Source organism: Callorhinus ursinus, unplaced genomic scaffold (assembly GCF_003265705.2).
Source record: "Callorhinus ursinus isolate GAN/ISIS: 27379988/994484 unplaced genomic scaffold, GSC_fseal_2.0 scaffold4, whole genome shotgun sequence".
In the NCBI taxonomy this organism is placed as follows: domain Eukaryota; kingdom Metazoa; phylum Chordata; class Mammalia; order Carnivora; family Otariidae; genus Callorhinus; species Callorhinus ursinus.
Genome location: NW_027397066.1, coordinates 53,977,488 through 54,049,576, shown reverse-complemented (window position 1 = coordinate 54,049,576; position 72,089 = coordinate 53,977,488). Strand labels below are relative to the sequence as shown.

The 72,089-nt window shown below is 36.5% G+C and overlaps 1 pseudogene; it reads left to right on the top strand.

Moving 5' to 3' along the window:
• The first annotated feature begins 38,089 nt into the window (after positions 1-38,089).
• LOC141372466 (NADH dehydrogenase [ubiquinone] 1 beta subcomplex subunit 1 pseudogene) lies at positions 38,090-38,449 on the top strand (annotated as a pseudogene).
• Positions 38,450-72,089: the final 33,640 nt, after the last annotated feature.

Sequence of the window (72,089 nt, the reverse complement as noted above, 5' to 3'; positions counted from 1 at the left end):
ATTATTCCTTCTTAAAACTTAAGTAATCATTACTTCAAAGTCTTATTTAAACCTATTTTATCTACATGGTAGAAAACATTATGCCACTGAAATCATGGATCATGCTTAAAAATGGAGAACTTTGTTACTTAAAACATACAATTGCTCAATGTGTGATTTGAATATGCGATGATATGATCTCCAAGTAAATTATGCATCTTAATATCTGGGGCCAAGGTAAGAAAGTGTGCTCACTAATGTTAACAAGAATCAATGCCTAGGGTACCTGGGTGGCTGAGTTGGTTAAGCGACTGCCTTCAGCTCAGGTCATGATCCTGGAGTCCTGGGATCGAGTCCTGCATCGGGCTCCCTGCTCAGCAGGGAGTCTGCTTCTCCCTCCGACCCTCCCCCCCTCATGCTTTCTCTCTATCTCATTCTTTCTCTCAAATAAATAAATAAAATCTTTAAAAAAAAAGAATCAATGCCTAATGGATGGAACAAATTGTAACCTTTCTCTACAGTTTGGGTCAAATTATGCTACTTTAATGAAACACAGCCTTGCCTTTATTCTAACCATATTTTCACCAAGCAGTCATCTGATTATGAATCCAGTTTCCTTCTTCTTATTTTATTTGATTTTATTTATTTTACTTTTTAAGCACTTTATTGAAATATGATTGACATACAAAAAGTTGTAGTTACTGAATGTGCACAACTTAATATGTTTGGAGATAAGTATACACCCATGAAACTCTCATTACTATCAAGGCCATAAACTTATCTGTCAAATCCAATGTTTTCTTCCATACCCCTTGGTTTTTTGTTTTCTTTGGTGGTAAGAACATTTAACATAAGACCTACCTACAGTCTTGGAAAAATTTTAACTCTATAATACAATATTATTAGTCATATGCTGTATGTTGTCCACTAGAGCTCCAAAACTTATTTATTTTGCATAACTGGAACTTTATACCCTTGGATCAACACCTCCCAGCTCCCCCTCCCCCACCTCCCAGCCACTGGCAACCACTGTTCTACTTTCTGCTTCTATGTGTTTGACTATTTTAGATTCTACATGTAGGTAGAATCATGCAGTGTTTGTCTTCTGTGTCTGGCTTACTTCGCTGTAGCACGATGTCCATGCATGTTGTTGCCAATGGCAGGATTTCCTTCTTTTTAAAGAATGAATGGTATTTCATTGTATGTTTATAGCACTTTTCTTTCTTCATGTGTCTGCTCATGGACATTTAGGTTGTTTCTACATCTTCACTATTGTGAATAATCTTTAGTGAACATGGAAGTACAGATACTTATTTGAGAGTCTGATTTCAGTTCAGGATATATACTCAGAAGTGGAATTGCTGGACAAGATTGGTAATTCTATTTTTAATTTTTGAGGAACCTCCATACTGTTTTCCTTAGTAGCTCCATTGATTTACATTCCCACCAATAGTATGCAAGGGTTTCCTTCTCCTTTTCTCCATATCCTTGTAACATTTTCTAACCTTTCTTTTTTAAACAGTCATCCCAACAGGTGTGAGATGATATCTCATTGTGGTTTTGATTTGCATTTCTCTGATGATTAGTGACTTTGAGCACTTTTCATATACCAATTGACTATTCGCATGTTTTTGGAGAAATGTCTATTTAGGTCCTTTGCCCATTTTTAAATTGGATTATTTCTGTTTTTTTTTTTCTATTGAGTTGTATGAATTCTTTATATATTTTGGATATTAACATCTTATTATGTGTATGTGTATGATCTATTTCAATTATTTTGAAAATCTTCTTATTGTAAATATAAATCTTAGCATTATGTTTTACGCATTAGCCAATTTTGAATGTGCTTAGCACTAACCAGTTTTCTAGACATCAAATCATCCCTGAGTGAAGTGATTAGGTTCTTGGGTTTTTTTTTTGTTTTTTGTTTTTGTATGTGCAAAACTGAGGAATAAATGTTCCAAGACACAACTAATTTATTATTCTGTCCTCAAATTATCCAGAATAGACTATCTTGCCTTTTAAAAATTAACCACCTTAACCATACTCAATAACCCTTGATCATTATTTAATGTAAAATCATTCATGCCTAGACTATGTAAAAGTCCATGTTTTCCCTGACTTCCACAAAGCCCTGATTTTGAATAATCTGAGGCCAGATTAATGAGGATTAATTGTATGCCTTCCCTGATGTTCTTTTGACCTTTTCATGTGAATGAATCACGTGAACCTTCAGCCCTTCTGACTGCTATTTATAGAAGTCTGCAAATATCTAGTAATGAGGTGCTTGAAATTGAACAAAGAATGTTCCAGAGCTCTTCTTGTTGGGGACAATTAATATCTCCTATCATTATCACCTTAATAACATTTAAATATGAGACCAAAAATTTCTTTTTATGTGCTTTAGAGATGCCTATTTGATCGGTGAGCTTAATAAAAATGGTCAAGGATAACAAAATACTTCTTCACTTGCTCCAAACAGACTTTATATGAGGAAGCAATAACAAAACTAGTAAAAGAACAACAATAACAGAAAACAAACAACACTTTATTATTATCAGAGATATGGTTTTTTTTTAATTTAAAATTGAAAATGAGCACTTTGAATAGCTTTTGTTGATGTTTGACAACAGAGGAACTGTTGGGTCTATTATTGGACTAGGGAGGCAACGCTTGTCTGAAGAGGTCTGAGACTCTAGAAGTCTAGTTTGATGCTAACTTAAACTACAGAAGATCCTGGGGAAATTGGCCCATTCGGAGGCTTCCTGATAGGGTACTTTTTTTCTTTTTAAGATTTTATTTATTTACTTGAGAGAAAGAGAGAGAGAGAATGAGTGGTGGGGAGGAGTAGAGAGGGAGAGAGAGAGAAGCAGACTCCCTGCTGAAGCCAGATGCAGGGCTTGATCCCAGGACCCAGAGATCATGACCAGAGTGAAGGTGGATGCTTAACTGAGCCACCCAGGAGCCCCTGATAAGTTACTTTTTTATTTTTTATTTTTTTAAAGGATTTTATTTACTTATTTGAGAGAGAGAGAGAATGGAGCTTGATCCCAGGACCCTGGGATCATGACCTGAGCGAAGGTGGATGCTTAACTGACTGAGCCACCCAGGAGCCCCTGATAAGTTACTTTTTTATTTTTTATTTTTTTTAAAGATTTTATTTATTTATTTGAGAGAGAGAGAGAGAATGGAGCGTGATCCCAGGACCCTGGGATCATGACCTGAGCCAAAGGCAGACGCCTATCTGACTGAGCCACCCAGGTACCCCAATAGGTTACTTTTTTAAACTAAGGAAAGTTTTTTCAGATCACACTGTGAATCAATCTCATCTGCCTCTGAGTTTTTGGCCTCACTATGATTTGTTTCTGATGTTTCTGAAGTTGTTGCTGCCTATAAACAGCAACATTTCCAGTAACATGAATAAGAATACCCATTAAGGAAGTGGATTTATTTGGCCATTGTCTCTTGAATGTCATGGCTGGAAAAAGCTAATTAAAACAGTCTCATTGATTTTTTCTTTGCCCAAACAAAAATAAAGAATATTGTGAAATTCATACTTTCATTTAAATTGAGTGCCTATCCTGGGGCACCTGGGTGGCTCAGTCGTGAAGCATCTGCCTTTGGCTCAGGTCATGATCCCAGGGTCCTGGGATCGAGCCCCGCATCGGGCTCCCTGCTCCACGGGAAACCTGCTTCTCCCTCTCACACTCCCTCTGCTTGTGTTCCCTCTTTCGCTGTGTCTCTCTCTGTCAAATAAATAAATAAAATCTTAAAAAAAATAAAATAAAATAAATTGAGTGCCTATCCTATACAAGTTACCATGTACTCTGGGGGATACAAAACACAAGTCCTTTTCCCAAAAAACTCACAACCTATTTTGTATTATTGTATTATTCTTTATTGTGTCATTTGTGTCCCCTAGGAAATAACATTAAAAAACCCTGTGAATTATGAGTGATTTTGAAAATATTTTCAATATTTTTCTGGGGCTGAATAGAAAGAGAATATCAAGAACTTAAAACATTAAGCTTCCTTTAAACAAATTGAACAGCTTCTATTATTTTAAATATCCATTTTCTGTTTTATTTTAATAAATCCAGATATGTAAGTAGAAATTTCATTATGAAACAGAATTTTTACTTATGATGAAATTTTAAAGAGGTGAAGAGTGGCCAATGAGCACTAATTGTTAAGTTATCGTAAGGAAATGAAGACAAATTGTTCTGACACTTTAAAATAATTATAAAACTGAATCATGGCTGTACTGAAAAAACTGAGCCTAAGTATTGCTCCGTCTTTTTGTTCTAATTAGATTTTATTTATTTCCAATATCTTCCAAGGAGACTGAGAACAGATTACAAAAAATGGTCCATTATGCAGCTACAGCATTTGAACTCTTTAAAGACAAAGTAATTCTTGATATGGCAGAAATCCATTTGACACACAGGCTTTCCTCAGTAAACTCATAAACAAATGGCAGCAATAACATCTTTAAATCACCTTCTCAAGTGCTTCTCAACTGTGGCTCTGACAAATACACGTTACACCACTGAATGTGTAATAACTGGGGAAAGTATTTCTAGGAGAAAAAACAGGCTCATCAAAATTCAATACAGAAAAATGCAAAACAAAACAAAAAGAAAAATAAAACCCACAAACTCCAAAACAGTCTATGAGGAATCACACAAAAACTTTTGGGAAGGACTCTTAACCAAGACCCTTTTTTGAAAGTGCTGGGTATTTACATGCTTAAATAAAGCCTTGGATTGGAGAATAGTGAGATGGGTAAGTGTCAATATATTCAGTAGCCATATGGCATGGAGAAGGACCAATCAGAATATGAACGTGGCAGTGCTGGTGCATACCAGCTGGAGGTCAGCTCTCATCGTCTGGTGTTTGTGAGATTTTGCCCATGGTGGCATTTACTCAGGGGACTTAGAAGAGATTAGATTAATGGGAAGCAAATCAAACTGTCCCTTTGCACACAGAGAAGCAGTATGTCAGAGGCCCTGGCGACTTTATCTTTGCATGGATATAAAGGAATAGTTTGGAAATCATTTTATTTGTTTAGCAAACACCTATTAAATATCTACACTGTATTAACCTGGGAGTCTATCTATTAAACTTTTCCTATGACATACTCCATTTTATTTAAAATAAATGATGGAGATGGAAAGAAATTTGAAGGTCATCTTATAAAGCCCTTTTATTTTACAAATGAAGAAATAGGCTCAGACTGATTAAGTAAATATTTATTGGGCATCTACTATGTTCTCAGCACTTTTTTAGGTGCTGGGGTTGGAGTGGTGAACATATGAAACATGAAAAGAACCCTCCTCTCATGGAGTGCATATTTAGGGGAAAAAAAGAAAAGCAAGATTTCAGAGAATGAAGAGAGCCAAGAAGATAAGGAAATAGTGGGATCTGATACAGTCACTGTGGTTGGGGATTGGCCACTTGAGAGTTGGTGTTTCGGGAATTCTACTTGAGGAGGTGACAAATTGAGACCCAAATGAAAAGGAGAAGCCAGGCTTACTAAGATATATGAGGCAGAACACTATTTAAGCAGAGGAACAGCAAGTGTAAAGACTGAAGTTCACCATGCTGGAGAACCTGAAATAAGGCCTGTGTCTCTGGACCATAGTGAGTAACCCGATGAAACTGGAGATGTGGGAAGGGCCAGATCACTGATGCCTTTCAGCTTTGGTGACTAGTTTGTTTTTTATAGTGGAAATATGTTTATATTTACACTTACATTTATTGCATATTATACAGAGCGACTATATGTACATATACACATGGCATGAGAATAAGATCTGATGTATAATATCCTGGCAGAGGGAGGATTGCCTAGTAGGTTATCAAAGTTGACTTTGAACAACATGGGTTTGGACCCTGTGAGTCCACTTATAGACAGATTTTTTAAAAAAAATAAAGTACAATACTGTAAATGTATTTTTTCTTATAATTTTCTTAACATTTTCTTTACTCTAGCTTAGTTTATTGTAAGAGTACATATAACAAACTAAATATGTGTCGGTCAACAGTTTATGCTCTCAGTAAGGCTTCTAGTCAGTAGTAGGCTATTAGTAGTTACGTTTGGGGGGGGAGTCAAAAGCTTATACATGGATTTTCAGCTGTGTGGGGGGCTGGTGCCTCTCATCCCTGTGTTGGTCAACTATATGGTCCAGTGACAGGTGATGACAAGAGTGGAAGATGTGGATTTGAGAGAAGAGCATGGTTATGATTTATTTTGAATGTCAAGGTGAGGCAAAGAGAGGAATGAGGTTGTCTCTTAGTTTTTTGCTTGATTATCTAGGCTGCTGGAGATGCTGGTAAGTTGGGATGGGTGCACTGGGGAAAGAATACCTGGATTGGGAAAGAAATTGAGAATGATGCCTGTAAGATATCTCCATAGGGATTTTCAGTGGGCTATTGGGCTGTTGGATTATAAGTCTGGAGCTGAATGAGGAGGTCAGGACTACCAAGAGAAATTTGGGAATCATCTGCATGCTGAGGGTATTAGAAGCCCTGGGACAAGATAGGGTCTCTTAGGGAGGGAGAACAGATAGAAAAGAGAACTGCAAGCTAAGTCCTGGGCCCCTCCAAAATTCAGATTTGAGGCAGAGAGAATAGCTGGGAATAAAGACTGAGTATTAACAGACACTGAGGCAGGAAGAAAACCAGGTGAGGTAATGTCAAGGGGGTCCACAGGTGGACATTAAATCTTAGGTTACCTAATTTTTAGACCTGTCCTGTCTTTAATGCCATGCTGCTCTTCTTCCTAATTCTTTATGGCTCATATTTTATGGCAAAATAAAAAGTGATAAGCTGAGTCAATCAGTGGCTAAATCTTTAACTTATGACCTCCTGCCCGGGGTCACCGCCAGATGTGCTTGTTTGAGTTTGTTCTGATCATGCCTTGGTCGTATTTTTCTCATGTATTTGAAACTACATTTCTTGAATTTGGAATGCCTTCCGTTCAGTTTTTGATGTGCCTATTAAGTCCTGGTGATGGTCAATCTGGTGATGTCTGGAACCAGGGTAAGATTTTTTTTTTTTTCTTGTTCCTGCCCTTCCCACTGTAATTATCTCCTTAATAGTATTTCACGGTGGCAGCAGCTTTGAGTTTTGGTCTTTCTGACATCCAAACCCCAAACCTCAGCGATAGCTTTATATATCTCTGCCCTTTACTTGTTGCATCGATTGCGAATCTCACTGCTTCGCTTTATATTTGTAGTTTTTTTCTCTCCCTCCACTGCTGCCCTAGTCTCTTACCTGAATGATTTTCTTCGCGGAAACACTTTGCTCGTAAGCAGTCCATCTGTTCTGTTTCTGCCTACTGCCACTGTTCCAGGGATTCTTTCTGAGGTTCTGGCATTTCCATTCTTACTCTTAAATCCCATAGGGGCTTCCTGTTCCCTAAAGAATCAAGTTCACAGTCCTTGCCCTGTCAGGTGTTCAAGCTCTAAATGATTTCCTTTTTCTCATCCCAGTCAATATGCCTGACTTCTTTCACTTTTCCTCGGTTTTCAGAATTCTTTTGTCCACAGTGAGTTCAAATCTTCCTTTAATCAGGCCATTTTTAAAAAAGAGCTGTTGAAAATCCAAGAAAAACAGGACTATTTTTGCCATTTCTTGCTGAAGTATAATTCAATTTACTCGTGATACGTGTTGAACGTGTTATATGTTTATCTAATAGAATTAATGTGCAGCACAGCTAGAATGATTTTACCTCATGTCTCCTCTTAGAACTTACCTATTTCTGGCCAAAAAGGAATGGACAGAATATGACCTACTGATGCCCTTCAGGCAAGGACAAATAAGAGCCTTGCGCAAGTGCGGGGCTCTAAAATGAGCCAGTAGGGTGACTGGAAAAATGTTCTCTATTGCAGAGTGCCTATTTTTATCTTATTTACTTTGACCCTGGATCCTGTTAGCATTATTTTATAGGCGGTAGGGTGCTCAGAGTAAAAGGGGGGGAACTTATTTAGTAAGCATTAGTTGCCTTGTGAGTAGAGACCCGTTTGTGTCACAGATCTTGGCAAAGATCAAACCAGAGATCAGAGGCTTTGATAAAATATGACTGAGCTTAGCAGCTTGTCACCTCTTCCCACAGCCGTGGGGAGTAGTTTGTGACTGTCTGCTGCCTGAGGTGTGCCTCTAACAGGGAGTCCACATGAGAGCCACTGGCTGGGCCTGAGGTCAGCCTGGGGGGTAATGATGATGATCTGGGCTGATAGAAGGGTGGAGCTGCCAGGTTCCAGCAGGAGTTAACAGAACAGATACCTGGGTATTAAAGCAACCAAGCTTACTGTGATCTCAGACAGATGTGTCAGCAGCTGGGGAAAGCTATAGGAGCAAAACAAGCAGCAGTAACTTCAAAGAGAGCTGAAAGATTCCACCTTCATGTCCCTTCTCCAACAGGACAGGTTTGAGTATCCAGTTTTCTATCTCTACCATTATTTCTAAAGGGCTTAACGTTTGCTGACCGACTCTTCCTCATGCTTATACACTCCACCTAAACCCACATCTAAAAGGGATGTATTTACATGGGCCTGGTATAGGTAATAAATATTTGGCCTTCTCCATTAATATTTGTTGAGAGAGAGAAAGAAGGAAAATGGGAAGGAAAGTTGGTTGGAGGGTAAAACTTACATGTGAATTTCCAGCTAAGTAGTACTCGTAAGCCCACGACTGGTGTAGTGTGAAGGTTGCAGGCAAAATGACAGCGTCTGAGGAAGTGGACTGTTTATTTTCTCCACAATACCTGCCTGTGAAACTTATACTGTAACATATTTATTCCCAAGTGGCATAAATCTTTTCAGACTTTAAGAGTTTCTTATTAAAATGCAAATAACTCTTGTGAGGGAATGCACCTTAACTATATGTTTGACTTACACTTTAAATGACACTAGTTAGCTGCAGGGCCATTTTGGAAAGGGACACAGACCAGATATCTGGGTAGGTGTACTTCAGATTTCAAGAGGAGAATTGATTTCAATGAACTAGAAAGAGTTAAAATCTGGATAGAGCTAGCATGGACAAAAAGAATCTGGTCTCACCTGCTGTCACTACATAAAGTGACATGTAACATGATTTCAAATGGTATATCTGATTCATTCCATATAAGTATTTTTGTCCAAATGCAAAGTGCAACATATACAAACAAAGGCACATATTTATGCAAAGATAAACAGAAAATGAATGTGTGTGTGTGTGTGTGTGTGTATTTGTAGTTTGGGGAAAAAAGTTCAGAGGGGTTTCTTTGAGCTTGTGAGCCTGACCAGTAATTCACAGAGCCCAGGTAAAGAGTTTCAGACACTATTATACTACTATAGCATATTATTTACTCAGGAAATAAACCTGGAGAATCAGCACTGCCAATAACATGATGAACTATACAGCCAATCTCACTTGTTAGTCTTACTCTTACTTTTAATAGTTATAGAAAATATTTAGATTTTCAACATGGGTGACAGAATCACATTCCACTTCGAGATGCTAATGGGTCTCTAAAGCAGCGTCAGGGAATCTGGTTGGATTTCACTGCCACTATTATTTTCTAAAGGCAATTTGAGAGCCTGATAAGGTGCAGAAATTAATGTGCAGTGAGTGTAAATTCAAGTTTCAAATAATTAGCCTCCTGTGGAGCAATTCTTCACCTTCTAAAACTATCCCTGTACTCTCCCTATTATTTTGATGAAGGCCAATTGGCCAAGACTTCGAATTGCTTGGAAAAATTCCTTCAGGAATGAAATGAAGAGACTGTAAGAAATGAATAATTTGTATTCATTGTTTAGGTACATGTTTGTGACACAGTACTTTGGGAAATATTTATTTACTTATTTATTTTTTAAAGATTTTATTTATTTGACAGTGAGAGAGCACAAGCAGGGGGAGTGGCAGGCAGGGGGGGTGGGAAGCAGGCTTCCCCACTGAGCAAGGAGCCCGACACGGGGCTCGATCCCAGGACCCTGGGATCATGACCTGAGCTGAAGGCAGATGTTTAACCAACTGAGCCACCCAGGCACCCCAGGAAATATTTAAACCTATGCCTAATATGAGTTTTGGTTCCTCTGTGACCCTATCAGTTGTTTCTCACTGTTTTGCCATTACCGTACTTGGCTGGACCAGTTTGGGTTCTGTTTTGGAAACAAATCAGATGGGATTTTGCTCATCTTCTGCCTGAATTTTTTCAGTGTTTGTAATTGGCTAGAAGATTTAGGCGGTATTCAAAAAATAAATTTCTGAGCATATTTGATCAAAATTTTTATAATTCAAGGGAGGTAAGTATCCCAATAAATTATTCTGTGTGGGCTCTGGTGTGAGTCTGATCTAAGAATGAATCTCAGCTCTATCACTTACCAGCTGTGGATATCGGACAAGCCATTTAATCTTGCTATACCTCAGTTTCATCATCTATAAAATAGGGATGATACCTCAAGAATCTGTGGTGAGCATGAAATGAAATAATGTACATAATATTCTTAGCTATTAACACTTTATAACATACTAGGTGATGGCCTAGAACAGCTGTGTCCAATAGAAATATAATGCAAAGCCCAAAGTTTAAATTTTCCAGTAACTACATTAAAAAAGGTGAAAAAGAAAAAGATGAAATTAATTTTAATTATATATTTTTTGTATTCCACTATGTCCAAATATGATGTTAACATGTAATTGATAAGGAAATTATTAAAGAGCTATTTTACTTCCCCCCTTTATTACCATCTTTAAGATCCCATATGAGAAATTCTTAATCTCAGGAAACAAACAGCGTTGCTGGAGTGGTGGGGGGTGGGAGGGATGGGGTGGCTGGGTGATAGACATTGGGGAAGGTATGTGCTATGGTGAGCGCTGTGAATTGTGTAATACTGTTGAATCACAGACCTGTACCTCTGAAACAAATAATACATTATATGTTAAAAAAAAAGAAGAAGATAGTAGGAAACTTAAAATGAAGGGGGGGAAATCGGAGGGGGCGATGAACCATGATAGACTATGGACGCTGAGAAACAAATAGAGGGTTCCAGAGGGGAGGGGGTGGGGGGATGGGTTAGCCTGGTGATGGGTATTAAAGAGGGCACGTAGTGAATGGAGCACTGGGTGTTATGCACAAACAATGAATCATGGATCACTACATCAAAAACTAATGATATAATGTATGGTGATTAACATAACATAATAAAATTAAAAAAAAAGATGTGTCGCACATCTCAATTTGAATGCTAAATTTTCAACAGAGTGAAAAGTAGTCCTGGCAAAACAATAAAGTCATGCTTAATGAAAAACTATTTTACTCTGCTTCAGTTTATACATTTAAATGAATTAAAATTAAATAAAATTAAAAGTTCAGTTTTTAGTTAGACTAGCCATTAAAGTTTCAAGTGCTTACTAGCCCCATGTGGCTAGTAGGTAATGGTATTGGACATCTCAGGGCCAGCAAGTAAGTGCCCAGAGCTTGTGGACCTCAGCCTTCACCTGCTTCGTCTGGTTAAGTACCTTAGCTTCCCACTTGTCTCTGCTCTACTTTTCCTACTCGTGGAGCAGAAAACAGAAGACAGTAAGTGATTCCTTCTTGATAACCATCTCTGTCAACCAGATATTGGGAGAGATGGCAAGAAAAGTTGAATCTCATGTCAGTATTTGTTGCTCAGGCCAGACTTCCTGCCTTTAGAGCTCCTCTCTGGAGGGTGGAAGTAGGGATGTTGGTAGTGCAAGCAAGCTCAGTGATCACGGATAACTCTATATTATGAACTGTGGCTATAACACAGGTAGGGCCATGAAGAGTGAAGTGAGTCCTGGAATAAACCCAATCAGAATGTTATTGTGACTGATTTTTTTTTTTGCACTCAGAAGGCCAAGCTGAGTTGCGGTGGGTTGTGACTGTAAAGCTGGGAGCCTTGCAGTGCGGGGCAGATTTACAGCCGTGTAGTGATCATGGCAGGGAAATTGATTCAGTTGTTTAACAGAGCCTTCTACCATCCAGTGATGAGGGAAATGCAAATATGCCAAAGCCATAGTCCCTGCTAGCCTCCATTTATGGGTAGAGTTGGGGAGATCACAAATAAGCAGGGGAAGATTTTAATTCCATATGAAATAAAAGTGCACAACAGCATTAAAACAATGGTAAAAAACCAGAATACTATTAATTACTAAGTCGATGATATCAATAGTAAAGGGTGTTAGAGTTCACATGAAAGGAGATCATTATGGACCGGGTTTATCTGAGAAGGCGGACAAACCTGAGTTGAGTCTTAAAGGATTTTTTTCTCTGAAGTCAGAGAGAGCAAAAGCACTAGTCAAAGCATTTTGTTTGCTAGCATGAAGAATTCAGAAGAGAATAGTTGGAGCTAAAAAATGTGAATACGTCTGTTCAAGATGCTTTTTTTCTCTAGACAATGGGCAATCCTTGAATATACAAAGTATGAGTGATAGTATCAAAGAAAATTGATTTTAAAGGAATGATGTACTGGTACAGGATTTTAGGTTTTCTGAGTTACTGAATTTATTATTTAACAAAATCCTCATTAATAACTGTGTGAGAAAGACAAGCAGGTGTAATTATCTCCATTTTTAAGAAAAAATATTGGGGATCAAGTGGTTAAGCCTATTGTCGGAGGCCACATGACTAGTGAGTGGTCACTAAGGACTAGAACCAGGTATCCTCATATTTAGTCTAGGGCTATCTCCATTATATGTCAGTATGTCTGTTAGAGGTAGAGTCTTAAAAACAATGAAATGTTTCTGGATAATTCCTGCACTCTTTGATCTACTGAGTGTGGCTATTGAAAGCAATTATTTGGACTATCCTTGGACAATATTATCCATATGAAAAGTTGGCCATGTGTCTTCATAGTATAACTAGAATGATTAAGATCTTCTACTCCTGGAGGGAAAACCTTGCCTCTGACTGTCTTGCCCACTTAAAATGTATCTGTCTCAACAACGGTGAAAATTGGAAGGAAGGGCATAAGATGGTTGTAGAAAGTGCCTACAAAGTCATCAAGCTAAAAGGATATACCAACTGGGCTATTGGATTAAGTGTGGCTGATCTCATTGAATCCATGTTGAAAAATCTATCCAGGATTCATCCAGTGTCAACAATGGTGAAGGGGATGTATGGCATTGAGAACAAAGTCTTCCTGAGCCTTCCATGTATCCTGAACGCTCGGGGCTTAAACAGTGTGATCAACCAGAAGCTGAAGGATGATGAGGTTGCCCAGCTCAAGAAAAGTGCAGATACCTTGTGGGACATCCAGAAAGACCTAAAAGATCTGTGACTTCTGGCTTCTAGGATGTAGAAATTTAAAACTATGATGGGATTAACTGTGAGCCTTTAGTTTTTCATCCATATACATGGATCACAGTTTGCTTTTATCTTCCTAAATATGTGAATCTGGGCTCACAAAATCAAAGCCCATGCTTGGTTTAATGCTTGCAATATGAGCCCTTGAACAAATAAAATTAACTATTGCAGTGTGAAAAAAAATGTATCTGTCTCTTGTCTATTTTTTCTGGAAGTGCCCAACGTATTGTAGCTGAGGGTAGTTAACAGGCAATTTGTATTAACCTCTGTTAACATTTTAATCAGCTGATTTGTTGCTCTCCCTTATAATAATGCTTAGACTAGGAATTTATTATTTCAGGTCTTGAGCTATGAGTCAGAAGAAATACTTTTATCCTTCTCTTCTTTCTCAGGATGGTCTCCTTTCTTTTTTGTGTGTGCCCTGTTTACACCACTTACTGAATTCTGGAGGAGTGCTAGCCTGTTCAAGCTCCACTCAAGGAGCTTTGCACACATTTGTTTCTAACCCTCTTAAGTTAGCTCTGATCAGCTGGTATTTCTCTGGGTTCAAAGCCCAGGCTTTCGCCCTATGTTAGATTGCTTAATGAAGTTTCCAAATGGCAGCTGCTCCAGGATCTTCTCAGCCTGATTGTTTTAGCTCAAAAGGCAACAACCCAGCTGTCATTTCCTACTACTAATTTCTAGGACCATATGCAAACCTGCCACATCCTTATGTGGTCTGATCTACTCTTGAAACTGTCCCATCTCATGGGCAATATCCTTTAATGATAGATAAGAAAAGTCTTCCAACTCCCAAAATTACTGCTCCAGTGTTCACTATGCTCCAGTCTTATTAGTGCTGAACTGATATTGTCCGTTTTAGCTAAGTTGTCGATGTTGATGCTGGGTGACTATAATGTTGGCCACCTGCTGAGGTCTAATCAGTGGTTTTGCTTTTACTCCAGGTTTAACACGGATGCTTCCTGCCAGTCCTCTTTCCCTTTTGCCTTCATTCCTTTGGTGTGCATACAAGGAGATTTGCAAGATTCTTGCTTTAGGCTTATAATTCTACTGAGCTAATCAAGAATAGACTGACACTTGGAAGAACAAAGTCTTTTGATTCAGAAGAATCTTGTTCCAGACATGTTTTGTTTGACTCACAGGCATTATGTATTCATTAAAAAATTAATCCAATACTACAGACATTAGACAAATTCACATAATACCATAAATCTTTTGTTTTTCTTGAAAAATTGGTATGTTTGGTCACATTGGGCTCACATTTCCAAATGATAACATTTGAGTGGAATTGAATAATAACTGCCTCCTTTCTTTGATTTATCAGAGCTATCATTACTCATGCAGTAGATGCATTACAAATTATGTGCGGTCTGCTTCACTCATTATTACTTCTGTGACTTTTTTAGGTATGTGAAATTGTAACCTTTTCTCTAGACCCTTATTTACATAGCCAAAAGAATATTTTGGAGTTAGATAGATAGGTATCCAAATCTAGATCTTGCTCTTTATTAGCAGGACCCTTGGAAGTTATTCTATTTCTGTAATCCAGATAGGGTCCCTAACACAATGTCTGGCACATAGAAAGTATTTATTATTTGGTAAGTGGTTTTGCTACCTCTGCTACTACAATTACTGTTATTACTACCATCACCATCACTAGTACTATTGGAGTCACATTCTCTAGATACTCAACAGAGGAGGGCTACCCTGATAATCCTCAGTGTTATCTGTTTCTAAGGAAAGGGAAAGCACCAGGTTAGTGACTGTTACTGGGTGCAGCAGAGGTGTTAGCTTGGTCATCCTCAAACTTGTAGTTGATGCCCTGTGCTGATCTTTAAATGCTTATCCTTAGAGATAAATGTGGCACCTGTCACTTTCCAACCAAGTTTTTCATGTGATCATATTAAGATACAGTGAGAAGTTGTTTTTCAACTTTTTGAGATCTTTCATTACCAACCTTATTTCCTATGAAGGAATTGCCTCTTGCTTGAAAAATCAGAAATTTCATCATCCAAAATAAAAAGTTACCATGGTTTAAAAGGGTTTTAGTTTTAGTTCCTTAATAAAAAGAGAATATTAGATATAAAAATGTCTTTCTAAATAGTATGTAATGAGCAACTTGGCCTTGTTAGCAAAATTTCGTTAGCATAGTATTAGTTTTCTGAGAAGGGAATACTTCACTTATTTGAGTAATACCAGGGTTATATTTCCTGGAAATTTTAGGCTTTATTATAAATGGCATTATTTGAAATAATTATCCATGCAAACAATGTTGCAAATGAGAATTTGGTTCCAAGAGAAACTCAACTTTTATTGTATTATAAAATAAAAATCTTTCTCATTCACTGTGATAATTACCTCACACTTTTTCTCTCTTGAAACCTTCAATTCCCTCTCTCTGTCCTCAGAACTATCCTCTATATTCTCCAACAAATTTCCAAAATATACCTGCTTATGAACCCACATCTTGAGTTTCCTCATATCAGACTCAGTGAATTCTCTTTGTTACTGCATGGGCCACTCTCTGCTTAGTCACAGGATTTCATCCCCCTTGTCTACTTAAGGCCTCTACTCTGCTAGTCGGTTTCCCTTTTCTTCTCCTGCCTTAATCAATTTCTCCTTTCCTGAATAATTCTCATCAGCACATGGACTTGCTATTATTTTCCAGTAAGGAAATCCTTCCTTGACCCAGTGTCCTTCTTCAGTGGCTGCCACATGTGTCTGATCTCTTTTAAAGCGAAGGTCCTGAAGGAATTGTCTCTACTTGTTTTCTTCACTTCCTAATTTCTAGTCATCTCTCTACCCCATTCCAATTAGTCTTTTGTATTCACTAAAAGTCCACTAAAACTGGACATAACTATTGGCCTCCATCTTGTCAAGTCCAATGACCCATTCTCTGTCCTCTTCCTAGTTAAGCTCTCAGCAGACTATGACGTGGTCAAATATAGTTATTCTATTTTGGAGTTAGATAGATGGGTATCCAAATCTAGATCTAATACAACCACACTCTTCAAATTTTCTTTTTACAGTTCTGCTAGTTTTTTCCTCAGCCTCTTTGGTGATTTCTCCTTCTGTCACCAGTCTCTACATGTACAGTACCAGAATTCAGCTATAGGTTTTTTTCCCAGACTCTATCCTAGGTCATCTCGTTCAGTTCTGTAGCTTTAAATACCGTGTCTCTGCTGATGACTTCCAAAGTGTATGTCCATCCTCAGCTTTTCCTTTGGCTCTCTCTATGTCTAACCTTTGCTTGAATGTCTAATGGGCATCTCAAATGTTCTATGTTGAACTGAACTCTTAATTTCTATGTTATCACTTCTCTCCATGTCTAATCGATCTCGGTAAATGGTACCACCATTCATGTAGTTGCTAAAGTCAAAACTTAGAAGACTTTCGTCCCCCCCGCCTTTTTTTTCATTTTACTTTAGATATCTAATCAGCAAGTTCCTGTTGGCTTTACCTTCAAACTTCGTGCTGAGTGCCAGCCACCTTTTCACATTTCTACCACTCTTTACACTAAAACTATTATTTCCCACTTAGACTTTTCCAAGAGGCTCCAATCCAGGATATTTTCATTTTTGTCCCTTCAGTCCAGTCTCCACTGAGGAGACAGAGTGATTTTCTTTTAAACATAAGTTAGATCAGGTAAGTATCTCTCAAAGCCCTTCTATGTCTTTATATTCAGAATAAACTCTAAATTCCTTATTGCTCTAGCAATATCTTACATGATCTGTCTCTCCAACCTCATTTCTACCACTCTCTCACGGGTTCATTCTGTTTTGGCTACACTGGCCTTCTCATTCCTCAAACACTCTAAGCTGGTTCTTGCTTTAGAGCATAAGCACTTACTATGCCCTCCACCTGGAATATTTTTGCTGCATCTGAGCTTCACTCATTGCTATCATTCAGGTCTCAGCTATGGACTGAATTGTGTCCCCTTCAAACTCAAATGTTAAAGCTCTAATCCTCAATGTGGTGGTATATGGAGATGGGACTTTTGGAAGATAATTAAGGTTAGATAAGTCATGAAGGTGGACCCTTATGATAGGATTAGTGCCCTTATAAGAAGAAATACCAGAGAGCTTTCTCTCTTTCTCTCTCTCTCTCTCTCCTTGCCATATTAGGACACAGTAAGAAGGTGGACATCCAAGGCTAGGAAGAGGGTTCTCACCAGAAACTGACCATGCTAGTACTCTAATTGGATATCCAGCCTCCAAATATGAGAAAAGGAATTTCTGTTGTTTAAATCATGTAGTCTATGGTATTTTGTTAGAATACTGTTTAGATGATGTTTAAAAAATGCTTAGAATGATAATCCATATCAAGGTCACATTAAAAAGTCTTATACTGATTTACTTCTAATATTTCTGTTGGGTCCATTATCAGCACTTAGGAATCTATTAAAACTGAAGCCTTTTTTCCCTGAGGGGTTTACGTTAGACATGCTATGGAGGGTTGATTATGCTCTAGGGCTGCACAATTAGTTAGTTCATAGAGATTTTAAACATATAATCCTATGTCAGCTCTGGATCTCCCCAAAACAGACCAAGATATAGCAATTTTAGAGCATAAATTTGATGTGTAAACACAGGATTTGTTCAGTTGTTAATATTTCTGTGTGAATTATAATGGCAATATTTAGTGGCTCTATATAGTAGTTTTATAATTATATAAAAGCAGATCATCATATTTCTAATTAAATACTACACTTAAGTTATCTTTTTAAGTTCAATGTAATTGTGAAATTCATGTTTTTCAAGTATTTCATTAGTAGAATGCAAAATGTTTTGAAGTTTGCATTTGAAATTGTTTGTATTGCTTGTGTATTGATAAAATAAGCATGCACACCAAACTTTGAACGTTGTGTGTTGAATTTAAATATAGACCTTCCATTTTCTGACATTCAAACATTTTTGACTTGGGTTTTTCAAAGACCATTTCTGAAAGGGTTGTCCATTAACGGTGGTTTAAAGTGAAGCAAAACATTAACATTGCTCATTGCTTCCTCTAGTCTTCTTTTTCCTTTCTTAATTTGTAGTTCTTTATATTTATTGTAGTGGCCCATTTTTTTTTTTTTTTTTTCCAATTTGCCAGCCTCCTCCAGAGGTCGGATGTAGGAAGCAGTTACATTTTCTGGACACTTACTGGGGACAGGAGGAAGCATGAGGAGTTTCAGTGGTATTCTAATGGCCATGGAAATGGATCTGGGGATAAATGTCATTTTCTTTGTTCTCTTAACATCACAGATTTTATTTAAATTTAAGTTAGTTAACATATAATATATTATTAGTTTCAGAGAATTTAGTGATTCATTAGTTGCATATAACACCCAGTGCTCATTCCATCAAGTGCCCTCCTTAATGCCCATCACCCAGTTACCCCATCCCCCCACCCAACTCCCCTCCAGCAACCCTCAGTTTTTTCCATATAGTTAAGCTAACACCAAACTTACTGAACAAAAGGTCTATTTTAAAAGGAATAGAGGAGACAGGAATTAAGCTATTATTTGAATTCCGTTTCTGGAACTTAGTTATGACTTTATGAGATTACATGTCACTTTTCTCCCATTTATAATTGTTAGGGCTCAGAAATGAAACTCAGGTAGCATCCCTGAATTACCTTAAATAAAGGTATTTTAAAAAATGAGTTGCCTGTTTGGGGAGACAGTTGCATAATTGTGTAAGTGCCTAATGTAATCCCTGGCATATGAAACGTGATACATATTTTCATGGTATTAGAATTGAAAAAGGGCCAACATTCAACTAATAATTATATTTTTTAGAGTCTTATTCTATGATTAAAAGACACCTGGAGCAGATAGTTTAGGGACTCCTGGAGTTACTGAGTACCAGTACTAAAAAATACTCCCCTAACATGCATCAGCTACTGGACCTTTGGTAGATATGACATCTTCTGTTACAAAAATATGTATATTTTCTGTTCATCCTATATGTCATTCACTATCTCTTTCAGGAATGGAGGCCTCCAACAAAGTTAAATTGTAGACCATATGGCTTCTGGACTCTGAAGAAAATCTTTTTGAACTTCACCCCATTTCTGCTCTTTCTGCTTATTTATGGTATTGTTAGAGAGAGGTGCTGGCTGCAAGAGGGTAAAAACTGAAATCTCCTCATTGCTACAAAAAGAAAGGAAAAATAGCTTCAAGATATGCATAGGTTTCTTATAGTTTGCAATTGGTCAAATTTCAGTTGTTTAACGGACTGTCAGTATCATGTTGTATGTCCAGTTGATTAGCTCCAGTGGCTGTTACTGAATGCCTAGTTAACCCTCTAAGGATGAGGAAAGGTTGATTCATAGAATGGAGGCTCTGAAACTTTCTGTATCTGATTTTCAGAGCTCAGTCTATATGGTCAGTTTTCTTTAAGTTGAGATTTAAAAAAATCTTAGACTCAGAAAGCATGTGCCAGATTGTTATATTTATGATAATGTTTTGGTAATGTGGACAAAATCATTGTTTTACTCCATATAAAGTGGCAAATTTCTGAGGCTTAAATAATAAACATAAAACAGATCATAGAATATCAGGTTTCCCCTGCTATCTGAACAAAGATCTTTCATTTGAAACCTTTCGTAAGTTAAGGTAGCATAAAGTGAAGAAGCAATTAACATTAATTTATATGGCAAATCTTTTGAGCCTTCCCAGACTCCCTCCCACCCAAAAAAGGAAAAACTTCTCTTAGGCTTTTCTGATACCTTATGACACATCTTGCTAATGGATGCACAAAATAAATCAAGAGAAAGCCCAGATGCTTACAGACACAGTTCAAACTGATGGTGGCTGGATGCTGAGATCCTGAGTGTAGTTCCCGGAGAAGGAGCTTGGCGAGTGTGCACTGCCCCTGTAAGGGGTTGCTCCAAAACAAATGATGAATGCTATTTTGCTTTCCACCTTTTTCCCTAAAAGTGAAAATCCTCTTTGGATATCTTTCAATCATAAAAAACAGGTACTAATGTTAGGTCTTTCATAAAAGTGAAGTGGCATAATGTGAACTTTTGAAAAGCACTGGGGTTACTTGTATAGGTTTATTTGTTGTCTCTCAAATGTTTTGGAATAATGCTCAAAAGCTTCCTAAGTTATTGCTACATTTTTTCCCTTTGAATTCAGTTGGAATCTTGTCCAAAAACAATGGTCAACCTATGCAGATAAAAAGGGATTTATGGATCATCTGAGGATATAATACATCCACATTCCCCATTATCTTATCTATTAGTTGATTCTAACTGATTAATATTCCCTGAACAATCTCATGCAATTACCAAGTAGTGATATTTCATATATAGTCATTACCAGAAATCTAAAAATTTTAACAATTGCTATTTTAATCACAGGATTGCATTGAATGATAAGAAGTCTTGGCTATATTATTTTTTCCAAAGTAGTTTACTTAGTGATGTCAGGCTAGTCACTTTTACCATGTTTTCCTTATTTATAAACCAGGGATAATGCCACGTGCCTACTCACAAGCATGTGGTGAGGATTAATTAGATAAATATCAGCAGAGCCTTCTGAGCTTCTTAGGATTGAGGTGTTTATCCATCCGAGGTATTATTATCATTATCATTATCATGCCATTTCCCTTCGATCATAAATAAAACTCATAGCTGATAAAGACAGAAAAGATTTTGTTGGCTTGCCAAATCCTACCCCACAACCTCTCAGAGTAGCAGGGCAAGCCCGAGTGAGTCCCTTGACAGAAGACATATTACGGATTAAACTTATACTTCATTTGATCATAGCCAAAAGGTTTGTGTTAATGAGCTTAATAGTATTTACTTGGTGGGTGTCCAGAACAGCTGTCCTCTTTTGTTGCAGGTGCCAGAACCAAAGCCAAAGCAGGTCTGGATTTAGCAAATCCAATTACTTTTCACGATTTGCTCCCTTCCAAGACAGCACTTATCATAAGCACTCGTTGATAATAGACACCCTGTTATGTTGATACAAGATACCCGTAACCAGATTCAGGGATCCATTTTCTTTCTTAAAAACACTATTTTAACTATGTAATAAGGCTTATCTAGACATGTGTTACATTTAGAGTGAAAGTTTGGCTTTGATTATGATGACACCAAACAACTAATTCCAGATTCTTTTGATTTGATAACACCCCTACAAGAATTGCATTTTAATTGTTTCTGAGTTCACAGATACTTCTTGATTAATTTTTTTTGTCTGCAGGAGCAAAAAGGGAATTCAGAGGATATCCTAATTAAAAATGAAAATGGATCATCACTCAAGTAGCTTATTAGGAGATGTAAAACTCCATGAAAAATGAATATAATCTTTCCCAAGCAGGGTAAGCAGTGTGTATGTTTTAATAATCCAGAACACCTGGATATTTCACATCCAAAGAGAAGGCAGAAACGTAAGGTGAAAGTGACCTTGTAATAAGGAAGAATTCGCGTATGGAAGGAGGATGCCTGAATGAGCAGACTAAGTGGTGACTGAAATTAGAAAACCCTTCCAATCAGTGCGAAGCAGCGAAAGCATGTATTGGTGGAATGACTGAAATGACATTGATGACCAGTAGTTCTCTGGCTGCTTGCACACAAGCAAGCCTGCTAGGGTGCCTTCTTAAAGAATCTATTTTTTCTATTTGTTCATTTTTTTTTTTTTTTCAGGGAGAAAGGGCAGGGAGAAAAGGTGTATTTGGTTTGAGAATGTGCAAACTCCATTTTAAGCCTTGTCTTAGCTAGTTTACATTTTCTGTCATTAGCCATTTTTTTTTTTCATCTCTAGGTGACACAGCCTTGCTTTAGTGGATTAGTTAGACAAACGCTTCATCCATAAAATTATGTTAGTGTTCCTAGATAAAAATCCCTCTGCCCATTTGCGGCACATGAGATATTTCAGTAATTGATTTGGTTAATTGCAGTTTCCCAAGGTAACACATTTTCAGTATCTTAGAAGACTTTCTGTATCTAAATACTGATATTCCAAAGCTTTTGAATTAAAATAATACCATTTTCCTAATCAGTTTGTCTGACTCTTGAATTTCCTTTTTCCTTTTGCTTCTCCCTGCCATGGCCTCTAACGTTGCAATTTTCCATAGTTATAAAGATCATATAACCCAGACTTTCAAAAACTGTCCCAATTTCTCCCTGCAGTTTCACAAATCACTGCAATGTCCTAAGCATTCAAGTAATATTGGATATATTGCCTATCCCATCAGGAAGCTGTACAAAATTCCTGAGTCAGGCGTGTTCTGGTTCCGTTTATAAGGAAAACACAGTCTCTGTCCCCTTGTGAGGCATGAGTTTGAAAACTTAAGTAGATCTGCGCACTCATCGGTTGTGAATGCTTTACTTATTCACCAACATAAGAATACATTTGTATAGCGCTATCTTCAGTTAGGCCTTCAGGGTAGGTTATCTTCCCTTTCTTGGCCACAGATTTAGTTCTGAGTTCCTAGAATAAAGAGAATAAGATGTGGGCTGAATGGTCCATGTCTTAAAATAGTCATCTCAAAGATGACTTTTTTCCCCTAAAAATACTGGTAAGAAAAATTTGAAGGAGAGTAAATGCCATTATGTACCTGATGAAGTCTAAATATCAAAAAGTCTCAGCCTGGAGGAAACTCTTTCAAGATGGAATTCGCTGAGAAAAGTTACGAAAAGGTAAAAAATAGTGATGGTTTGGGGACAGGGATCCCCATCCTCTTATGTATGATCCCACCTGACTTTGTTCTCATTTGACAAGCAAGATGTAATTTTTAGAAATCCAGGTAAAGGGAGGACTCACTGCTAACAGATAAGAGCTTTCACCAAATTTGATCTTATGTTTTAATAAATGTTTGTTGACATGCCTCCATATGCCAATTATTGTGTTCCTTTTTTGGAGAATTTGTGAAGAAAACTGCTTCCAAAATAATCACGTTCTAGCCATTTGGTTACTGCTTTTGACATTTATTAGTGCCTGGAAACTGAGATTGGTAAATTAATATTTTTTTCCCCACATGGATTCTAGTCTCCTAACCTTGACTGAACTGGAACTTTAGAAGAGGAATAAGGAAGAGATTCAAGAATATAATATCTTCAAGAACATAATTATCTATCTATTATCTATCTATCTATCTATCTATCTATCTAATCTATCTATCATCTATCATCTATCAATCATCTATCAATCATCTGAGAATGCTAGCTAATTAGATGAGCCTGGATTCCTATCTATGAGATTATCTTCCCTGAAATGGAGTGATTTTTCTATATATTATGCCACATTCCTTCCTGCATTATTTATGAAATTGATCCTAGCATATTCTTTTGTCATTTCTATCTCACCTGGGCTGCCATGTGCATTCACATTTCCCTGAGTATTTCTCGCTCTTTGATAGCAATTAAAAAGTCTAGCAGCATAATTGGTGATGGTAGAAAAGAGATTTATTTCCAGGTGAAGTATTTCTGGGTGCAATTAGTTCTGCCCAGGATTGCATATTATTTTCTTATTGTATTGTAACAATTTCTACCCACATCCTCATAACTATGTTAAAGATGAATTACCAAGAAAATAAGTCCACTTATTTCAGGAGCCATGTTTGTGATAGTTTTATTCTTTTTTTTTTTTGATAGTTTCATTCTTAAATCCATTTGATGTTCTTGTGATATTCAACATTCACTCTCACATTGGAGAAATCCAAAGTTGGGGTGATGCAGTGATTAGTATATTTGCGTTATTTCCAATAAAAAAATCCTCCTATGTGGTCTCTATTTCTCAGTCTTTATAAAGTAATAATTAATTTGTAGTCCCATATTTTTATCATTAATAAAATAGCAAACTGCCAATCAGAGCTTCTGATCAATACTAATAGCCAGATTGAATAGAAATTTAATTTATTATTTTTCTGTAACATGTCAGTCACTGAATACGTAAAGGTGAAAAAAGCATATTCCTTCTTTCAAGGAGTTTATAAACTATTTGGAAAGATATATATCAATGTACACTGAGTTTATATAATTCCAAAGCAAACTCAATTGTTTTAAGCTGTTCTATATAACCTTTTATTAGATAAATTTGATTTTCATTAAATTTTTTGAAATTAGGTCAAAGCTCTTTGTATCTGTTTTTGGATGGGTTATTACTAGCCTAGCTATGACAGTGAAAGACATTGACAGTGTTAGGATTAGAGTTCAGAATAATAACTCTACCAGAAAGGGCTTTTGTCAAGTGGTTCTTGTATATAGCTGAATTAGCCTTAATTGAAGTAGGTTTGCATTATGAGAAAAATATTGGTAAATTGGCTTTTGTTTGCTTTTTACAGTATTTTATGCAGTGGTGATACAGTTGAAAATGTTAGATTTGCTCCCAACCTGTCAAATGTACCCAAACCACAAGAGGGAGAAACAACTGTTTTGCAAGAGGAATTCTAGAAGCAATCTCTTTTGTGAATGTTTGTTGGCATTTTATACCTGGACACAGCCTCAGGGGAGATTATTCTCTAGTGAGCAATGCAGCATGGATGAACAGTGAAAATCTGAGATTTATTACAGTCATGTGGAATATAACCCTATGTGTTCTAGACTCTGATTTCTTCTACTGGCTAATACCAGAGGTTTAGGAGGAAGAAGGGGGAAAGTCTCACTCCAAGGCCTCTGTTAGTATACATGACTTGTCTTTCTCCCTCACATAGACACACATAAACACTCATATTTAAACACACACACACACACACACACACACACACATTTATACACAAAGCCTACAGTGATTTGGACAGTGCTATTTATGGAAGAGGTAGGCTCTGTTTCCTAAATCCTGCAGTAATTACTTTATTTCTTGAAGCATGAGATTTGATTACCCATATATTATTATTATGCATGCTGTGTAATGTTTTTGACTGTCACTTCATGCAGCTCTTCTCAAAAAAGAGAGTCTCACAATTTAGCTGAGGAAGACCAATATTTTGCATAGGCAGAGCAAGTTAGTGGCAAGCTCTGCCCAGAAATCCATAGGGTTTTAGGAAGCCCTGAAGTAGAGGCTGGGCAGACCAGTGTTTTCTAAAGGGAAAGTCTTACAAAGAAGATGTTTGGAGATTTGAAAAGACAAGTGAATTTGAGGAGTGGAGCAGGTAGCTATGAATTGAACACCACAGGATAAAATGTAGTTCTTATGATTTAAGTGAAGGTTGAGTCCCAAACAATGAGAGCGAAACATTGGATAATTAATTTCCTTTATATATGATTCAATAACCATGGCTAGTGTCTTGGTGAAAACCTTTTACCAGCATGAGCTGCTACCTCTCCCCTCTGCTGTGAAATCTGTTTGTATTTTGGGAATATGATGCAAAATAAAAATGATCAGAAAACAAGGGGAAGGGACAGTTTATATATGATATTAGAAAACTCTGACTTCCCATATGGAAAAAAATAAAGCTGATCCCCATTTTACCAATCCAATAGTAGATTAGATGGATTAAAGACTATTAATGAAAGCTTAAATATCACTTATAGGAGAAAATGTAGGGGACATTTTGTAATTTAGGGAGGAGAAAGACTTTTTTTTTTAAAAAGATTTATTTATTTATTTATTTGACAGAGAGAGAGAGGGAACACAAGCAGGGGGAGTGGAAGAGGGAGAAGCAGGCTTCCCGCATAGCAGGGAGCCCGATGTGGGGCTTGATCCCAGGACCCTGGGATCATGACCTAAGCTGAAGGCAGACACTTAATGACTGAGCCACACAGGTGCCACCAAGAAAGATTTTTAAATGAGACTCTCAAAGTACAAATTCTAAGAAGGGAAATAGATATAGTTACATTGCAGTGAAAGATTTTTGCTCAATAAAGGCTGCCATTGACTAAGTAAAGCAATAAATGACTCTTCAGGAGACAACATCTGAATTTTGTAAGATCAAGAAGGGCTCAGTTTCTAGAATATAAAATGAAATCTTTAAAAAGCAACAAGAACAAGGCAGGGAATCAAATGGAAAAATAGGCAAAAGATATGAATTGGCAATATAGATAAGGGAAAGCCTGATTTGCCAATGAGTATATAAAGTAGTAATCCAAGAAGTGGAAATTAACATACTGAGATACGATTTTACATATATCAGTTTAGTTGTAATTAGAAAGAAGCATGCTACCAAGGTTGGAGAGGATGTGGGAAGGCTACTATTTTTATGCTGTGCTTGAGAGTATAAATGGTACATTTCTTTTTTCCTGGAAGCAGAATTCCAGTCCTTGGTGAAATTAAGAAAATGCATGCATTAAGTTGCACCATATAAAATCAATGCGCAGAACTCAGTTGCATTTTTATATACTAACAATGAAGCAGAAGAAAGACAAATCAAGGAATTGATCCCATTTACAACTGTACCCAAAACCATAAGATACCTAGGAATAAACCTAACCAAAGAGGTAAAGAATCTGTACTCTGAAAACTGTAGAACACTTATGAAGGAAATTGAGGAAGACACAAGAAATGGAAAAACTTTCCATGATCATGGATTGGAAGAACAAATATTGTTAAATGTCTATGCTACCCAAAGTGATCTACACATTCAATGCAATCCCTACCAAAATACCATCAACATTTTCCACAGAGCTGGAACAAATAATGCTAAAATTTGTATGGAAACAGAAAAGACCCCCAATAACCAAAGGAATGTTGAAAAAGAAAACCAAAGCTGTGGCATCACAATTCCCCACTTCAAGCTCTATTACAAAGCTGTAATCATCGAGACAGTATGGTACTGGCACAAAAACAGACACATAGATCAATGGAACAGAATGGGGAACCCAGATATGGACCCTCAACTCTATGGTCAGCTAATCTTCGACAAAGCAGGAAAGAATATCTAATGGAAAAAAGTCTCTTCAATAAATAGTGTTAGGAAAATTGGACAACCACATGCCGAAGAATGAAACTGGACCACTTTCTTACACCATACACGAAAATAAACTCAAAATGGATGAAAAACCTCAATGTGAGACAGGAATCCATCAACATCCTAGAGGAGAACTCAGGCAGTGACCTTTTGGACCTCGGCTGCAACAACTTCTTGCTAGACACATCTCTAAAGGCAAGAGACACAAAAGCAAAAATTAACTATTGGAACTTCATCAACATAAAAAGCTTCTGCACGGCAAAGAAAACAGTCGACAAGACCAAAAGAGAACCGACAGAATGGGAGAACATATTTGCAAATGTCTTATCAGATAAAGGGCTAGTATCCAAAATCTATAAAAAAGATTTATCAAACTCAACACCCAAAAACCAAATAATCCAGTCAAGGAATGGGCAGAAGACATGAACAGACACTCTCCAAAGAAGACATCCAAATGGCCAACAGACACATGAAAAATGCTCAACATCACTCAGCCTCAGGGAAATATAAATCAAAACCCCAATGAGATACCACCTCACACCATCAGAATGGCTAAAATTAACAAGTCAGGAAATGACATGTTGGTGAGGATGCAGTGAAAGGGGAACCCTCTCTTGGTGGGAATGCAAGCTGTTGGTGGGAATGCAAGCTGGTACAGCCACTCTGGAAAACAGTATGGAGGTTCCTCAAAAAGTTAAAAATAGAGTTACCCTACAACCCAGCAATTGCACTACTAGGTATTTACCCAAAGGATACAAACATAGTAATTGGAAGGGGCACCTGCACCCCAGTGTTTATAGCAGCAATGTCCACAATAGCCAAACTATGGAAAGATCCCAGATGTCCATCAACAGATGAATGAATAAACAAGAGGTGGTATATATGTATATACAATGGAATATTACTCAGCCATCAGAAAGAATGAAATCTTACCATTTGCAATGATGTGGATGGAACTAGAGGGTATTATGCTATGTGAAATAAGTCAGTCAGGGAAAGACAAATATTACTTGATTTCATTGATATGTGGAATTTAAGAAACAAAACAGATGAACATAGGGAAAGGGAAAGAAAAATAAAATAAGATGAAAACAGAGAGGGAGGCAAACCATAAGAGACTCTTAACTCTAGGAAACAAACTGAGGGTTGCTGGAGGGGAGGTGGGGATGGTGGTGTAAGTGGATGATGGGATTAAGGAGGGCACTTGATGTAATGAGTGCTGGATATTATAAGCAATTGATGAATCACTCAGTTCTACCTCTGAAACTAATAATACATTATATGTTAACTAAATTGTATTTAAATACATTTTTTAAAAAGTAATCTTAATAAATTATTAATACTAACAAAAAAAGGAATATGTATGCCTTATGACCCCTTTACCACCATGGATAAATGCCAGAAAGTATTTGTTTTTGTTTTTGGTTTTTTTTTTTTGAGAGAGAGAGAGAGTGTCTATCACTAGGAGAGTAAATAAGCAAATTGTGGTGGCTGCATAGTAAGGAAAATCACATAACAATCAGAAACAGTGAACTAGATGTGAATACAAATCTCAAATATGATACGGACAAAGCAAAATAAGGAAGTGAATAAGAGTCACAGCATAGTACATTTTTATAAATTAATACATGACTTGTGATGAGCACTGGATGTTTTATGTAAGTGTTGAATCACTAAACTGTATACCTGAAACTAATATTACACTGTATGTTAACTAAATGGAATTTAAATAAAAATTAAGATAATTAATGTATGACATACAAACCCATTTGTGATATTGTGATTTATAATAAGTATATATTTATATATATAAATAAATATATAAAAGTGATAAAAGTGCTGGGAGCATCTTTTGTTCTAATATTTGGTGTTGGCCCTGGTTTCTAAGGCAAAGTTTCTAAATCTCTTGGAATTTCATAGGTATTGGGAAATTTTTTTTTCTAGTGATGCTATGCTTGGTGGGCTCCTGGATAGCTTCAGGATTGGGGCTGGTCACCAGGAAGACCAAGTCATGATTAGAAGCTTGGAACTTTAAGCTGGATATTGAGTTAAGAATTAGTCATGCTTATGCCTATGTGATGACACCTTCATAAAAATCCCTGAACTATGGTGGGGGGTGGGCAGTGCCTGGGTGGTTCAGCTGGGTAAGCATATGACTCTTGGTTTCAGCTCAGGTCATGATCTCAGGGTTGTGAGACTGAGCCCTGCATCTGGCTCCTCTCTCAGCATGGAGTCTGCTTGAGATTCTCACTCTCCATTTCCCTCTGTCCCACCTGCTTGTGCTCTCTCTCTCCAAAATAAATAAATAAATCTTTAAAAAAATTTCCCTGACCTATGGGGTTTGGAGAGCTTCCACGTTGGTGAACCCTACACGCTGGGAGGGCAATGTACCCCAACTCCACAGGGACAGAAGCTCCTGTGATCAGAAACCTTCTGGCCCTTGTAGTATGTATCACTTCATCTGGTTGTTCATCTTAATGACATCCTTTATTACTTAACAAACTAGCAAACATAAGTAAGTATTCCCCTGAGTTCTGTGAGTCATCCTAGCAAATTATCAAGCCAGAAGAGGGAGTCTTGAGAACTCTAATTTATCGCCAGTTGGTCAGAAGTACAGGTGACAACCTGTGACTTGTAACTGGCCTCTGAAGTGGGAGGGGTCTTATAGGATCCTTGTGGGATCTGATATTAAGTCCAGGTAGATAAAGTGTCAGAACATAACTGAATTGTAGGGCACTTATCTGGTGTCAGAGAATTGGCTGAGGTGGGGCAAAACCCCACAGATTTGGTGGTCAGAAGTATTGTGAGTAGTAGAAGAGAAATATGGGAGTTTTTTTTCCATACATCATTTTGTAAGGAAACATGCTAGTTTAAGGACTAATACTGAACACAGTAGAACAGGTGCCTGAGGGGAGGGGCTGTGGGTAGTGGGAACTGGAGTGGAGAGCAAGGATGAAGGGGAAACATATCACACCAACAAATAAAAAGAATTCCATGCTTCTTCTCGGCATTTCTCAAACCAAGATGGACTTTGAATGGTTTCATTTTTTTAAAAACTGGCATTCATCTTGGAAATAAAGATGGAAGGAGCACAAGATCCAGGTTAGAAAGCATGCTTTTGTTCTGACTCCATTATAATCAGTAGAGTCATCTCTACTTTTGGATGCTCATATTCCTCAGCTATAAAATAATGATCCTCCTGATGTTTCCCAATTTTGAGGCCCATTAAGTGAGTTCTAACATGTAATACTTCTTTGTAAACTGTAAAATGCTTTTCCAACGTTAACCAATTTCATTTTCCTTGTAGCAAGTTTATTCACACAGAGAAGCTTTGTGCCTTTTTAATAAACCGAGTTGGAAATTGAAAACTGAGCCTCTCTTTTACTCTCATGTGGTTCTCCATTCATCTTGGAGAAAGTATTGACCAGTGTTCTTTGTCCTGAAAGCGAAGTTTAGTGTAGTTGTTTAGAGCTGGCCTCAGGAGTCAGACTGTCTGGATTAGTGTTGAACTCCCACTTGATCTGAATGACTGGGGGCAAGTGACAAACTTTTTACGTCTCAGTTCTCTCATCTGTAAGGTGAGGGTAGTCACACTGACCTTACGACAGACCTGGGAGGATTAAATTAAAGAATAAAAAGTGCTTACACTAGTCCCCATCACCTAGTTAGTGCTCAGCAAATGTCAGTTGCTGTTATTATTATTACTTAATTAGGATAAACTTCAGGGACTGACTTTGGCCATTCTCTTTACTTACACTTTTTGCTATAAATAACCCAAATTGTTTGTAGGAAATATCAAAGACAACAAAAAAAGATAAAATTGATGAGGAAATGGTCCAGATAGCTTCCAAAGTATGAAAGCATCTAGGGCAGTTACATTTTATTTAAGAAAATGACTAACATTCACACATTTTTTAAAAAATTTTATTTTATTGTTATGTTAATCATCACACATTATATCATCAGTTTTTGATGTAGTGTTCCATGATTCATTGTTTGTGTATAACACCCGGTGCTCCATTCAATACGTGCCCTCTTTAATACCCATCACCAGGCTAACTCATCCCCCACCCTCTCCCCTCTAGAACCCTCAGTTTGTTTCTCAGAGTTCATAGTCTCTCATGGTTCATCTCCCCCTCCAATTCCCCCCCCCCCTTCATTTTTACCTTCCTACTATCTTCTTCTTTTTTTTTTTTTTTAACATATAATGTATTATTTGTGTCAGAGGTACAGGTCTGTGATTCATCAGTCTTACACAATTCACAGCACTCGCCATAACATATACCCTCCCCAATGTCTATCACCCAGCCACCCCATCCCTCCCACCCCCCACCACTCCAGCAACCCTCAGTTTGTTTCCTGAGATTAAGAATTCCTCATATCATTTTTGAGGTTGGATTCTAGTCTACTCGGTTGTTTCCAACAGTGGAAAACATTTAGTCTAGTGAGCTCCCTCTCTTTCTTGTTTCTTTTGGTTTTGCTTTTCTTGACTCCAGTTCAGAGATAATTTAGATCCATGACCACATCATAGCCCCCCTCAGATATTTCAGTTTTAATATCCATATTTTTTGACACTTGAAATAAAAATAACATGCTTTAGACTGTTCTGATTTGAAGAGTAATATGTTTGTAGTGGGAAATTTGGGAAAAAATGTTACAGGATTTCTTTTCTGTCAGTGTCTGTGGTTCTTGGTCACTCCACTTTGATGAATGAAGAGGTAGACCAGACAAAGAGTGGTGGGCAACAAAGCAAAGTTTACTGAGTGATTGAAAATTATTGAGCAATAGTACAAAGCTCCCGAAGAGGGAGGAGACCTGAGAGGGTTGCCATCAGAATTTCTAAGTCTAGGGGTTTTTATGGGCTTGTTGGTGGACTGTTTTAAATGGATTCAGCCTCCATGAGCTGTCACCCAATCAGGTTTTTGTCATCTACCTATCACGTGGAAAAGGGTAGAGGGCTCCTTCCAGGGTGTTGTAAAATCCTTTTAAGTGTGGTTTCCTCTTAGGGCATGGCTTGTCTCTGCCTGCCTTTCTTCCAACTATCCTTCATTAATAAAGAAAAGAAAAAAAGTATAAAATTGAAATCATTCATATTCTATGTAAAGAATGATAGTTGACATTTTATTTTATTTTTTTAAAGATTTATTTATTTATTTATTTGAGAGAGAGAATGAGATAGAGAGAGCATGAGAAGGGGGGAGGGTCAGAGAGAGAAGCATACTTCCCGTTGAGCTGGGAGCCCGATGCGGGACTCGATCCCGGAACTCCAGGATCATGACCTGAGCCGAAGGCAGTTGCCTAACCAACTGAGCCACCCAGGCACCCAAAGGGAGGTGATAGTTGACATTTTAAAACAAAAACATTAAGTTTAACTTTACTTGAATTTGACAGAAGAAAAAAGATACTAAAGTGTAACTGAAGGGAATACTGGACTCTAATTACTTGAAAAAATATGTATTATCAATTGCTAGAAGTTCCACCAAAGTTAAAAATAAAAGATTAAGAAAAAAAATTAAAAGATTTCAGATAATGCTTTATTGTTGTGATGGTAGTTATTATTGTGACTTGGAACTACACATTTCTTAGCATGGACTGAAGTTTCTAGATAATAAAACTTAATGTACTGTTAATTATTAATAAAAATCAGTTCATCTTTCATTAATTTAAATACAAGTTTAAAATTCAAGACTACTTTTAGGATCACTCTTTGAGAGAAATTAATATGAAAAGACTGATCTGTAAGCAAAATGTATGGTAAAATGACAAATCACTTTTAGGAAACACAAAGAACTATAAATTCAGAAGACTAGTTTGGTTCCATTGGTCTTTCTGAGTTACATGACTAGGTGTTTTGGCTTCATTATTTCAGAAAGTGTTATTTCTTATAGTTTTCTCAGCTGCTCAAAATCTTACCACATCTTACTTTGTCTGGATCATAACTTTCTATTTTTATTTGTTCATAGTTAAAAGCTTTCTTTTCTTACTGAATAGGGAGAATACTTTCTCATTAAGAGCATGTTATAATTTATACATTCTTACTCAAAAATTTGCACAGTAGTATCTAGTCTAATTTTGAAGGTGGTTTTTCAAAGTTCTCAGACTTCCTCCTCTGATCTGAACCATTTTTTGCATTGACACAGTGTTCATACTTTTTTTTATTATTGCATATGTTAGGTGCTAAGGACTGAATTTTGTCCCCCTTCTACATTAATATGTTGAAACCCTAATTCCCAATGTGACTGTATTTGGATATAGGACCTTAGGAGGTAATTAGGGTTAAATGAGGTCTTGAGAGTGTGACACTAATCAGATAGGATTAGTGTCATTATAAGAAGTGACAATAGAAAGCTCATTCCCTTCGTGGTGTTCAGAGAAGTTATAGGAACACACAGGGAGATGGTGGCCATCTGCAAGTTAGGAAAAGAGTTCTCACCAGAAACTGACCCTGCTGGCACCCTGATCTCAGATTTCCAGCCTCCAGAACTGTGAGAAAATAAAATTCTGTTGTTTAAGCCACCCAGTCTATTAGTATTTTGTTATGGCAGCCAAAGCTGAGTAATACATGAGGTGATTTCACCATATCTTGGATCCCATGTTTGTCTTTTGGAAAAATTTTTTTAAAGATTTTATTTATTTATTTATTTGTGAGAGAATAAGAGAGAAAGCATGAGGGGGGGAGGGTCAGAGGGAGAAGCACACTCTCTGCTGAGCAGGGATACTGATGTGGGACTCCATCCTGGGACTCCAGGATCATGACTTGAGCTGAAGGCAGTTGCTTAACCAGCTGAGCCACCCAGGTGCCCCTCATGTTTGTCTTTTGGATTGAGTTTTTATTTTAGTGGATTTTGTCCAGTAATAAACTTTTTTAGAAGGAGGACATGGATGGTAAACTTTCTGGATCCTTGAATATCTGAAAATAGTATTTTGAACTAAGATATAATGTACTATATCTACTTGTTTTTCTTTCTTTATATGTAAGGTCAAATTCTTTCACATTTTAAAATTCCAGAAATTGGCATGCAAAATTTAATCATTAACCAAACCTCAAATGGCCAAAGAGAAGGCAGAAGAATAAGTTATGATATACAGCCAAGTTGATGTAGACCTTAGCTATATGTTGTAGTTATTTATTTATCACCCCTGTTACTTTTATGTAATAGTGTCATCACATATTTAAATAATAACATAAATTTGTATAAAAAATTGTCACTTAAAGTCATTGAGCTTCGATATTTACCCTTGAACTTCCTACTTGAAGACTTCTTGTGTGAAATAATTAAATGTCTTTATCACTTAGCCTACACTTGCACCTAGATGAAGACTAAATGATACATCATTGATTTAGCTGTATAATTTCAGCCATATATTCTTCTCCAACCATTGCAATGGAAGAGTGACTGTTGGCAGTTATGTCCTTGTGGTGACCTAGAGTTTTTTATTTAGCTCATGATTGCAATCTTGATCTTTGTAACATGCTTAAAATTGTATGATGTTCACATTTAGTAATCTCAAGGTTTTCTATTTGGTTAAACTTGTAGTTTTAATTTTTTCTTAATTGAATTGCATGTCACAATTAGTTAAAAAATTTCTCTTAAAAGTCAACAGTGAATCTTGTTAAATAGATATAATGGTTAGAGTAATAGTTTTTCATTTCATATGAACTAAATCAGCCAAATATCTTTTTCACTAGAAATTCTTTCACATATTCTGAGTTTGGCACTGGACAGGCATCTTTTTTTTTTTTAAGATTTTATTTATTTATTCATGAGAGAGAGAGAGAGAGAGAGAAGCAGAGGGAGAAGCAGGCTCCCAAGGAGCAGGGAGCCCGATGTGGGACTAGATCCCAGGACCCTAGGATCATGACCTGAGCCGAAGGCAGATGCTTAACCATCTGAGCCACCCAGGCGCCCCAGGACAGTCATCTTATGGGTCTTATATATCCTAAAATAAAACTACTTTTTATTTCGATGCTTCATAAAATTTTGTACAATATTGTCCCATTTTATAAAACAGAGAATGACAAACTCCTCTTTTGTAAGTATATGAGTATATATGTTTGTGTGTGTTTGTGTTAATATACATTCATACTAGGAAATACTACTCCATCAACTTTACTTATTTATAGACCTTTCTTTTGTATTTGTCCAGGGTCAAACTGCAGTTCACATGTCCATCCATCTCCCATACAGGAGAAGTGGGATTACTAGTTCAAAATTTCCACTGGTACTATTATTAATTACCCACAATTTGCTACCACCTTCTGTACTTGCTGACTCTGTGAGAAGTTAATCCAGAATTTTGTTGGAAAGAATGGCTCTTAGGTTTTTCAGATCTTTTCTGTCTTTGGCTCACCATTTTCCGGGCTTTTATTTCTCCATCTAGTTGATGCCAGATTCTCTGCCTCTCTCTTCCAGAAAGTACTCATAATTTCTTGCCTGGATAATTATTTTTGAAAGACCATACGAATTAATTTTGGTTATGTTTTCTGTCATTTCAATGGGATTTTTGGAAGGAAAGGGAGCAAAAAAAGTATAATTTTTTTTATAAAAATAAAAAGTGAAAAGTATAATACTTTTCACCTCTGACATTATACAAGATCTGTTATTTGTTTCTTTTTTTGGAAATTTAAAAAAAGTTACTTCAATTAAGAAAAGTACCTGATACTCTAATTCAGATCCCATATATCCCAAATATATTCTTCAGAAGTAAACTTTATTTCTATTCCGCTACGACCTCTTTCAGAGATTTTGAATCAAAATGCCAATGTTAAATGTGCAAGGCAGACTCACTGTGCAAACCCTTGAGACCATGGCTATAGAGTTTTCCAAGAGAAGTGCAGTAACACTGGTGATTTATGGCTGGCTGCAATAACGCTGTTACTGTTATGAGCCACTCTGGACAATCCCAGGAGACTAAAGCTTCCCTTTTCCCATCAATCATTACTGGAGTATTGAATGGGTGGCTAATGATGTTGTTGGCCTGTGGTTATATTCATGTCTCTTTTTTGGAGAACAATAATCTTCACATTTCTGCTTGTGGCCCTGGGCAGAGCTGGAAATGAGAATAAAATTTTCTATTTCCCGTCCAAAGGATGGAAATGCTGCCCCAGAGTCTGCCCATGCTGAAAGCTGAAACTATTGTTCATTCTCAAATGGTACTCACTTCCTCACCAATAAATCCACGGTTTCCACATCCCTGGTGGAAAGTTGAGAAATAACGTCACATATTACTATCCATCCCAAGTTTGGCTCACTTAACAATTAGATGACAAATTGAATAATTATTGCTGGCACTGAAAATGTAATTATTACTGCCCAAATAAAGTCACCACAGTGACCTCACAGCTGTGGATCATGATACAAGAATAGTGGCATTCTCTGACTTAGAAAAGACCCCACCGATCTAGGCCCTGTGCTGAAAGAGTGCTCAAGTCATGACAGGTTGAGTATGAGCCAGGCATCCCAGTGAAATCAAACCATTTACATTAGAGATAGAAAAAAATAGGTCACCCAGTGTAGATATGTTATTGCCATACTTTTAGTCTTTTTTGTAACTTCTAGAGTGGCCCATCTTTTGTCCCCATCCAGTAATGTATTTTTCCAATTTTCACATCATTCAGTATATCCACTTCCATAAATACTGTGCATTTTGTTTTTGTTGTTGTTTAAGTAGAATCCTTCTATGAATTGATTCTTCTGATCCTATCCTTAGTATTTCTCTGAATTGCCCAGAACTTCGGGTATTTCAACTTCTCTTTTTCATTCCCTTTATTAATTGTGGGATATTGGGCAAATCATTTAACTTCTCTGAGTGTGATGGATACTTAGCATGTGAGGTGATTTTGAACTTTCTACAAATTACAGATTCAATTAAAAGACATCTTTTCCGTCTCTATCAACTTTTAGCACAATATCTTATGCATAAGAAACATACAGTGAGTTGATGGGATTAACTAAATTAAGACACAGCCCTTGCCCTCAATAAAAGGCTGATTGTTATAAATGTGAGATGTCAGTTGGGAGCTGCTATAGCCAGCTTGTGTTATCTAGATGAGAATGGTGACTTAAAATCTTTATTCCATGGTGGGTAGAAGTCCAGAGCCTCTATTTCTGTCTATTCTTTGTGTAGGAGGGTAATGGAAAACTTAGGTAGGCTGGAATTCTTTAGTTTTTCCCCCTTATTTTGTTTCTGTCCTGTGGTGTATCACTCCAAGGTGAAATCTAGCTCTTTAATTGATTTTCAGTGCCAAAATACCACTCAAGCAAGCATTCATGAATTTAATAGACTTTATTTGTATTTCTTCTTTAAATTAAAAAAAAATCTTTCCAATGAAATTTCCCACTCACATCTACTTTCCATGTGTATCTACCTTTTATGTCCTTATTTTTATATAAATGTATATCATAAAATGTATAGTAATAGTAATATATTTTATGTTTGTAATGTATTTAATATATATGTTTTATATTTAAAACATTTATACAGTGGCATTTTGATGTACTTCTCATTCTACTTCTGATACTTTTCACAAAACTTTAGTTTCTAAGATCTATGTTGATATATATAATTTTAGCAGTCATACCTAATATAACACTTTATATTTTTATTTATTTATTTATTTATATATTATTATTTTATTATATATATTTTATTTATCTTTTAACTTAGATATTTAAAGATGCTTCCATTTAAGAAACAAAAGAGACAAACAAAGGGAAAAAAGAGAGAGCGGCAAACCAAGAAACAGACTCTGAATGATAGAGAACAAACTGATGACTACCAGGGAGAAGTCAGGGCAGATGGGTTAAAAAGGTGATGGGGATTAAGGAGTGCTCTTGTGCTGAGCACTGGGTGTTGTATGGAAGTGTGTACAACATTGTACACCTAAACTAATTTTACAGTATATATTAACTAACTGGAATTTAAATAAAACTTAAAAACATGCTTCTAGGGTCGTGGGGTCGTTTTTGGCATCAGGGCCGCAGCACTCAGGATGAATGTAATTCAGATTGTTCGTGACCACTGGGTACATATACTTGTGCCCACGGGGTTTGTCCTTGGATGTTATCTAGACAGAAAGAATGATGAAAAGCTGACTGCCTTCCAGAACAAAAGTTTGTTGTTTAAAAGGGAATTGAGACCCAATGAAGAAGTCACCTGGAAGTAAAGGCCCCCATGACTGAATTACAGAATGTTCATATTTTAAAAAATTAGGAGAGAAATAACACATTCGTTATTTAGTTTGAAGTGTGATTCTTTTTATGCCGAAGCAGTCTTCCACATTTCAAGTAATAGGCACACTTAGCTTAAAAATAAATTATTGAGTACTTGAAAAAAAAAATGCTTCCAATTCTTTGCTATTACGATGCTGCAAAGAGTGTGTTTATAGCTCTCTCTGTATTCAGGTATGTAAGTTTCTCTGGTGGTTTACAGCCAAAAGTGGAGTAGGGCACAGGGTATGCATATTCTTGGTTTCACTAGTCTACCAAATTGTACCCTAAAATGATTCCAATAATTCATAATCCCACAGTCCTTTCTAACATTTCATGTTGTCTAAATTATTATATTTGTTACTCACATTGGTATAAAATGGATACATGGATCTCTGTACATACATGGATATGTTTCTAGATCTGGCTTTCTTTTCAATTATTATAACACTGCCTTAATTACTATAGCCTTATAAAATATCTTATTTTCTTGTTGATTTAAGCTCTGCTATTTGCTTTATTTTTTGAAATTACAGTTATTTTACAATTTTATTTTTTATTAATTTTAAAATTTGCAAATTATGACTGCCACATTGCACAAGTTCCAAATGTCACCATTCATGTAGAATACAAACTGCAACAATATGGTCCTGTAGTAAATTCTTTTAAACTCTCTACATATTTTGACTGCATTTGCCACTGGATGTGCAGTCTAATTTGGCAGAAATAGATATATTTATTTCATTATCCTCTATAAGGATACAAATTTTCTTTTGTGTTCTTTTTTCTGCAACCTGGATCAGAGTCTGACATAGCAGGAACTCTAAAAATAATTGCTGAATGAATAAATAAAGTTTTCTACCTACCTATTCATTCATTCATTCATTCATTCATTCATGTGTCTGAGATATTTCTCTACCTATTGTGGTATATTTGGATGTCTATTAAATGCCATTTAATGCCGTTTACCTGTTTTTCAGAATGGCTTTGTAAAGCTTTTGTTAGGTTAAATCCTACTCTTATAGGTTTTATTGTTGTTATGACTGGCATATTACTCTCTAAATGATAATCGTGGGTATAGAGAAACTACTTTTGTTTTTTGAGATGAGGTTCATGTATCTTATTGTTACATTGTCATTAATTATAGAAGTTTGTCTATTGATTCTCCTTTTTTCCTATATTCATGATCATATCTTTTTCAAATGACATTTTGACTCTTTATTTAAATATTTGTCTTTTTTTATCCTGTCTGATTGTATTGACCTGAACCTCCATGAAGTTTGCATGATGTTTGCAGTACGTTTTTGCTAGTCACCTGTTATACAGTTAAATAAGATTACCTCTTTGTCTAGTTTGCTAAGGGCTTTTTAAAAACAAGTAAAAGTTACATTTTATTGAATGTTTTTATTTTTATATGATTTGAAATGACATGTTCCCCTTTAATCACTTAATGTAGTTAACATAAATTATCTAATTTTGAAGCATCTTTCAACTTATAAAATTAGTATAATTTGTAAAAGCAATAGAACTTACGGTGTGTTTCTACACAATACTGTTGGATTCATTTAGGTAATCTTTACATAGAATTTTTGTGAATATATTCACAAATGGAGATGATCTAGAATATTAATGTTTTGAATGTCTTTCTAATTTTGTCATATATGTTATACTGGTCTTATAAAAATTACAGGCCACTTTACCTTATTTCTGTACTCTAGAAAAAATTATTGAAGCTGTAGGTTATTACATGTTACTTGGATGGTTAGTAAAACCTGCCTGGATAAACTCTCTGGGTGGTGACTTTTGGAGAGATGTTTTATCTATCATTCTATTGGTTTTAGTGGTTTTTGAGCTAGTCCAGTCCTTTTTCTTAGGAAATATTTTCTGGCCAATCTTTAATTCATAATTTAAAAAAAAATCTCTGGTTTATAAGTAGTGGGTTTCCCTCTTTCATTCTGAATCTTGCTTATTTATCAGTGTTTTCTTTTTTCTTCATGAATCTTACTAAAGAATTTCCTATATTAGTTGTCTTTTAAAAATAGATTTAGTTTTGTTAATCCTTTCTCTTCTTTTTCTGTTTCATTGATTTTTGCTCTTATCTTAATTACTGGCTTATTACATAGTTTTAAAAAGTGTTCTTGCAAAAAATGTTCCATTGCTTAATTTCTAATTTTTAAGTTGAATGCTCAACTAATTTTAGACATTTTATTCCCTGTTAGATGTTTTTAAATCTATAAATTTGACTTTATATACATAACTTTGCTTTCAAAATTATGGTGTGCAGCACTTTCATGATCTTTTAACTATAAGTATTTCATAATTTGAGCTATTTGCTCTTTGACCCATTGATTTTGGGATGTAGGATAATGGGTTTTCAATTATATGGCTCGCTCTTTCTTTCTTTCTTTCTTTCTTTCTTTCTTTCTTTCTTTCTTTCTTTCTTTCTTTCTTTTTCTTTCTTGCTATCCTTTTGATTTCTAATTGTTTTATATTGTGGTAGCTCTTGGAGACGTTAGTAGGTGACGGTGACATAGTCTGTGGTTTGGACGTAGGGGCAAGCGGTGTTTGGAGGGCACCATTCTCAGGTCTGCAGGAAGGGGAGAAAGAGGAGGACCTTTGGAGACTGAGGGCAGAAGGTGGGCAAAACTGTGACAGCTCAGATATTAGCAAGTGAGCTCCCATTCAGGTCGTCTGCTGGCCTGACATCCCAGATTTCAGACTGAACTCTGCCTTGGACCTTCACAGACATGGGACTGCGGCCCCAGGGTTCCGCTCCAGAAACCTGAGTTACTTCCCCGGGGCCTTTGGTCTACTGAAGGTGAGAGACTGAGCTGCAAGCATGCTCAGTTCACTCCCACACTGTAACTTCACGTGGTCCTGCCCCTGCACTGCCTTTGGGCTAGAACTCAGTCCCCTCTATTTGGCTGGGCCCCCAGGTCAAGACACCACAGCCCTGTGACTCTCGCTAGGGCATTGGGGGAGGGGTCCATGAGGATTGGGGATTGCTTGATAGGTGGCATATACCAGACTCCTCAACTATAAGTCTGTGATCAGAGGCCTCTAGCACCTGTGGCACTCAGGTGTTTCTTATCCAAGACTCCCTTGCCAGCCCCCATAGATCTTCTGATATCTCGTGAGATTGGGCTTCCTCTAGGAAGAGTGGTCTCAGCAGCAGTGGCTGGGGCCCAATCCTGCCATTGTCTCAGTTGCCCCTGTTGCTCAGCTCATCTCAGCTTATCCTCTCCTTGTCCGTCCACCTGGAGTCCCATTTACTCTCCCTCACACAACCAGAGCCACAAAGCGCACCTTGTGGGCTCCAAATGCTTTCCTGGGAAACCTCATACTCCACTCACCAGGACCAGGCCCCAGCCCAACCTGCTTCCATTGTCTGTGGTTGGTGTAGCTATAGAGCAAGGGGCGCTTGAAGGAGATCATACTCCGGTCTGCAGGAAGAGGAGAAAGAGGAAAATGGCTGGTGACTGATCTTGGAAGGTGGGGGAAGCTGATAGCCCTGGGTATTTTCAGGTAAGCCCTTATTCAGGTTCTCTGCTGGCCGGACACACCTTACTTAATGATTTTAGAATGGAACTGCACATTTGGGTTTCTGCAGCCTTGAACCTTGGCATTTGTAGGATTGGGGATCTAGGGGTCACTGCAGTGGAACATTTGTTAGAGTTAATGAACCTATGTTGATATATCATTATCACCTAAGGTCCATAATTTATATTAGAGTACACTCTCCGTGTTGTACCTTCTATGGGTGTGGACAAATGTGCAATGGCATATATCCATCATTGTAGTATAATAGAGAATGGTTTCACTACTCTGTAAATTCTCTATGGCTTGCCTATTCTTCCCTTCCACCCTTAGCTTCTGGCAAATAATAATCTTTTTACTGCATCCATAGTTTTGCCTTTTCCTGAAATTGGAATCATACAGTATGTAGCCTGTTCAGATTGTCTCTTCCCTTATTAATTCCTCTGTGTGTTCCCCAAACGGTAGCTTATTTCCCTTTAGTGCTGAGTAATTTTCCATTCTTTGGATGTACCACAGTTTATCCATTCACCTACTGAAGGACATCTTGGTTGCTTCCAAGTTTTGGCAATTATGAATAAGTGGCTACAAGCTTCTGTGAATAGGTTTTTGTGTGGACATATATTTTCAACTTTTTTGGGTGAATACAAGAAGCACAATTGCCATATCATGGTAAAAGAATATTTAGTTTCGTTAGAAACAGCCTGTCTTCCAAAACAAATGTACTATTTTGTACTCCCACCAGCAATGAATGAGAGTTTCTCTTATTTCGTGTCCTCACCAACATTTGGTGTTGTCAGTATTCCAGATTTTGGCCATTCTAATAGGTGTGTAGTGGTATCTTGTTTTAATTTAGGTTTCCCTGATGACATATGATGTGGAGGATCTTTTCATATACTCATTGTCATCTGTATATCTTCTTTGTGAGATGTCTATTAAGGTCTTTGGCTCATTTTTAATTGGGTTATTTGTTTTCTTATTGAGTTTTATGAGTTCTTTTTATGTTTTGGATGACAGTCCTTTATCAGATGTGTTTTTCACAAATATTTTCTGCCTGTCCATGACTTGTCTTTTCATTCTTTTTATAGTGTCTTTCAGAGAGCAGAAGTTTTTAATTTTAATGAAGTCCAGTTTATCAATGATTTCTTTCATGGATTATGCTTTTGCTGTTGTATCTGAAAAGTCATTGCCATGTTAACAGACATCTAGATTTCTCCTATGTTGTCTTTTAAGAGTTTTATAGTTTTGCATTTCACATTTAGACCTGTGATCTATTTTTCTTTTTTTTAAAGGTTTTATTTATTTATTTGACAGAGAGAGACACAGCGAGAGAGGGAACACAAGCAGGGGGAGTGGGAGAGGGAGGAGCAGGCTTCCCGCGGAGCCGGGAGCCCGACGCGGGGCTCGATCCCAGGACCCTGGGACCATGACCTGAGCCGAAGGCAGACACTTAACGACTGAGCCACCCAGGCCTCCAACCTGTGATCTATTTTTGAGTTAATTTTTGTGAATAGTGTAGGGTCTGAGTCTAGATTCATTTTTTTTTTTCATGTGGATGTCTAGTTGTTCCAGCACCATTTGTTTAAAAGCCATTTTTTTCATTGTATTGCTTTTGCTCCTTTGTCAAAGATCAGTTGACTGTATTTATGTGAGTCTATTTCTCAGCTCTCTATTATGTTCCATTGATCTACTTATCTATTCTTTCACCAACACCACACTGTCTTGATTACCGTAGCTTTACAGTAAGTATTGATGTCAGGTAGCCTCAGCTCTCTTTTTTTCCTTCACCATTGTGTTGACTGTTCTGGGTTTTTGCCTCTCCATAGAAACTTTAGACTTAGCTTGTCAATATTCACAAAATAACTTGCTGAGAATTTGATTGGGATTTCACTGAATCCAAAGATGATTTTGGAAAGAACTGACATCCTGATAATACTGAGTCTTTCTGTTTGTGAACATAGAATAGCTCTCCATTTATTTAGTTCTTTGATTTTGTTCATCAGTTTTGTAATTTGCCTCAGATATTGTATGTATGTTGGTAGATTTTTACCTAAGTATTTCATTTTTGTGGGTGCTAATGTAAATGTACTGTGTTTTTCACTTCAAATTCCATTTGTTATTGCTGGTAAGTGGGAAAGTGACTGACTTTTGTATATTAACCTTGTATCCTTCATTCTTGCTAAATCACTTAACTAGTTTCAATAGTTTTCTTGTGATTCCTTCACATTTTATACACATATGATTATGTCATCTGCAAAGACAGTTTTATTTCTTCCTTACCAACTTGTATATCTTTAATTTCTTTTTGTTGTTTTATTGTGTTAGTTAGAAATTCCAGTATGGTGTTGAAAAGGAGTAGTGAGAGAGGACATTTTTGCCTTGTTCCTGATCTAGTGAACTCTGATTTTCTCACCACTAAGTATGATGTTAGTTATAGGTTTTTGTAGATATTATTTGTCAAGTTGAGGATGCCCCCTCTATTCCTAGTTTATGTCATGAGTGGGTATTGGATTTTGTCAAATGCTTTTTTTGCATCTATTGATATGATCATATTTCTTTTTTAGCATACTGGTATGATGGATTATAATAATTAAATTTTGAATTTGAACCAGCCATGTATACCTGGGATAAATCCTATTTGATCATGATGTGTAATTCTCTTTATATATGTTGGAATCAATTTGCTAATATTTTACTGAGGATTTCTGCATCTCTGTTCATGAGAGATATTGGTCTGTAGTTTTTCTGGTAATGTCTTTGTCTTGTTTTGGTATTAGGTAATACTTACCTCATCACATTATCCTTTTAACCTGATTAATGATGGATTTTTGAGTATATTCTGTGTATGTAAAAAGAATGTACATTCTAAGTTTACTGGATCTACATTTTTTTGATATATTCAGTAGGTCAAAGTTAAAACTATAATTCTAACACCTGAAGCTAATGTAAAATGTGTGTCAACTATACTTCAATAAAAAAATCATAAAAATATAATTCTATTCTTCTATGTCCTTTTTTTTCTTTGCTTGATCTATTAGTTTTTAGACGAATGTGTTTGAATCTTTAAAGTAAAGATTATTTTTATTTCCTAGTATTTCAGTCTTTGCTTTGCGTGCTTTGAGACCCTATTATTGGGAATCTGTATTTATGATTTTATGTGTTATTAGTGTGTAGTTTATTTTTCCAGTATGAAATGCTCATCTTTATCTTTTATGGGATTTTTTACCTTACATTATATTTCAGCTGGTACATATTGCTTAACATTTGTGTTAATCCTTTTGTTTTCTATCGTTTTGTGTCAGTTTCCTTGTTTAGGCTTCTAGAGTAACATGCTTGGATTTATTTGGAAAAAAATTATTTTGAGAGTTTGTGTTTCAAAAGGGTGAATTTAAATCTGTTTTTTTAAAATTTTTTATTGTTATGTTAATCACCATACATTACCTCATTAGTTTTTGATGTAGTGTTCCATGATTCATTGTTTGCATATAACATCCAGTGCTCCATGCACTACGTGCCCTCTTTAATACCCATCACCAGGCTAACCCATCCCCCCCAACCCTCTCCTCTCTAGAACCCTGTTTGTTTCTCAGAGTCCATAGTCTCTCATGGTTCTTCTCCTTCTCCGAAATGCCCCCCTTCATTTTTCCCTTCCTGCTATCTTCTTCTTCTTTTTTTTAAAACATATAATGTATTATTTGTGTCAGAGGTACAGGTCTGTGATTCAACAGTCTTACACAATTCACAGCGCTCACCATAGCACATACTCTCCCCAATTATCACCCAGCCATCCCATCCCTCCCAACCCCCCACCACTCCAGCAACCCTCAGTTTGTTTCCTGAGATTAAGAATTCCTCATATCAGTGAGATCATATGGTACATGTCTTTCTCTGATTGACTTCTTTCGCTCAGCATAATACCCTCCAGTTCCATCCACATTGTTGCAAATGGCAAGATTTCATTCCTTCTGATGGCTGCATAATATTCCATTGTATGTATATACCACCTCTTCTTTATCCATTCATCTGTCGATGGACATCTTCACTCTTTCCATAGTTTGGCTATTGTGGAAATTGCTGCTATAAACATCAGGGTGCATGTACCCCTTCAGATCCCTACATTTCTATCTTTGTGGTAAATACCCAGTAGTGCAATTGCTGGGTTGTATGGTAGCTCTATTTTCAACTTTTTAAGGAACCTCCATACTGTTTTCCAGAGTGGCTGCACCAGCTTGCATTCCCACCAACAGTGTAGGAGGGTTCCCCTTTCTCCACATCCCCGCCAACATCTGTCGTTTCCTGACTTGTTAATTTTAGCCACTCTGACTGGTGTGAGGTGGTATCTCATTGTGGTTTTGATTTGGATTTCCCTGATGCTGAGCAATGCTGAGCACTTTTTCATGTGTCTGTTGGCCATTTGGATGTCTTCTTTGGAAAAATGTCTGTTCATGTCTTCTGCCCATTTCTTGATTGGATCATTTGTTGTTTGGGTGTTGAGTTTGATAAGTTCTTTATAGATTTTGGATACTAGCCCTTTATCTGATATGTCATTTGCAAATATCTTCTCCCATTCTGTTGGTTGTCTTTTGGTTTTGTGGACTGTTTCTTTTGCTGTGCAAAAGCTTTTTATCTTGATGAAGTCCCAATGGTTCATTTTTGCCCTTGCTTCCCTTGCCTTTGGCAATGTTTCTAGGAAGAAGTTGCAGCAGCTGAGGTCAAAGATGTTGCTGCCTGTGTTCTCCTTTAGGATTTTGATGGACTCCTGTCTCACACTTAGGTCTTTCATCCATTTGGAGTCTATTTTTGTGTGTGGTGTAAGGAAATGGTCCAGTTTCATTCTTCTGCATGTGGCTGTCCAATTTTCCCAACACCATTTGTTGAAGAGACTGTCTTTTTTCCATTGGACATTCTTTCCTGCTTTGTCAAAGATAAGTTGACCATAGAGTTGAGGGTCCATTTCTGGGCTCTCTATTCTGTTCCATTGATCTATGTGTCTGTTTTTGTGCCAGTACCATACTGTCTTAATGATGACAGCTTTGTAATAGAGCTTGAAGTCCGGAATTGTGATGCCACAGCTTTGCTTTACTTTTTCAACATTCCTGGCTATTCAGAGTCTTTTCTGGTTCCATACAAATTTTAGGAATATTTGCTCCATTTCTTTGAAAAAAGTTGATGGTATTTTTATAGGGATTGCATTGAATGTGTAGATTGCTCTAGATAGCATTGACATCTTCACAATATCTGTTCTTCCAATCCATGAGCATGGAACATTTTTCCATTTCTTTGTGTCTTCCTCAATTTCTTTCATGAGTATTTTATAGGTTTCTGAGTACAGATTCTTTGCCTCTTTGGTTAGATTTATTCCTAGGTAGCTTATAGTTTTGGGTGCAATTGTAAATGGGATTGACTCCTTAATTTCTCTTTATTTGTCTTGTTGTTGGTGTATAGGAATGACACTGATTTCTGTGCATTGATTTTATATCCTGCCACTTTACTAAATTCCTGTATGAATTCTAGCATTTTTGGGGTGGAGTCTTTTGGGTTTTGTACATAAAGTATCATATCATCTGCAAAGAGTGAGAGTTTGACTTCTTCTGTGCTGATTTGGATGCCTTTTGTTTCTTTTTGTTTTCTGATTGCTGTGGCTAGGACTTCTAATGCTATGTTGAATAGCAGTGGTGATAGTGGAGATCCCTGCCATGTTCCTGACCTTAGGGGGAAAGCTGTACATTTTTCCCCATTGAGAATGATATTTGCTGTGGGTTTTTCATAGATGTCTTTTATGATATTGAGGTATGTACCCTCTATCCCTATACTCTGAAGAGTTTTGATCAAGAAAGGATGCTGTACTTTGTCACATGCTTTTTCTGCATCTATTGAGAGGATCATATGGTTCTTGTTCTTTCTTTTATTAATGTATCATATCACAATGATTGATTTGCAGATGTTGAACCGACCTTGCAGCCAAGGGATAAATCCCACTAGGTCGTGGTGAATAATCCTTTTAATGTACTGTTGGATCCTATTGGCTAGTATTTTGGTGAGAATTTTTGCATCCATGTTCATCAAGGATATTGGTCTGTAATTCTCCTCTTTGATGGGGTCTTTGTCTGGTTTTGGGATCAAGGTAATGGTGGTCTCATAAAACGAGTTTGGAAGTTTTCCTTCCATTTCTATTTTTTGAAACAGTTTTAGAAGAATAGGTATTAATTCTTCTTTAAATGTTTGGTAGAATTCCCCTGGGAAGCCATCTGGCCCTGAGCTCTTGTTTGTTGGGAGATTTTTGATTACTACTTCAATTTCCTTACTGGTGATAGGTCTGTTCAAGTTTTCTATTTCTTCCTGGTTTAGTTTTGGTAGTTGATACATCTCTAGGAATGCATCCATTTCTTCCAGATTATCTAATTTGCTGGCATATAGTTGCTCTTAATATGTTCTTATAATTGTTTGTATTTCTTTGGTGTTGGTTGTGATCTCTCCCTTTCATTCATTATTTTATTGATTTGGGTCATTTCTCTTTTCTTTTTGAGAAATCTGGCCAGGGGTTTATCAATCTTGTAAATTCTTTCAAAGAACCAGCTCCTAGTTTCGTTGATCTGTTCTACTGTTCTTTTGGTTTCTATTTCATTGATTTCTGCTCTGATATTTATTATTTCTCTTCTCCTGCTAGGCTTAGGCTTTATTTGCTGTTCTTTCTCCAGCTCCTTTAGGTGTAGGGTTAGGTTGTGTATTTGAGACCTTTTTCATTTCTTGAGAAAGGCTTGTATTGCTATACACTTTCCTCTTAGGACTGCCTTTGCCTCATCCCAAAGATTTTGAACAGTTGTGTTTTCATTTTCTTTTTTTTTTTTTAAAGATTTATTTATTTATTTGAGAGAGCGAGAATGAGAATACATGAGAGGGGGGAGGGTTAGAGGGAGAAGCAGGCTCCTCGCTGAGCAGGGAGCCCGATGTGGGACTCGATCCTGGGACTCCAGGATCATGACCTGAGCCGAAGGCAGTCGCCCAACCAACTGAGGCACCCAGGTGCCCTGTGTTTTCATTTTCATTGGTTTCCATGAATTTTTTAAATTATTCTTCAGTTTCCTGGTTGACCCATTCATTCTTTAGTAGGATGCTCTTTAGCCTCCATGTATTTGAGTTCTTTCCGACTTTCCTTGTGATTGAGTTCTAGTTTCAAAGCACTGTGGTCTGAAAATATGCAGGGAATAATCCCAATCTTCTGGTACTGGTTGAGACATGATTTGTGACCTAGGATGTGATCTATTCTGGAGGATGTTCCATGGGCACTAGAGAAGAATGTGTAATCTGTTGCCATGAATTCTATGTGCAGTATTCCCTTATTGTTGGAGTTCTGCCATTCTCATTGATCGGTAAACTTGGTCTTGGCAGGCTGTTCTTACTGGTCCTCTGGGGGAGGGGCCTGTTGCCATGGTTCCCATATGTCTTTGCTGGAGGTGGAATTGCCCTGCCCTTGCCGGCCCGGGCTAAGTAATCTGCTCGGGCTTGCTCTCGGGAGCTTTTGTTCCCTGCAAGCTCTCTGTACAGCTTTGGAGGAGGAGAGTGAAAATGGCGGCCTCACAATCTCTGCCCTGGAGGAGCTGAGAATTTGGGGCCCCATTCCTCAGTGCGCCCCCAGAGAAAAGCAGTCAATCACTCCTGTTTCCCCAGTCTCTGGGTGCACTCTGCCCTCACCTGGCCTGTGACTGAACATTTCTATCTCTGGCACACAACCCCGTGTGGAGTCTCCAAACCCAGCAAATCCCCGTGGTGAGTTCCCATGCCTCTCCTCCTGGGGGAGGAAGGGGAGTCTCCCTGGATCTGCGGTTTGTTTGGTTCCTGCTGGAAGAGCAGTGGCCCGACTGTGCTGGGGATCATGGTTTATGGCAACCCCAAGCTGAGAGCCCGCTCCTCAGCTCCGTTTCTGCAGGCGGCTTCCCTGCTCTGATCCTGGGAGCCCCGCTGCACTGAGGCACCTCCGGTCTTTCTGTGACCCCGAGGGTCCTGAGACCACATTGTCCCAGTGAGGGTTCCACTCCCCCCTTAGCCACTGGAGCAACGTCCCTCAGCATAGCTGACTTCTAAAGGTTCCGATTTTGTGCTCCACTGCTCTATCACTTGCCAGAAGTGGCCGACGGAGGCCCCCTTCCCTGCTGTCTATCTTCCCAAATATCACCTCCGATTCATTTCTCTGCAGTCCTACCTTCCAGAAAGTGGTTGCTTTTCTGTTCAGAGTTGCTGCTATTCTTTTCTTTGATCTCCTGTTGAGTTCGTAGGTGTTCAGAATGGTTTGATCCCTATCCAGCTGAATTCCTGGGACCAGATGAAATTTAGGTCTCCTACTCCTCTGCCGTCTTGCTCCTCCCCACCAGGACTTTTTCTAATATTTTATTTTGCATTCATACTTACCGTGCTTTATTTCTTTCCCACTTTTGATTGGAGATAGAATTTTCTTTGTTCAGATTTCATTTATTTCCTAGATCCTTGGTTAGAAAGAGTGCTTTCTCTTTTATTTGTCTATTCATTGCCACTATAATTAAGACCCAAAGCTGTACTTTTTTCAATCAATAAAAAGCAAAAACCTCAACTCATTTTCAATTTTAATTCTACCCTTCCCTCCCCACTGCCCCAACCATGCTCCATCTTCATTCTGATTCTTCATCTGGTGGGTTTGGTGCAGAGGAAGGGATCAGTGACAGTGGCCTTAATATTTTTCCTAGAGTGGACAATCAAATTGACTTTGGTGAAGTTATTTTGAGAAGTGAGATTTTAGGAATGGGTAACAATTCATAATCCATAAACTGTTGTCACTAGCCTGGTTTCTTCCCTCTTCTTCCCTTTCCCTTTTCCCTTCTTACTCTTTCAGTCCTAGATATTCTCCACAAGCTCTAGAGACTTCTCTTTCTATTGTGCAGAGATGTATCTCCTTACTGTTGAATTTTACTTCAACTAATTATACTCAGTCTCTTGTGGAAGACTATTCTTATTACAAATTGGTGAATTTTTCCTTAAAAAATTTCCTTTTAAGAGGATATGTGGTACCACCTGGGAAAATAATGGAATAGTGTTATTTTTTTTACATAAGATAATTCTGGTGTAATTAGGAGGAGTAAAATTGGAAAAGAAAGTCTATTTGAATATTTGTTTCATGGGTCAATGAAAATTTGGAAGGAGAAGAGTTCTTACAAACAAATTGCTGATGGTTTTCATGGCTTTTTTTTTTTTTTAAGATTTTATTTGTTTAGTAGGAGAGAGAGAGAGGAAGCACAAGCAGGGGGAGTGGCAGGCAGAAGGAGAAGCAGACTCCTCTCTGAGCAGGGAGCCCAATGTGGGACTCAATTCCAGGACCCTGAGATCATGACCTGAGCCAAAGGCAGACGCTTAACCAACTGATCCACCCAAGTGTCCCTTTATGAATTTTTTTTTAAACAGTGAGAAATTCTTCTCCATGCAATTTGGTTTAACTAAAATGTATTCTATAGTAGAAGAGATGATGCATATTTGGTATGTACTGTTAATGCCTTGGCAGAGAAAAGACTCTAGGAGGTGAGGTTTTTTTTCCCCTTTTTAAATCTCTGGCAGATTGCAATGAACAATTTTTGGGAAGAAAAGAGTGGTTTAAAGCAGAGGGAAGCAAAGCAACAATGGGTTTCTTATTGATGGTTGTGGTACTCAAGTAAGTAACTTAAACTCTATATTTCTGCATTATAGGATTTGAAGGCTCCTGCTGAACTTGAGTCTCAAGGTTTCCAAGTTTTCAACTGTTAGGAGGAAATGGTAGGATAATTACTTGCTGGTAAAGTGCTTTGAGATCCTTAAATAAAAGCTTTCAGTGTGTGAGTTTAGAGCTTTACTTTAAAGAGAGAGAGAACCTTTGGTGGTAGCTTTATCCATTTTTTTCTGTATTATAATTTTTTTTTTTCAGACACATCAGGGTTCTTTTGTGGATTGCTTCTGTCTTTATGGAATTCTGGCTTTTAACTAGCACCCAGGCAGCTTTTGGAAACAAAATGATAACAAAAGCAACATGCAGTCACTTCTTTGTTGTGTGGGTTTTTCCCCCATTTTAGTCTTTTATCTTTACATTTTCCTTTTTGTCTGACATTTCTGCATTCATCACCCCATGTCTCGTTGCAATAAGGCTATTATAAGATGGATGGATGAGGAGATGACAGGAACATAGACAATTCATGTTTTTCATTTCCTTTGTAGCTGGAGTTTTAATAGTTTTCTAAATCTGTATTTATCTTCTTATCAAAACCCTCTTTTAAAGCAGGTAGATAGTAGTCTTTCTTCCTATCTCATTCGCAAAACATTTTCCATGATTCCTATTCTTACAATATTAATGAGTCTATTGTGAAGATAAGGAGATACAGTTTCACTTATGATTCAGTGAACTAACAACTAACTTAATACATGCTCAAAGGCCTCAGAACCCCTTTCTCTAGAAGTTAAGGTAATTGTAATCCTAGGCATCCTTTTTCTAACTCAGTGAGCAGGAGCCTGCAGAACAGTATTCAAAAGGAAGCTTTCTGATGGGTGGTCTTGTCATTTCCAAATTGTGTGATCTTGCCATAGAGTTGGAAATGGGGTTCAAGTCAGAATTTTTAAATAAGACAGTTTCCTAAAAAGTCAAGGTCAATTACATGAGAATTGTTCACTCTGATTTCACTCAGAATTAATATAAAAAAGTAATGTTATAGCACAAAGACACTGTGAAATAATTGAAAATGAATTTCCATGAGTAGATGGTAAATTAATTTCATTCCTTCCTGGGTGGCCAGCTTTTCATCTTTGAAGGAGGCACTTACAAATTATTTGAGTGTAACAGTGTGTATAAGAGAGTCACAATTATGCAGCATGTATCCTGTGGTTATTTTACCATAGCATCAAAGTCTAGACCAACAGTGAAGTTCCAGTCCATCAGCCGGCTATTGGTCAACGTTATGTCACATATATTTAGAAACATATGACTTGAATTAATGCACATTTCAAGTTTATTCTATGTGTTTGTTGAGGTAGAATAAATATCTGGATAGTGAAAAATTTCACTAAAATACAGTTAGTTGGTTTTACCTTGTTATATACCTCTGCCTTCCTTAGTCTTTTTTTGGGCCTGCAGACTTAGTGTTGTCAATTCCCTACACCGCTGATGACAGTCAGTACTTTACGAAGCCCATGGCTAGCCATAGGTGAAGGCTCTTATTCATCATACTGTTATTCATCATATGTTATATCAACATATATGTGTTGATAGTGCATAAAGTTAATCCTGAGCCCCTATGGTCTCTGATAGGCAGGTCTTTGTAATCCCTATTATAGTTTCCAAATTTATGTGGCTAGGTTTCTACTTTGATTTTGTTATTTTTTCCTTCACTTCTCCTGGTGGGACTTCACTACTCTAGGTTAGGGTTGTGACACTGTATAGTTATCTGTTGTCAACATTTCTTCCTTTTCCATGGCACGTGTGTGTGTGTGTATAAAAGATGTGATATATCTCTATATAGATATAGATATACATATATATCTATATATTTTTATCCATTCATCCACCGATACTTAGTTTGCTTCTATATCTTATCTATTATAAATAATGCAGTGATTATGAGGATAGATATGTCTTTGATATCTTGTTTTTGTATCTTTTGGAATATATACCCAGAAGTGGAATTGATGGATCATATAGTAGTTCTAATTTTACTTTTTTGAGGAGTCTCCATACTGTTTTCCATAGTGGCTGCCCTAATTTGTGTTCCCCCCATGGTCAACAAGTATTCTCTCTTCTCTACATCCTCACCAACACTTGTTTTCTCTTGTCTTTTTGATTATAACCATTCTAACAAGTGTGAGGAGATAACTCATTGTGGTTTTAATTTGCATCTACAAGATGTTTAGTGATGTTGACTACCTTTTATATAACTGTTGGTCGTTTGTATGTCTTCTTTGAAAAATGTCTATTCAGTTCCTCTGCTCATATTTTACATACTTGAACATTTTAATAAAGTTTTTAAAAAACGATTTTATTTATTTATTTGAGAGAGAGAGAGTGTGTGTACATGAGTGGGGGAAGGGGCAGAGGGAGAAGAAGACCCCCTCCTGGGCAGGAAGCCCAACATGGAGCTCAATCCCAGGACCCTGAGATCATAACCTGAGCCAAAGGCAGATGCTTAATGACTGAGCCACCCAGGTGCCCCTAATAAAGTTTTAATAAAGAGATAGAGTCCTTGAAGTAAAAATATCAGGTCCCAGAAAACTGTCATTACCTTACAAATGTTTCCATCTTTTTCTAAATTTACAAATTAATTATATGTTAATATGCCACATGTACCTAAAAGTCTGATATATGATACAGTTGCCAGTAGGGGAAGGACAGATTGTTTGATGGATGATGTAGGGAAAACCTCAACAAATGCAGAGAAATTAAGCTAGAATACTTGGCACCATAAATATAGTCTTCCAGTTTGATTAAATATCTAAATGTAGAAGTAAAAACTAAGATTCAGTTCCTAAACTTTATTTTGTACCATGATTTGTTTTTTTTGTTCTTGAGTAAGCATCATAATTTTTTATTATTATGGCATTTGTTGTATGCCTTGATATTTGGTAAAATGTTTAATCTCTGTATTTTTCTAAGTTTTTTCTTTTTTTTTCTTTTTCTAAGTTGACTTAGTTATTCACTGGTGTTTATCCTTCCATATAAATTTGAGAATAGGTTTGTAAGTTCTTCAAAAGATCTGACTATAATATTGATCAAAATTGCTTTGAATATGTGGATTAATCTGTGATAATTGACCTAATAAGTGTTAAATCATTCTCTCCATGTACATGTATGTCTAGTTTTTCAAATCTTCCTTTATGCTTTTTAAAATAAAATATAGTCTAATTTCATGAGCTTTAGTAGAGTTGTAACTGATTTAAAAGTTTAGTGGGTAATTACTAGATTATTTAAATTTTATGTTGCTATTTTGGATGATATTTCAGATTGCACAAGATTTTCCAGTTAGCCATTACTGGTAGAGAGGAATAGTATTCATTTTTTAAGTTGGACTTGTACCTTGCAATATTATTAAGCATTAAAATTAGTTTTAACAGTTTGTATATTCAGTGTCTATGTAAATGATGATAACATCTGCAAACAATGAAAGTTTAATTTATTCTCTTTTAATTCATAAAACTCTTTCACCCTTTTATTATAATAAAAATTTGGCTAGGACCTCCAATATTATGTTAAAATATTAATGGTATTTATGGACACATGGTGTTTTTCTTATCTTAATGGGAAGACATCTAAGATTTTATATTAAGAATATAAGTTGTTCTGATAAGAAAACAGTAAAAAACAACAGAAAGAAAACTACAGGTCAAAATTGTATTGATCTGTATTGAAGAGATTCAATATCTCTTTTGAATATAGATGAAAAAATGTTCAACAGAATGTCAGCAAAAGAATCTGGCAATATAGAAAATATACCAACACCAAGTGGAATTTATTCCAGGAAAGTAAAGTTGGTGTAGCATCTGAATGTAATACATCATATCAGTAAAGAATAAAAAACTACATGATAATTTTAATAGATACAGAAAAAACATTTCTCAACATCATTTCATAAGAATATTCAACAAACTAGGAATATAAGGGAACTCCCTTAACCTGATAAAGGCTATCTATGAAAACCCACAGTTAACATCATACAGAGTGGTTAAAGACTAAATACTTTCCAAGATAAGGAACAAGACGAAGATGTATGCCCTTGCCACTTCTATTCAATATTGTACCAGAGATTTTAGCAGAGAAATTTTAGACAATAAGATGAAATGACAGGCACTCAAATTGGAAAGGAAGAAGTAAAATTATCTTTATTCAAAGATGACATGATCTTGCATATAAGGAATCCATTAAAACCTTTAGCAGTAATAAATGAGTCCAGCAAGGTTATAAGATTCAAGATCAATATGCAAAAGTCACCTGTATTTTATACACTAGCAATGAATGACCCAAAAATGAAATTAAGAACACAATTTTTCCTTAAAATAGCATATAATTTTCAGAATACAGGTCTTTTACTTCTTTGGTTAAGTTTATTGCTAGGTATATTACCCTACTTGGTGCAAATGTAAATGGAATTGTTTTCTTAATTTCTCTTTGTGCTACTTCATTTTTAGTGTATAGGAACACTACCAATTTCTGGGTATTAATTTTGTATCATGAAACCTGACTGAATTCATTTATTACTTCTAATAGAGTTTTGGTGGGGTCTTCAGTGTTTTTTATGTATAGTATCATGTCATCTGCAAATAGTGATAGTTTAACTTCTTTATTATCAGTATGGATGCGTCTTATTTCTTTTACTTGTCTGATTGCTGTGGCTAGGACTTCCAGTACTATGTTGAATAGAAGTTATGAGAATGGCCATCCTTGCCTTGTTCTTGATCTTGGAGGAAATGCTTTCAGTTTTTCACCATTGAGCATGGTGTAGCTGTGGGGTTTTCATATATGGCCTTTATTATGTTTCCTCTAAACACACTTTGTTGAGAGTTTTTATCATGAACAGATGTTGAATTTTGTTAAATGCCTTTTCTGCATGTATTGAGATGATCATATGATTTTTATCCTTTGTTTTGTTGATGTGGTATATCACATTGATTGATTTGTGAATATTGAACCATCCTTGCATCCCTGGGATAAATCCCACCTGATCTTTATGAATGATCCTTTTAAAGTATCACTGAGTACAGCTTGCTAATATTTTGTTGAAGATTTTTGCATCTATGTTCATCAGGGATATTGGTTTATAGCTTTCTTTTTTTTTTTGTGATGTTTTTGTTTGGTTTTGATGTCAGGGTAATGCTGGCCTCATAGTATGTAATTGGAAGCTCTCCTCCTTTTTCTCTTTTTTTGGAATAGTTTGAGGAAAATAGGTATTTACAGCATAAGGAATATGGCCAATGCTATTGTAATAGCATTGTATGGTGACAGATGACAGCCACACTTGTGGTGAGCGTAGCATAACAAATAGAGAAGATGAAATACTTATGAATAAATTTAAAAGAAGAAATGTAATACTCTGAAAGTGATAAAACATTGCTGAAAGAAATTAAAGAACATCTAAAGTAAATGGAAATACATCTCATGTTTATAGAGGAATAATACTCTTATGATGAAAACATTCCCTAAATTGATCTACAGATTCAATGCAATTTTAATCAGAATCTCAACTTTATTTTTTGTAGAAGCTGACAATCTGACCTTAAAATTAATTTTGAAATTCAAGATCCAAGAGGCAAAATGATCTTGAAAAATCGGAGCAAATTTGGTGGACTTACATTACTGATTTCAAAACTTACTACAGAACAGTAGTAATCAACACGGTGTGGTAGCACCATAAGGATAGACATTCAGATCAGTGGAGTAGAATTTAGAGTCCAAAAATAAATCCTTATGTTTAAGGTCAATTGATTTTCTTTCTTTCTTTTTTTTTTTTAAGATTTTATTTATTTATTTGAGAGAGCGAGAGAGAGCTTGAGAGAGAGAGAGAGAGATAACATGCAGGGGGCAAGGTAGAGGGAGAAGCAGACTTCCTGCTGAGTAAGGAGCCCAATGTGGGACTCGATTCCAGGACTCTGGGATCATGACCTGAGCTGAAGGCAGACGCTTAACCAACTGAGCCACCCAGGCACCCCTAAGGTCAATTGATTTTCAACAACAGTACATAAACAATTCAAAGGAGAAAGAATAGTCTTTTCAATAAATGGTCCTAGGACAAATGTCTATCCACATGCAAAAGAATGAAGTTGGACTCCTTCCTCATACTAAATACAAAAATTGACTAAAACTGGATTACAGACTTAAATGTGAGAACTAAAATTATAAAATTCTTAGAAGAAAAATATAGGTGTAAATCTTTATGACTCTAGATTTGGTAATGGCTTTTAGATATGACACCAAAAATACAAGCAATAAAAGAAAAAATAGATAAATTGAACTTCACTAAAATTAAAATTTTATGTATATCAAAGGACATCTGAGAAAGTGAAAAGACAACTTTGGGAGGAAATATTTGCAAATATTGTACCTGATAAGAGACTTGTCTCTAAAATATATAAAGAACTCTTAGAACTCAATACAAAAAAGACAAATGACACAATTGAAAAAAAGACAAGAACATTTGTTTAGAAATTTCTCTGAAGAAGATATACAAATGACCAATAAATACATGATAAGATGCTGAATATCATTAACCATCAGGGAATTGGAAATCAAAACCATAATGAGATATCACTTCAAACCCACTAGGATGGTTATAATTAAAAAAGAAAGAATATCTAGTATTAGTCAGGATGTGGAGAAATTGAAACCCTCATACCTTGACTGGTGAGAATATAAAATGGTGCTGCCATTTTGGAAAAACATGTGAGTTCCTCAAAAAGTTAAACATAGAGTTACCATTTGACCCAGAAATTCAACTCTATGGTATATATCCAAGCAAAATGGAAACATATCCACACAAAAACTTGAACTTAATTGTCCATAGCAGCATTTATAATAATAATATATAATAGTAAATAATATGTAATTGTATTTCCCATTTATTATTTATAATAGCCAACATGTGGAAACATCCAGTGTCCATCAACCAATGAATAGATAAACAAAATATGATGTATCTATACAGTAGAATGTTATTTGGCCATAAAAAGAAATAAAATACTGAGCTATACTAAAGCATGGATGGACCTCAAAAATATTTTGCTAAGTGAAAGAAGCAAGTCACCGAAGATCACATACTATATGATTCTATTGAGAGATCTTTGTAGACATAAAATTTAAATAATAGTTTAATTGGAATATAAAATTTTATGTTGAAATTTATTTTCTTTCAAAACTTTAACATATTGCTCAAATGTCTTACATTTACTGTTATTCTTGAAAAGTTTAATGATCCCATAATTATATCTTTTATGAGTGATCTTTCTTTTTCTAAAAGCTTTCCAATTTTTTCTTTCATTTTGATACTGTCATATTTCATATAATGTGTGCAGATATGAGTATATTTGTTGTTTGAAAATTTGTTTAATCTCTCCTGTCTGGTACTCCATTTTTCTTTTACATTTGATGTTTCACATCTTTCTTTAGTTCTTAATCATTACTTATTCAAATATCTTCTTTCAGTCATTTTGTCTTTACTCTTGGGACTTCTATTACATAAATGCTGAAAAGTCTTCCATCCTCCATACCTCTCAACATTTCTTTTCTATTTGTGTCACTTTCTTTCTTTCCAGTGTCTTCTGAAGAGTTCCTCAATCTGATCTTTCAGCCACTAATTTATTTTTGGACTTTATTGGTTATCTTTTTACCCTCATTATTGAATTTACAGTTCATATATTATACATATTTTTGAAAAATATTTCCTTTTGGGACATAACAGACATATACAAATGTAGACAGAATAAGAAAATAGACAACCATGGATATATCACCAGCTTAAATATATGTATCAGCTTATGGCCAATCTTGTCTTATTTTTAAACTTACCTATTTTTCTTTTTCCCTTCAAATTATTAAATAAACTAATAACCTCATGGCATTTCATCTGTAAATATTTTTGCATGTGTCACTAGAGATCCAATTATTTATTTCTAAACATAACCATTTTCTGAAAAATTAACATTAATTCCTCAACATTATTAAATCTCCAATAAATACTTAAAATTGGTATTTACAGCTAATCGTTTCTTTAATCTTAATCTTTTAATTAATAATTTAGTAATCTTTTAATCTTTTATTTTTTATCTTTTATGGTTTATTTGGTAAAATTAGTATTGAAATATGGAGCATATATTTCAATTGGTTGAGTTTTCTCTTCAATGTCTTTAAATCTATAGATCTCCCTTAATTTATTTACTGGAAAAATCAGTTAGTTTTGTATAGTTTCCCACAATCTGAATTTTGTTGGTTGCATCCCTGGGGTGTTCTTTAAAATTGTTTCTATGATGCCTGTATTTGCTGCAAATTCGTAGCAAGAAATAGTTTAGAATTTTGGACAAAATTTCTCAATGGTTGGATACTTCTATCAGTACCATAATGGCCTCTAGGTTTTGGATGATTTCAGTCATTGATCATCATTGTTTAGGCTTATTGTTTTATTAAGAGTTGCAAAATGATGATATTTTATTTTCTCATTTATTCCCATTTATTAGCTGGAATACTCTATGTTATAGATTGAATTGTATCCCTCAAAAGACATGTTGAGTCCTAATCCCTATACCCATAAATGTGGCCTTATTTGGAAGTAGCATCTTTGCATATGTAATCAAGTTAAGATGAGTTCATTAGGGTTGGCCCTTAATCTGATATGACATTTTTTTTTTTTTTAAGAAGAGGGAAATTTAGACATAGACACAGACACTGAGGGAGGTCCATGTGAAGACGGAAACAGAGACTGGAGTTACGCTGCCACAAGTCAGGGACTACCTGGGACTTACAGAAGCTGGTAGAGACAAGGATCCTTCCTTAGGGGCTCTGGAGGGAACATGGCTTTACAGATATCTTGACTTTGGTCTTCTGGCCTCCAGAACTTTTGTAGAATAAGTTTCTTATGTTTTTACACTACCCAGTTTCTTGTAATTTTTTTACGGTAAGCCTAGGAAACTAAAGGTCTATAAGGAGAAATTTTCCCTGGTCAACTCTTAGTTAACATTGGATAGGAAGAATATTTGTTTGAATCTTTTTGTTTACCAGTTTTCTAAGTAATGATCTCAAAATCCGGCATCCTCCTAAAGTGATGAGTGAGATTGTTTTTATTTTGTTTTGTTTTGTTCTAAGTATCATTATATGCACATGGATTTAAATATATCTGATGTCTTTAAATGCATTGCAGTTTTTCTTGAAGTTCATATCGCTCCACATTTGGCCAGTGGGGGTCTTTCAATCAGCTGCTAATTGTTTTTTGGCTCACTCTCAGAAGTCTTTGATAACTTCCTTGTTTAGTGACTGATATGATAAAATATTTCACCTTCATTTTATACAATTCCTAGTCCAGACCTCAAATCATGTATCTCTTTAAGAAGCTGTATATTTCTTTTAGTGAAAAATGGTATTTAGAGACCATGAGATGGGCACCAAGGGAGCTTGTTGCTACCAGGTTGGTCTTTATTATACCTAGGAAATACATATATTTTTAGAATAAATACATTATGAATTCAAATTTATATTTCCAACTCAAAGACTGTAGGGTTTCTACTTAAGCTCATCCATTTACATTGATTTCCTCCTTTTCCTATGCTTCTAGTTCCAATGTCTTTACATTAATAAAGTTTATTTGCTTTATTTTCAATATTACCGCAACAATTATCAATACTACCACCTAAAGCAGGACCTGAAAATTATTTGTTTGCAGTACTTTTTGTCTTTATGATATATTGCTTCTAGGTTGTATAATAACATTTCTTTGTTTTAGTATCATTAGGAAGGGCTCTTCTCATTCTGATTATGTCATGAACTGGATATATGTTTAGGTAGATTTGTATAATTTTGCCTTAAAATTTTTAGATTGCTTTCTTATTATTTAGTTTTTTTGTATGATTGTGTACATCATGTCAAAACCAAGTAGCTACAACAAAGTATATTTAGGTCCACCTTCTATTTATGATCATTTCACCCTATTTCTTCCTTCTCCTATAGGTCATTTCACCCTATTTCTTCCTTCTCCTATAGGTAACTATTTTCCTGCCTGTAATTCCAGTTTGTTTTGTTTTTATAACTGTTTCCTGCTACTTCAGACTGATCTTATTTTTCCTTAAATCTTTTATAATATGTTTATGTTCATTTTATATTTTTTCTATTTGTGTTATAGTTTGGATTGCCTTGTTTGTTTTCTATCATTGTGCCTATCCCTCTCCTGTGGCATCCAGCCACCATCGGCTCCAGACTTCATTTTCCTCCCCACACTGTGTCACATCAACCTTCTGTCTCCCCAGGGATAACTCAGGATCTTTGGTTTTTCAGATCTTCATGCTTTTCTTTTACTCATATAGCATATCCAGGGATTGAACTAGGGGAGGGAAGTGGTAACCTACTGTGTCTACCACCAACAATTAGGAGCCCCTATTAGTTATTGTGAATATTTTTGAATACAAGGACCACAGGCAAAGACCATTCGAATATTATCAACCCTTAACAGGGAATGGATTTTATTAATTTAGGAATAAGTGACAGAAATTGCTTCCAATTATCCAACTTTAGTACACATGAATTGGAAAAACCAATTATATTCTCATTGAATAGTTGGCTTTATTATTTTGTTACTATCTTATATAAAGAATATATTTCTCTTTCCATATTAATATTTTCTTGCATAATACATTGTCTTGCATTTTAAAATATGTTGTATGTTTTAATTATCAGCATATACATGGGGTTTGGAGCATGATGGACTTGATTAAATTCCAACTCTGGGGGTGCCTGGGTGACTCATTCGGTTAAGCATCTGCTTTGGCTCAAGTCATGATCACAGAGTCCTGGGATCAAGCCCCAAGTTGGGCTCCCTGCTCAGTGGGGAGTCTGCTTCTCCCTCTCCCTCTGCCCCTACCCCCTGCCTATGCTCTCTCTCATTCTGTTCTCTCTCTCTCTCTCTAAAAATCTTTGAAAAAAATGCCAACTCTGTATTAGCAAACTCAGTGACTCTGGGTCAGTTACAATAATAATAATCCCTAACATATAGGGATTTTTTGATGACAATGACAATCATTGATGTCTATGATGTTAAAGATGACAAGGATGATGTGAGGCTACATCACAACATCCTTCTCTTTTCCATATACCTTCAATTGTAATGAAAGATAATAAGTGAAGATGACTAAATAATGAATATATATAAAGTATTATAAATATGTCTGTTCAATGAAATGAGATAAATGTTACAGTATATATGCTTTTATTTGAAATATGAGCCTGAAGTGAACAATTTGATTCTAACAATATCATAATTTAAACTATCCATTGTCTTATAATTTGTACTAATTTAGATTTTAAGGAAGGCAATGGTAAGTTACATGAGAAAAAGTATTCTCTATTTTCATTTGACTTAATAGATAACTATTTAAAATGTTAACTGTGTTTCAGTCTTAGTTTTGAATTCTTTGTGAATTTTCTGTCTGCATATTTGCTCATTTATATCTTGCTAATATTTATATTTATATCATTGTATACTGCAGAGATTGGGAAGATACTAAGTACCTTGAATTTTACTGGAATCCCTCTCATCTTAGTAAAAGCCTTTTTAAACTGTTCTTTGACACAACTCATACTTTCTGGGATTTGGAATTTTCGAAATCCCCATTCTAGAAAGTTCTCTACATTTTTCAACCTGTGTCAAGAATTAGTGTTCATTTGTCTTAATTCATTTAAACAAAGTATAGGAAGGCAGATGATGGTCTGGGTGCTGTCCACCGGGTCCACACAAGGTCTGGGGGTGTGGCCTCTTCTTCTTCCCTGGCTGCAGTTTGTGGAGATGAACTACTGGAAGGAGAAAATAAAAATGTGATTTTAGGGGGCATCTGGGTGGCTCAGACGGTTAAGCATCTGACTTCAGCTCAGGTCATGATCTCAGGGTCCTGGGATTGAGCCCCACGTAGGCCTCTGTGCACAGTGGGGAGTTAGCTTGTCCCTCTGCCCCTCCCCCCCACTCATGTTCGCTCGCTTTCTCTCCCTCTCTCCAATAAATAAATAAAATCTTTAAAAAATGTGATTTGGATTCAGATTTAAAATGTGTCAGCAAAAATTGATTATCCTGATTCTCAAGGGGATAAATCCTGCTGTAGAAAAGACTATTATACTTCTCTTTAAGACTAAATGACCTTAAAATAGTTCCAAATATCTGGATTTAATACCATATGCTTCAATTGTGCTATATTTATATGATAGGTATATTTAAACAAAACATGCCTCTTTTATTTTTTACCCATGATTTTGAACACAGCTGGTAAATTCTTTTACTCATTTACTCAATACACATTTATTAAAAGCTTATTGGGTGTGGGTATTTTCACCTGAAAATCAGAATTCACTTAAGACAACTTAAAATCCATCTTTCAGGATCTCAAATGGATTCAGTGCTTTTTATTTAGTATAGTAAGGTGCTTTATCCTACATAAAACCCAAAGCTGCTGTTTTGGCAGAACACTTACTTAGCTTTGTCTTTTTTTTCTCCTAGAGATAACTACAGTTTTGAGCTGTTTGGTCCATACTTTTTATCAATAGCAATGGGACTTTCCCTGGCTAGGTACAGGGGTGAAATTCATGGCCATGGAATAGAACAAAGGCAGTTACTCCATAGGACTGATATTAATATTGTATTCTAACCAACTGAACTAAACAATCTCAGACTTTGAAGATGTTCTTTGATCAGGAGAAAAGCAAACTCAACAGATTTCACAAATTTCAGCAGACGCCACAGATTTCAACAACCAAGAATTTAAAGGTCAACAATGAAACAACTTTATTTGTCTTGCAGCTATTAATCTGAGTCTGCACTTAGAAGACAATTTCATGTTTTAATTTTTTGGGGGTTTTTACCTGTTTTCTTTCCCAGAGCAAGCATGCTAAGAGTTGGAAGTGAACCATCATCATTGCTGATAAATATATTCTCATATATGAACTGCCTGTGCAAATAAAGTCCACTTTCCATGGTGATCAGGAGCAGCAATGTCTGACTATGAAAGGTGGCTAGCCACATCCACAGACAGTACAATCTAATTCCTTTTTCCACAAATGTTGATTAAGCTGAAAGAGGATCCTTTGCAAAGTTAATTCAATAGCACCGTCTCCTCTCCCGAAAGGCTGGAGGATGATCTCACTATCATATGAGGCCATTAGCTTTCCCTGCAGCAAAACTCACCCATCTGGCCATCTGGCCTGGACTCTGCTGATTGGATGGGAGCTTTTCTAGCCCTTCACTCAGTCTTCTGGTGGTGAGTGTGAGAGTAGAAACCAGAAGGGGGCAGCTGGACAACATATAACTGCTGTTATCTCTGGGGGGAGCCAGGTGAGCTCTAAGTGCTGCCTGATAGTAGCAGGACCTGTCTGGCACTGTTTGTCTGTTGTCCAGCATTAGCCTCAGATGACTTGGTCATTTATGATCAACATGACATGGTGGACAGATTTAAAAAAAAAAAACATAAATAACAACCCTTCTTTATAACCTTACAATCTTGATTTTTAATCCTGTCATTAGATAGCTGATCTAGGAAAGTCATTGAAGCATTGCTTTTATTAGCAATGGATGGAGCATTTTCGAAATAGCAACCAGCTTTAAGCCTTGAATCAAATCTAAGTTTACTCTGTTAATTTCTCTATGTCAGTTCTGATGGTTGTCCTTGTTTTAGCATCTCTTGGCATTACAGAATTAGAATTCTGATTGGATTGTTGGGAACAGGGGGCAAAATTGAGTATTGTGTTGCTTTTGTTGAATTCTATTCAGAGTTAATTGCTGCTAATTATGCAGTTGCTTTTTGGTGCATTTCTATCCAGTTCTACATCTGAACACAGGGAAAGACAGAAGACATAGGGAGGCTCCAGAAAAAGTAAAATTCCAAGAAAACAGCTGATCATAGCTCACATATAAGACTGCAAATCTGTTCTTTCTTTTAGATATTTTTTAAAGATTTTGGTCCAAATACAGCATAGAATCAGTTAGTAACAACAATATTCAGTTGTCAACATCTAAGAGATGGTGGTATGGTCACTGCTGGGTGGAATGTTTGTTATTCCCTGAAGCAAATAAAAAAAAATGAGTCTAATCACTGAAGACATGAAATAAAGTAGGAAAGTGAGGCTGGAAAAGGGCTTTCAGCTGGTTCTGATTGATGTTAAATGGCTACATTGACAAATCAGGAATTCAGTATCCTGTGTTTGGCAATTCAGTTTTCAAATGCCGCTTGGTAGCTTAGCTTAATTTATTTGACAGAAGTAGTAAGTCTTACTTGTTTGGCAAAATAATAAATATTTCCACTCTTTTGGATCGTATATTCATTTACTTTGCATATCAAGTGCATGGGAAGTAAAGTTGATGCAAAATTAAGTACCATTAATTAGTGAATTTACTGTAATTGAATCAGTATTCAGTGTAATGTACTTAAAAGGCACCGTGGATTTTTAAAACATGAATTACAACAAAAGGAAGAGAAAAGGATGGATGGAGCCATAAACATGCTATTCATAGAAGGGAAGTCCAAACTGGCAGAATCCTTTCAGTTTCTTTACTATCTCCTCATTCTAGCCTTATGCCAACATGGCCCAGGTTCTAGATTCAGTTCACATGAGAGAGGTCTATGGTGAGATAGGACCAATTCATTTTTTTTTTTAAGTAGGCCCCATACCCAGTGTGGAGTCCAATGCAGGGCTTGAACTCATGACCCTGAGATTAAGACCTGAGCTGAGATCAAGAGTTGGATCTTTACCTGACTAAGCCACCCAGGCATCCCATAATCTCGTTTTTACCTTAACCAAGCCAAGTAATGTAAAACTTTCACATGTAAAAGTTGACCCTGTTGACAATAATTCACTTAGATCCTCCTGTTTACAATTCCAACACAGATAAAGGTTAGTTACAGTCAACAGGATGTCAGCATTGCTTGTGGCTTAGATGGAACATATGCAAATAACAGAACGTGGAAGAGAGATTTCAACGCTTCATAGCCAGTGAAGGATAGTTTTAGAAAAGGAGTAAATTTGAAATAAGATTTCATAGGACCTTTGGCAGTCCTAAGTAGGAAAAAAAAGGTTTTCCTATAAATGGATGGATAAGTATCTGTTGAGTGACAACTATATGTGAAGCATTATGTTTTTCTATTCATAAACTCTTTTAATCTTTGCAAAAGTCTTGTCATATAAGGATTACTAGCTTCATTTTACAGAGGAGGAAATTGAGACTCAGGTATTTAGTCTAGGTCAGATACCTAGAGAGGGATGGAAATTGGAGTCCAAATTTTGGCCCTTGTAACCCAGTCCTCCTTCCACTTCCACTGCATCACAGGGGTCTCCTTGTAAAATCTAAATAGAAACAGTACCAACACTGGAAAGTGGAAAGCTAAGGCCTTTTTCCTGACTCAGAGCACCCAGTGCTTTCCATGGTGCTTGCTGTCATCATTACCATTGCCTGCCTACTACTCTACTTCCTCTGGTCAGAGGAAGCCATATAAAGATGTTCTCATACCTGTGAGTTCCCTGTGCAGGCACTGACAGACCTTGGCAAGTTGATTCATGTTCTATAGTTCTCAGCAGCCCTCTTCCTCTCAGCTTTCACCTTCAACATCCTGCACAGCATGCATGTGGCAGTGCAGCTAATCTGCTGTCAGACAAAGGGGGAATAAAAGCAGGACACTGACACAGTACTCATATTAGGTAAATCATTCCCCAGTCAGTACTTTCTATTTTAGGATTATTATGTGAACACAGATTTTGTTAGAAAGTGATTGATCTGAACATCTGGGGGCTCCTGCACCAACATGAGCTCCTTCTAATTGCTGTAATGTGGTTCTATTCTGATTTCATGCAAGCAGTGCAATCTTCATGCACAGACTGCTGATGAGTTGCACATTTAAGGCATTGAGGGTATTGGTCTAGTATATTTGTGGTTCCCTAGGATTTTCTTCTTTATTTTCCCTGTTTGAAATTTTTCTTGTTCCTTTACCTCTCCACCACCTACTGACATTCTAATTAGTCTCCAAAACATTCACTTTATAAATAGAAAATCAGAATTGTGCTTTACCATTTATCTGGGATTTGGGAGAGTGGCTGGTGTGAAGGATGACTCATAAGAACATTATTTTTTCTTCTCTACTGAATAGTTTCATTGAAACACATTTGGATATGTGGATGGTATTTATAAATACCCATGGCTGGTGGGTTAGCAGATTGTTTACGCGTGGGCTCATGTGTGTAGCGTGTTACTGTTGGGCTGTACATTCCTTCAGGAGAGGTTCTATGGTTATGTGTGTTATGAAATTTCAAATAAGGGAAGAACAACAGCTATAATGGGTCCAATCCAATGATGGCAAAAGGTGAATAAAATTACTCCCTCTGGGAAACAAATTGCTCATTTAGTGGAGGGAAATTATCATTTCCAAGTAGAACATTTGGCTTCCTAATAGTGAAAGTGGCTGCACAGCTTGATAATAACACCTCAGGCTATAATAGTACCCTTTTCCTTTTGAGAGTTGGGCTCTTTCCTCTTAAATTTATCTTTACAACATTCTTGCAAAGTGGGCAGGCTCAGGTGTTACTGGCCGTCTTTTATGGATGGAGAAACTGAGAGGCTGAAATATTTAGTAATTTTCCTGGAAAGCTCAGAAATCAATCTTGGGCTTCTCAATGTCGGTGCTATTGACATTTTTGTCCAAATAATTCTTTGTTGTGGGGGCTGCCCTGTGCACTGTAGAATTTTAGCAGCAACCCTGGTATCTGTGCCCTCGATGCCAGAAGCACCTTCCATTTGTGACAACCAAAAATATTTCCAGATACTGTCAAATGTCCCCTGGCAGCAAAATCAACTCCAACTGAGAACCCCTCTGATTTAGATTGGTCAGCTTGGATGATCTCCTGTAGTTTGTAGACAATCTTAGACAAATTTGAAATAATTAAAATTTGCTTTGACATTCATGGTTTCTCCTGTCTCTAATGACAGTTCTTATGTAGGATTCACCATTCGAAGGACTTGATGTATGTTAATGTACTTCATTCTCACAGCAGTCCTATTTTACTTGCATTTTACACATAAGAAAACAACCACAGAGAGGTTAGTTGCCCAAGTTTATATAGCTAGGCAGCAGGATTGGCTTCATGGGCATGTGAGCTATGCAGTTGTACAGGGCACAATGTTTAGAAGGGCCTGATGCTTGATTTAATGGTCTGCTTTTGCCATATTAAAATTCTTAATGAATTTTGAACAAAGGGTCCCATGTTTTCATTTGCCCTGGGCTCCACAAATTATATAGTTGGTCCTGCTAGGAAGTGGAAAAATCAGAATTTGAACCCAGATTATCTAAAAACTATATGCTTAAACTTTTTACCATACCATCTCTCTTTTACTTATTCATTCACTCATTACTGAATGATCAGTAAATTGTACCATGAATTTATTGAGCCAGGAACTAGGCTTGGCAGCGAGAGAGCAATAGGGACAAACAGATGCTGTCCCTTCTCTCATTAAGCTAACAGTCTCCCGAGGGATATAGATATAGATTGCAGGGTTCTGGGATTGAGCCCAGCATTGGGCTCCACATTCATTGGGGAGTCTGCTTGAAGATTCTCTCTTTCCCTCTCCCTCTGTCCCTCCCCACCTGCTCTCTCTCACTCTCTCAAATAAATAAATCTTAAAAAATACTTCAGCATGGATGGAATGTAAGTTAGTCACCTTACACTATTATGGTGCAGTAACAACCCCACCATCTCAGTTGATTATTACAACAAAGGCTTATTTCTCACACATGTTGCAGATGATCTGCTATTGAGTTGTGGTTCTCTCCACTGAGTTTCCATTTTAGGACCAAGGCTGGAAGAACAATTCCCAATTGGGACATGACATTCTCATGACAGAGGGAAGAGATAGAAATGATTGAATTACAATCCCACTGGCTCATATTCCATTGGTTAAGCAGGCATGTAGCCAAGGTAGTCATTATGGAGGAGGGAAGTATTCTTCTCCCCATGACACTATAAGTCCCATGGCAATAGGCAGGGATATTATATTCCTCTTAAAGGGAGGGTAAAGATTAATTGAGAACAATAATATATATTCTGCCAAGTAAGAGTGAGAGGAGAGGAGTAGCAAGAGATGAAGTTTTGAAAATCAGCAGGAGCTAAGTTCTGTAGAGTCTTATAGATCATATCAAAGTGTTTAGGCTCAATTTATTACTCTTTTCTCTACTTTCTATAAGTCTTAAGTATCTTACTCAAAAGCTATTTTCAGATTCAACACAAATCAAGAACAATAATAATAACAATAAAGAATCAAACAAGCCAAATATAATAAACTCATTATACACTAAAGTACAAGTGATTCATAGAGGGTACTTACATTTTTACAGAAACAAAGGAAAGAATCACTAATTGTGGAATGTCATAGTGGCAATAATATACGGGTGAAGGGTGAATTTTTTTTAATTAATGAAGTATAGTTGACATACAATGTTAATTTCAGGTGTACAACATTGTAATTCTACCGTTCTATACAATACTCAGTGTTCACCACAATAAGTGGTATACATCTGTCACTGTACAACATTATTAGAGTATTATTGACTATATTTTCTATGCTGTACCTTTTCATGTCCATGATTTATTTTATAATTGGAAGTTTGTACCTCTTAATCTCCTTCACTTATTTCACCCATCCCACACCCGCTGAGCAGGGAGTCTGTCCCAGTACCCTGAGCTCATGACCTGAGCTGAAATCAAGAGTTGGCTGTTCAACCTACCAAGCCACCCAGGTGCTCTGGTGAAGTGTGAATTTTATTTTATCTGTGGAAGAAGGAGTTTTTTTAAGGTCTCAGAAATCATACCTTTTTATTACTGACTTCTAAGTGTGGTTCTACTGATTAAGACCAATCCACAAACATCTGTTGAGTTCATTTACACTTTAAGAATTGTGGTGATTACTGAATTTACATTTTAAAATGCAGTGAGTGGTGCCTGGGTGGCTCAATCTGTTAAGTGTCTGCCTTCAGCTCAGTTCATGATCCCAGTGTCCTGGGATCCAGCCCCATGGCAGGGTCCCTACTCAGCAGGGAGTCTGCTTCTTCCTTTACCTCTGCCCCTCCCCCATGCTCTCTCACTTGTGCTCTCTCTCTCTCTCTCTCTCTCGCTCTGTCAGATAAATAAAATCTTTAAAAAAAAATGCAGTTGAGATTGCTGAAAGCCAGCCTGATAGAGTGAAAAGAGTGAGCATCTTGACGTCTGATAGAACTACATTTGACTCCTGATTCATTCAGTTGATATCTGTATCAATTTGGGTATGTTATCTAACATCTTTGAGTCTTGGTTTTCTCATCTGTACCATGGGATTTTAATACCTCCCCTTCAACCACTAATCTATAGCAATAACAATGAAATACTATTGAGTAATTCTTAGGTTCCAGGCACAGGGCTAAGGACTTTGTGTTATGCTATTTAAATGTCACAACTCTGTGAAGTGAATACTATTATTCTACAGAGGAGGAAATTGAGAATTAAAGAGATAGTTAAGCAACTTGCCCAAGGTCAAACATTTAGTGTGGTATGGAATCTGAAAATGATCCCAGTTACATGATGACCAAAGCTCAACTCTTTATTACCACATAATACAAATAATGATGAGAACAATAATAATAGTAGCCAGCCACCCTTCCAAGCTCTTTAAAAAAATTAACTCATTTAATTCTCACAAAAACCCTTTCAGAAGATGAAAATGGCATAGAAGCTCAGATTTAATATTATATACATGTAACTATATATACCTATCTATGTATATCTCTTTAGTAACTAAGAACCTTTCTATTCCTGGTCAGTGATTATAAGTGAGATATATTAGGCTGTTTAATTTCTTAGACCTTAATATATTTTCAATGGAAAAATTCTAATCTACAAGTTTGAGAAAACCTGAGAAGCTTATTAGCATTGTCCCTAAAATAAGAATAAATAAATGTTGATGAAGGTGTAAGGGTCTCACTTTTACATACAAGGTATAGATGATACCAAGTAGATTTTTATCAGGTATTTTGACTTCTCAGAGGTATCTTTTTAAAATTTCTGGGTTCCTGACTATATTTTGGATATTTAAAATGTTAGGTTAAATGACCTAGGGATAAGGGAATTATTAATATAAGTTATTTTCACATTTTCCTGGCTCTATTTCTATGATTTTCCCCCAGGGTTCAAGTGTAGCATCTTTATTAGATTATCATGCATAGTAGATAGTCATTGGCTTTATTTGTCCTATTCCCAGACTCATCTAACAAACAGAAATGTCCTATATTTTGCCTGACATTATTCAAGATGTTCTATGTATGATTTCTCTTTTATATGTGTCTTTTCCTCCCTGAAATAAAATTAAAAGACATTATAAGTTGAAAACAGTCAGTTGGGATATGCTATTTATCCTTCAGCGTAATATTTGACTGTCATTTTCTAATTAAAACAAGGCTTCCAAAACAGTTCTCTGATGCATTCAGCTCAATGGCTCT